At 38.9% G+C, this 62,185-nt stretch overlaps 5 protein-coding genes across 8 annotated transcripts in view; 2 read left to right on the top strand and 3 right to left on the bottom strand.

Moving 5' to 3' along the window:
- Positions 1–4,927: 4,927 nt before the first annotated feature.
- Positions 4,928–16,984, bottom strand: LOC143856123 (uncharacterized protein At4g26450). 2 transcript variants are annotated; one of them, XM_077366203.1, is made up of 4 exons: positions 14,404–16,984; positions 14,049–14,238; positions 13,751–13,830; positions 4,928–5,175 (listed from the first exon to the last, which is right to left on the bottom strand). In XM_077366203.1, exons 1-3 carry the CDS (start codon positions 16,191–16,193, stop codon positions 13,759–13,761), a joined length of 2,052 nt encoding a protein of 683 aa, XP_077222318.1. In that variant the 5' UTR covers positions 16,194–16,984; the 3' UTR covers positions 4,928–5,175; positions 13,751–13,758. The 2 variants fall into 2 exon arrangements, with proteins under 2 accessions (XP_077222318.1, XP_077222317.1); XM_077366202.1 differs by having other exon boundaries at positions 13,776–13,830.
- Positions 16,985–20,783: 3,799 nt separating this feature from the next.
- LOC143856450 (uncharacterized) lies at positions 20,784–33,361 on the bottom strand. 2 transcript variants are annotated; one of them, XM_077366676.1, is made up of 5 exons: positions 33,032–33,361; positions 32,785–32,821; positions 32,426–32,547; positions 32,223–32,286; positions 20,784–21,109 (listed from the first exon to the last, which is right to left on the bottom strand). In XM_077366676.1, the coding sequence occupies exons 1-4, from the start codon at positions 33,263–33,265 to the stop codon at positions 32,224–32,226; spliced, it is 456 nt and encodes a 151-aa protein (XP_077222791.1). In that variant the 5' UTR covers positions 33,266–33,361; the 3' UTR covers positions 20,784–21,109; position 32,223. The 2 variants fall into 2 exon arrangements, with proteins under 2 accessions (XP_077222791.1, XP_077222790.1); XM_077366675.1 differs by lacking the exon at positions 20,784–21,109 and adding an exon at positions 29,582–29,799.
- Positions 33,362–34,275: 914 nt separating this feature from the next.
- On the top strand, positions 34,276–39,547 carry LOC143856585 (RNI-like superfamily protein). Its single transcript, XM_077366851.1, has 4 exons — positions 34,276–34,486; positions 34,717–34,922; positions 37,943–38,042; positions 38,153–39,547. The coding sequence occupies exons 1-4, from the start codon at positions 34,319–34,321 to the stop codon at positions 39,512–39,514; spliced, it is 1,836 nt and encodes a 611-aa protein (XP_077222966.1). The 5' UTR covers positions 34,276–34,318; the 3' UTR covers positions 39,515–39,547.
- A 683-nt stretch (positions 39,548–40,230) lies between these two features.
- Positions 40,231–53,127, bottom strand: LOC143856117 (COP9 signalosome complex subunit 6a-like). The gene is made up of 9 exons (XM_077366196.1): positions 52,754–53,127; positions 52,486–52,574; positions 51,278–51,371; positions 44,735–44,796; positions 44,566–44,644; positions 44,346–44,438; positions 42,072–42,172; positions 40,876–40,931; positions 40,231–40,573 (listed from the first exon to the last, which is right to left on the bottom strand). Exons 1-9 carry the CDS (start codon positions 53,001–53,003, stop codon positions 40,492–40,494), a joined length of 906 nt encoding a protein of 301 aa, XP_077222311.1. The 5' UTR covers positions 53,004–53,127; the 3' UTR covers positions 40,231–40,491.
- Positions 53,128–59,738: 6,611 nt separating this feature from the next.
- LOC143856818 (peroxisome biogenesis protein 5-like) overlaps positions 59,739–62,185 on the top strand; it is a 38,943-nt gene continuing 36,496 nt past the window's right edge. The window contains exons 1-2 of one of the 2 annotated variants that reach the window (XM_077367101.1): positions 59,739–60,001; positions 61,005–61,314. In XM_077367101.1, the coding sequence (XP_077223216.1) occupies positions 59,873–60,001; positions 61,005–61,314 (439 nt within the window). In that variant the 5' untranslated portion in view covers positions 59,739–59,872. The remainder of the gene's footprint in view (positions 60,002–61,004; positions 61,315–62,185) is intronic. The other variant, XM_077367100.1, reaches the window with a different exon arrangement.

Below are 62,185 nucleotides of genomic sequence, written 5' to 3'. Positions count from 1 at the left end.
AGTGTGAACACCCAAGGTATTTCTAATGTGAACACCTAAAGTGTCCTAGTGTGCAAATACAAAGTGTTTCCAGTGTAGAACTTGGAAATAAGAAAACTAGTTCCAATGTGAACACCCAAGGTGTTCTAGTGTGAAGACATAAAGTGTTCAAATGTGAAAGTTGGAAATAAAGAAACTAGTTCCAATGTGAACATCCAAAGTTAGGTAAAACTTGTATGTGTGAAAGTATCTGTAGGCTATTTATTATGTATGAATTGTGTGTGTGTGTGTGTGTGTGTGAAAGCTGGAAAATGTTTCTTTATGTCTGTAGACTCATTTATTGTTGTAAAGAGGCTTCACCTCTATAAAAAGACCATAAATCTCAATGAAGAGCATTCCACTTTGAGTTAAAAATTCCTTGTTTGGAGAAGTGTTCTCTTTTAACTTCTTTGCTTTGAAAGAACTGCAAGCTTCCATGGTGTAGCTTCTCTATCTGCTTCAGTTTTTCAATCTTATTCTATGCAAGAGTATCCTCCAAGAAAAAGCCATATCTTTGCTTCAACATCGTTCTACCACCTCAATACCATCTCAAAGTTAGCACAAACTGCCACCCTTATCCACCATCTTCTCCCTCTTGAAAATCCCAACCAAGCCTTTAGTTCCTTTCTCCCATTTCCTAACCAAATTTAACTACTACCGTTCTCACCACTATCATCTCCGCACCTAGCCATCACCAAACCCAAACCCAAACCCTTTACAATATCTCCTTAAACCATGACTTGTTTTCCCTTCTTAAACCCTCATCCTAGCCTCACCAATACCACCACCTTAACTCCTAGGTTGCCTCCAAGCATATTGTCTTATAACTTCATACTATTTCCCTAAAAAGTACCTAAAAAAGGCTCAAATCATATATGAGAAAATAAGAAAAGGAAAGCACCATACTATTTCCCTCAAATATTGGACAAGCTTAGAAAAATCGTCTGTAGATATGGAAAGGTTCTTCTAGTGCCAGAAGACCTTGTTTATCTATACACAGTAAGCTCCAGTGCAGAGAAGTTTCGTGAAAGCTCTGATGGGAGTCATAAGACCATTAAAAAAAGCTCCATTGACAAGGGAGTTAGGAACACAATTACCCTTTCTATACTAACAGGATACAATAGGGTTAATCTCTGAAAAAAGCTTCTCGATTTCCTCCCTAAATTCTCTGATCCAAATTGCATAGAAGTTTCAATATTTCTACCTTTTCTTGTAGCGTAGAAATATGGGGCATGAAGGTTGCACTAGTTCGACAATCTGGCTGGTGATGCTCCTATCTTCCCTGGAGGAGTGATTTCTAAGACTCCTCTCCCCGACTACTCTGGCCCGCGAAAGCTACTGAGCGATGCCTGCCCAGTCTTCTTCTCTTGCCATTTTCATGTACTATGGGTCATGCTGAGTTAACCATGATATTTTTGGCCGATCCCAGGCAAGGCTACCATCGATAACTACTAGCATAGCTATTTGTTTCAGGGCAGCTTTTGACAATTGTATAAGAAGCCTTCCACTGTTGTATCCTAGGCCAGCTTGGGCAGGCTCTTCTACTACAAGAACCCTGCCTATCCGTGCTCCAATTACCCTGAAATTTTCCTCACACCATGCTTGGAGAGGGGACTTTGGTAATCTCCCACCATGTGGCCGATAGCAAGCTAGCAAATATGTTAAACCAGGGTTCCATTTCAAAAAATGGGGATCCCAGCTTAGACATCCAGAGTTGCTTCAACATTTCTGCATTTTCCTCCACGGGTTGGATAATCTCAATCACAAAAACATCTAGCGGATATATTATTATCTTTCCGAAGATGTTGATGGTTCTTTCAAGCCAAGGCACTAATATTGAGTGTGTTCTTGACCATCCTAGGAGCAATTTTAACCCATATGCCTCTTCTAGAATCAGGGATAGTTTGAAGTGGGATCGCTTCCACGGGAGCTGCGTCTACCTGCCTCTCACACTCTGGTCTTCGGTGCCCCGCCTCATCCCTCCTTTGGTCTTCATCTTCTACCATTGATGGATGTTGAGGATATGTTCCATTTCTATCATTCTCGGGACTAGTTTCTCTCCGAGACCAAGAAGAAGATCGATTCCCTACATTAGCATCATTCACAGACCAAACTTTGTTGAATCTCCAGCATTGGACTCTCCTCTTAAATTTAACCAGTTGACAACCGGAACATCTCTAGTTTCCCGGTCTCCTCTCTTGCCTTACCCTCGCGTCACGTCCCATCCAATTTGCTAGAGGAAAACTTTAATTTTCCTTTAGCAAATTGGATGATATGTGATTGATCTCAATAGAGTAATTCCAAAGTTACCAAATTCTAGAATTAGCGTCATTGTTAAGCAAGACATCTTCAATTTTTATATGAGAAGAGAATATTATAGCATCTGGATATAAAATCACTGGTTTGAAGATAGCGATAAATGAAAGGTTATGCATCAAGCTTTTGCTTTGTACGGTGGTTTCTAATCCCCATCACATTCCAAATAATACCATTCATCTTGAAGAAATAATTTTCCAGACCGCGTTCAGACACCACTACTACATCTTTTTTTGTTTATGATTGACCTTGCTTGCTTGATGTAATTCTTAATTGTTTGATCCCCCATATCCACTGTGAGTTCTTGATCGGCTAGAAAGGCCAATTGTCATTGATTGATATGTTCAATATTTCATTTCATCCACTCTGTTAAACAACAATTCAATATTATCCAATAGATCAGTGTGATTCACCGCAGCATTTATGATCTTTCCTTCATACATAATTCTTCTGGGCTCTTTGGGGTTGGATTCCCTTTTATTGGAGTTTCAAATTAGGAAATCATTCCTTTAGGGTAATTAATCATCAGAGCTACCGAGTCCCCCTGAGAAGATTTATCCCCGTGTTGTTCGAGATGATTAATCCCCGGGTTGTTCTTTTGTGTTTGAGTATATAACTTCTGTGTAGCCTTCCTTTGACAATACCTTATTATCAGCTGGACCCCTTACTCGTGGTGTTGCTTGTTCCTTGTTAGCATTGGAAGTCTTTCTCCACCCAATCTTTTGTTGATTCATTTGTAGCGTCTCGCACTTGTTCTTGATGTGTCCATAGTTGCTTGATTTTCTTTTCGTTTCTCTATTTCCATGTCAGTGTTATTCCCATTGAGATTTTCTACGATTGATCGTTGCCTCTATCTTTTCTTCCTTCTACTCTGATCCACTCCGTTCTAGTCTGGTTTTCCTTTCTTGGATTGTCGGGAGTCGACTTTGGCTTAGATTTGGGACATTTGAAGTGTTTGTTTGATTTTTCTTTTGATCTTGCAGTCCTCCTTGTGAGCTATCTTAGATAAAAAAATTGCAATAACATGGGAGGTTTTCGTATATTACGTTTGCCACGGACCTGAATCCTCTGATGTGCCCAACCAAACTCTATTTGGACTATGTTTTAGCAGACCTATCTACACGCATGGGCAAGCTACATCATTTGTTGTCCCATGAATAGGTGGAGGTGCTATCTTCAAAACCCTCCTTATGAGTCCGCCAATGCAATTAAGAATACCTCCGCTGTAGATGGGGATCGGCAGTGCAGGTAAGTTGATCCAGCAGGGAACTATTGGATTTTCACGACTGGTCTTCAAACAAGTAGCCCTTTTATGAGCATATCATGAATCGAAACAAGTAACCCTTGATGAGCATAAAGTCCTTCAGCAAGACCGTGAGGAAGTCCTTCTCATTGATGAATCTGAATAGCAAATGCCTCTAACCGAGTATGCTAATGACAACATCCTCTTTTAGATGAAACAATGATCTGATCTGCTCCTTATATCAAATGTGTGGACGGCCATATGAACACTTTGCAACAATGCAAAGTTTAAATGGTTCCTTGGCTTTTTGCATCTCCTCGGGTATTTATGTAACTTCACTTTGCGAATGTTGTTTATAAGTAGATTGAAAAGTTTTGACCTATTGTGTTCAGAATTAATTCGATTAGCATTCCTTCTCCCTCTTTTGTTTCACATATATCTACGTTCCTTTCCTTGATTCTTCACTATGTTTTGGCCGACACTTCGAATTTATTGCTGACTCACGTGTTCTGACGTGTCGGACACAACATGCGTGTCCAAACGTGTCGACACTCCTTTGGACACCTTTACTTGTATTGCTAGAAGTGTTAGACTTAATGTGGGTGTGTGGACATGTTTTTGTACCATGTCAAGTGTGACATTCTGGTTTTTTATTGAATATTGTGTTTACCTCATTTAGACAACTCGTATCCATGTCGAAACTGGACACACGAATCCATATCCACAAATCATTATTACATATACTTTCTATTTTAGCCGTGTCCCGTTTCTAAAGTTTGGGGGTTTGCCGTGTCCGTGTCCACAAATCATAGATTTTTCGAGGGGAATGTGTACAGTTATGTGTGTGGTGCTACAGGTGAAATACCCCACAAGTGTCATAACAAGGTTTTGAATCCAGTCGCTGAAGCAGCTTTCGAGGATATAATGGAATGGGATAATAAAGAAGCGGACAGCTGGGCTGCCCTGCCCCCGCACCGTAGGGAGCTGGAAATAAAAGAGGCTGAAGAAATCAAAGAGGAGTAAGTCAGTGGCACAGATGTTCGGTTGAATGGCACTTAAATAGTCATCTTCACCCATCGGCGGTCCTTACTAGTGTTTAAAAACTTGGACAAGAACTCGCCAAAGGTAAAACCGAGTTGACTTAGGCAAGTAAACAATTGGCATGGCAAGGTTAACTAATGACTCGGGCAAGTCGAAGGCATGTTTTATCGACTTTGAAGGGCCAAAGTGAGTCAATGATTGACTCAGGAGTTTTTAAATCGTGACTATTATACAGGAACCTTAAAGCATTTCATATCATAGCCATTAAAAAAAGCATACTTAAAAACAGTGAGGCTCTTAAATCTCTACTGCAGGAAAAAAAAATATTTCTAGTCATACGGAACATTATCCATCAAAAAGAGAAATACTTGTACATGAAGATGAAAGTGTCACCGATAATGAATTTCAACAACACCAACCTTTGGTAACAAGAAACTAGGCATAATGCAATAATAACCACTGGCCAAGAGTTGGAGTTTGCACTTTAGCAAAGCACCGAATTATTCAAAAAGTTTTTCCGTAATCCTGAGTAGGCTGATCCCACACTTCTAGAAAACCTACAAACAAATTCACCAGTGCTTTACAGTAAGAAACATGAATCGTTGAAGAGAGCAACGCATTAAAAAAACTTCATTAATAAGGTGAATTAACTTCCTTTATGGTTCCTTGCATCACGCAACACCACATAATTATAAAAGAACTCAGAGAAAACTACCCAAATAATAAGCAATGTAAGGATTAAATGAAAAACTTACCCAAATAATAGGCAATAAGAGAACATAATAAAATTAGAATACTTTTCAAAAATGAATATATCATCCTATATATCGAAATAGTGATAAAAACCAATCCTTCACTTTAAAAATGGTGTAGCACATGCAGATAATAGGAGATGGTGCTTTACCTACTAGGTAAAAAATGGTCCTAGGCCATAAGGTAGCTTACACAACATTGGTCACTAGTTAATTGCAAGTTTCCTAACCCTCCTGCTTCACTAGTTGCTACAAGAAATCAAAGGATTCAATAGACACTGAAACAAATAAAATTGCCCAAGACTAGGGATGCTGGCATTTGTATGATTATTTCTTCATATAGATGTATGTGAGTTTCAAAAACTATAGACAACTCATTGGATGGTATATGGGAGTTCGGGAGTATTTTGGCAAGCGTCTGGAAAGCTCCCCGGACATTCTTTATCTGGGAAGGAACATAGACAACGGAACCTGCAGTTGTGGTTACAGGATAGAAAGCCTTAAAGATTTATTCCAAGACATAATAAAGGCTGGCTACACAGTGCTTGAAGCTCTACAATGGTTGGAAATCGATAGAGATTGTTATCGGAAAAACTTGGTGCTGTTAGGAAATGGCCAAAGTTTATCATCACCCCAATCTTTGCCGAGAAGCCCTCGAGAGTATGATCCATTCTCCGGGAATAGAGGTGGGAGGGCATTGGAAGTCAGAAGAAATCTCTCTAGTCGCAGAAGACAACCAGGAAGATGAGCGGAGGAACTGGGACTACCATCGACCTCGAAACAATCCGAGAATTGAAGTTGCGGAACCTGCGGATACTACAACTTTGGCACTCGAAATAAATGTAGAAAGTGTACAAAAGCTAGAGATGAAGGGTTAGTGGAGGAAGACGGGGTCAGTACAAGGCAAGAAAAGAGAGAAGTGTCGCTCCCCTCTGATTTGGGAGCTTTGGTGAAATATCCAGAAATTTCAATAGCAGGAAAAGAGGTGGAAGACTGAAAAAAGAAACTGAAATAATGTTTGGTGGAGTGTATGAAAAATCCCTCTTGGGACCTCGAGGAGGTATGGCAGTAGGCAATTAAAGATTGGAATATACCATTACTGTCAAAGCCCCTCGTAATTAATAGCTCGAAAGTTTTATTCAGGTTTGACTCGGAACAGCAAGCATTACGGATCCTCCGAAAAGGGGGGAATGCTTTCGGTCATTATATGTCCACCCTGCATTCCTGGAACCCGGCCAAACATTCTAGGGCCAAAACTGTGTGTTTAAGATTTTATGACATTCCGCTTCATGCATGGTCATTATCAACAGTTGAAGCTTTGGGAAAGCTTTTTGGACAAGTGCTTCAAGTCCAACTATCAGAGAATCATGACTACTGTGTGGCTTTTGCCTCAGTAAAAGTCTTAACTAAGTCAGTAACTCCATTTATTAAGTTAAAAGTGGATAACAAAATCTTCTTAGTCCAAGTGAAATGTATTTCTGAGGCGGAAAATGAGGAAGTTTCGTCCAAATAGCTAGCCAGATTGGAAAAAACATCAATGGTTTTTTCCCTCCGGTACCAAAGGAGAGTATGGTGGAGGAGGACAAAAAAGGTAACTTGAGGCAAGTACAGGAAGGCCAGAAGGATTCGTTATGGCAATTACATGAAGGTCAAAAGGAGCCGTTGAACTTCAAATTCAAATTCCCACCTAATCAGTCGGTAGTCGAGACTTCCTTAGCAGGATATCTAAGGCCAAGAAACATGACCCTCAAAGCTGACAAGCAAGCCACATTTAATGCCCCAACACCTAGTGTTTTCTTACAAGACAACCTAAACCGAGGGGGACTAAATCGCCATCAGGAAAAGACTAATTTTACTAAAGATCCTACTCCAAAAGCAGGACATAGGGGGAGAAAGGACTTTAGACTGGATGTAGGCTCGAAAAACCCAACACTTGGCTCGTAAAGGTGTAAACGACTGGAATTCAAAAAGTTCTCGTGTTGAAAAAGGCTCTCTTCTAAATCGCCTCGATATGACCAAGGGTCGTCATTATAATTATCCTCTCAAAGAGGCTTTGAAAAGTGGTTCCGTACCTTTTAAGAAGAAACGGGAAGGACATCTGATGGAGATCGATGTCCCTTGCAAGTTTATTCTTGGCGGGGCCGCCCTCGAGGAGGCTCGTAGAGATCTTTTTATTGTTATTTATGCCCCTTGAGGATCTTTTTGTTATTTTTAGTGTTATTAGGGGTATTTTGGCGCATAGTTGATTTATTAGGGTTATTTTAGTTTTTAGAGTGTTTTAGTCTTTTAGGAATTCTTAATTTGGCAAGTTTCTTTATTTTAGGATTGCTAATTGCCTATTTATAGGCAAAGTTACAGCTCTTTTGTTACATTTGATGAATTATTGATTAATTAAGTGAGATTTATTTCCCCTCTTGAGTTCTTCTTCTTCAACTTCTCCCTAAATTCTTCCCTTCTACTTCTAGTTCTTCTCTTTTTCTTCTTCTTCCTTCCTCTTCTTGTAATTCTCTTATTAGCCTACATCAAATTTGGTATCAGAGCAAAAGATCTAAGCAATCACCCCAACACCTCAAACCCATCCCTAAAACTCCCAACACATAGCCCTAAACCCTAACCCTAGCTGCCCTTTCCTTCTTCGACTTTGAGCCCCACCTTCCATAGTTTATTTAGGCTCAAAATCAGTCCACAAACCAGCCCCTGTTTTGGTACAAACCACCATCCTTTCCAAGTGCACATCATCCTTTCTTATCAGCCCAAATCCTCCCTTATTAACAGCCCCAAACCCACTACCTTCGTTCTCTAAATCACAGCCGTAACCTACACCTACAAGCCCCTTGTCTTCACACATAGCAGCCCTCGGGTTCCTCTCACATAAGGTCAAGATCTTGATTCTTGCCGCACAAGACAGACTAAAATAACCCTAATAAATCAATTATGCCCCAAAATACCCCTAATAACACTAAAAATAACAAAAAAATCCCTAAGGGGCACAAATAACAACAAAAAGATCTCTACGGGGTTCATTGGACATATTACTTATTACCTAAGGAGTTTGTCTTGTATTCTGACCACGAAGCGTTGAAATAACTTCATTCACAAAAGAAATTAAATCAAAGGCATGCTAAGTAGATAGAATTTCTACAAGAATATACATTCGTCCTCAATCATCGGGCCGGAGTCGAAAATAGAGTCGTCGATGCCTTAAGTCGTGTGGTTATGGTCTTACAGTTTATGAGTGTTAAGGTCATAGGATTTGATAGACTGAAGATGAGTATGCCACGTGTCCCGATTTTGGCATTATCTTTCAAGATGTCCATGATGGTAACCGTCGAGACCATGTTGATTTTTTAATACAAGACAGTTATTTATTTTGAGGATCTAGGCTATGCATTCCCCGAACTTCACTTCGAGATTTCTTAGTTTGGGAATTGCATGATGGAGGCCTAGCAGGACACTTTGGCAAGGACAAGACAATCGCGTTAGTCGATGATCGATTTTACTGGCCATCTTTAAAGACGGACGTAGCGGAAATTGTTTCCCAATGCCGCACCTGCCAATTGGGAAAAGCTAAGAAGCAAAACACTGGATTATACACGCCTTTGCCTATTCCCCGTTCTCCTTGGCAAGATGTCGGCATGGACTTTGTTCTTGGACTGCCTAGGACAGCTAGAGGGTATGACTCCATCCTAGTTGTGGTAGACCGATTCTTACGGATGCCTCACTTTATTTTGTGTAGCAAGACAACTGACGCGGTGCAAATTGCTAAGTTGTTCTTTAAGGAGGTTTTCAAACTTCAAGTGCTACCTATTTCCATTGTGTCTGACAGAGATGACAAGTTCGTTGGCTATTTTTGGCGAACACTTTGGAAACTCTTTGGAACAAAATTGAAGTTTTCATCATCATTTCATCCACAGACTGATTGTCAGACTGAGATCGTTAATCGTAGTTTGGGTGATTTGTTGAAATGTTTGGTAGGAGACCGTCGAAGCACATGAGATCCTTTGTTAGCGACTGTTGAGTTCGCGTACAATAATTTTGTTAATCGGATACTGCAAAGAGACCCTTTGAGAGTGTTCATGGCGTCAACCCTTGTCAGCCCGTTGATCTTATACCATTACCCTATGATGCTCGTCCTCTCATTCAACCGATTCTTTTGCCCAACACATCCGTGACCTCCATGCTGATATACGTCGTAGGATTGCTACAAGTAATGTTGACTACAAACTAGCCGCCGATGTATATCTTAGCAAACTTGAATTTAATGAAGGCAATCATGTTATGGTTCGTATTCGTCCTGAGCGTTACCCTCGCCATTCTTTCAAAAAGTTACATGCTTGAGCCATTGGACATTTTCATATCCTTCATAAGTATGGCCCAATGCATATTTAATAGACTTACCTGCTGATAGGAATATTAGCCCGTATTCAATATCGAAGATCTTATCACATATCGAAGTACCTTCGAGCCTCCTACTATGCCGACAAATGTTTCTATAGGTCGGACTGCCAGCTCTTATGTTCCAGCCCCAGTACCAGTGGTTCCACCAGTTCCACCACTTCCTACCGACCAGATTGATGCTATACTTGCCGATAAGCTCGTTTCATCACGCTATGGTGGTTTTCAACGCTATCTTATCAAGTGGCATCATCGACCAGATTCCGACGCTACTTGGCTTACAGAGGAGAAGTTTCGTCGTTTGGACCGCGATATCTTAGAGCATTACAAGGCTCTTCACTCTCCGAAGGAGAGTTCTTTTCAGCAGGGGGAAATGATGGAGATCGATGTCCCTTGCGAGTTTATTCTCGGCGGGGCCGCCCTCGAGGAGCCCCGTAGAGATCTTTTTATTGTTAGTTGTGTCCTTTATGGATCTTTTTATTTTGGGGCATAGTTGATTTATTAGAGTTATTTTAGTCTTTAGGGTGTTTTATTCTTTTAGGAATTCTTAATTTGCAAGTTTCTTTATTTTAGGATTGTTAATTGCCTATTTATAGGCAAAGCTACAGCTCTTTTGTTACCTTTGACGCATTATTGATTAATTAAGTGAGTTTCCTTCCCCTCTTGAGTTCTTCTCCTTCAACTTCTCCCTAAAGTCTTCCCTTCTACTTCTAATTCTTCTCTTCTTCTTCTTCCTCCTTCCTCTTCTTCTAATTCTCTTCTCAGCCTACATCAACATCTTTCAAACAGAAATGAACAAAGAAAAAAACGGTTCGTTTCAAATATATTAAAAATGTTAGAAAGTTATGAGAAACCTGGTGATTCCTCGTCCTCTGAAGAAGAGGAAAAGAGTGGATGTAAGAGGTAAAGGGAAGGCTGAAAAGGAAGATGTCTCAACACCCCAAAGTGGATGGGAGGAAAGGAAGAGATTCTGTGAAGAATCCCCATCGAAAAGTGAGATCGAAAAAAATCAAGAAGGAAGCACGGAAAATGGAGGAAGGATCTTCTCAACTTACCGGGAAAAAGTCTGGCAAAGAAGGTTGCACACCACAACCCAAGTCGCCATACTTTCAACATCAATTCGAAGAGGAACGGTTGGAGGCCGATTCAGAAAAAGGAGAAAATGAAGGAAATAATTTTCCCAGACGAGGAGTCTAAAATGACAAGAGACTCGATGGAAGCGGAACTCAGTGGGAAAATTAAAACCTGCATTGAGGGCCTGAACAAGTTTCAGCAGAAGGAGAGAAGGAAGTTTCAGAGGAAGAAGAGAAGGTGGTGTTGGAAACGAAAGAGGACAAGAAGGAAGTGTCGGAAGAAGAAAATGCCTACTCTAACGAGTTTGAAAAAAAGACAAAAATGGGGGACCACCTAGGAATGGGTACGAGGAAAATATTGAAGAGACAAGAAAAATGTTCTTCGAAATAGAAAAGAGGGTTGTGGGGGCAAAAAAAGGAAAAACCCCCAGGAAAGGTAGTAGGGAGCTTAACGCCCTCAGGAAGTAAGGGGGTTAGCCCTAATTTCTAGAGGTTTCTTTTTTGAGACAATTTTATTGTGTTTCTGGATTAGTTTGTATAATTTTCCTGAGTTAGGATCACCCTTAGTCTTCGGTTTCTTCTCGACACTGGTGTTGTTGATGAAAGTATTGAGGGTTTTCGCTTTAACCCGGTAGCAGGTTTACTTCAAGATCTTCGAGGAAGATCGCGCAAGGAGAAAGGAGGCCATAAGGCCATAATCTACGGAGTTGCTACCAATATCCTCATTGAAGATCGTAAAGACTCTGAGATCTAACAGGGGTGTTTTAAACCTGACTTTAGTGGAGGTCACAGAATTTCTTCTATACTTTTAATGTCTTGGAAAGGAAAATGTAATGGGGTATGTAAGGGAGAATATTTCTGTAAAGGGGAATAGTGTTGAAAACTTTATCTTCTAGGGCCCTAGAGTTACCTCCTAGGCCACCATATGATGGACCCCATGGGGAACTCCTGGTTCCTTTCATGTAACCTTCGTATGAATTATTAATACATTTGAGTCACTTCTAAAAAAAATAAAAATTGTAGACAAGAGTCTTGATATGTTGCATACAATTGCAAAACCCATGTATCTAGTTCCTTTTAAGTTTTTATGTTATATAGGCTCCGTAAAGTTCTCCTTTTAATTTCTTGAGTTCATATATATATATATATATATATATATATATATATATATATATATATATATATATATATATATTTATAGAGGAAAGTGAAGCTACACCGCCGGCTTAAAATACAATGGGCCCACATTGTTTTGGTGATCCAAACCATTCATTTGATTGGCCCTCACATAGATAGGGTGTCCACCAAAAATCAGCTCCATAGGATCATCCCAACCCTTCAAACTATGGACGCAAAAATGGACAAATTTGTGAAGTTTTTACACGTTCATTTTTGCCTCCACAAATCGTAGGGTTGGGATGATCCCATGGAGCTGATTTTTGGTGGACACCCTATCTATGTGAGGGCCAATCAAATGAATTCTTTGGATCACCAAAACAATGTGGGCCCATTGTATTTTAAGCCGGCGGTGTAGCTTCACTTTCCTCATATATATATATATATATATATATATATATATATATATATATATATATATATATATAGAGAGAGAGAGAGAGAGAAAAGAGTTCCTACTCCCTAGAGTCGATAACTTATCTACTCCCCATGCTTAATATACAGTGGGGCACATTGTTTGGGTGATGCAAACCATTCATTTGCGAGCCCACACATAGATAGGGTGTGCCTAAAAAATGAGCTCCATAGGATCATCACACCCCATAAAATCAGCTCCATATGATCATCCCAACCCTTCGATTTGTGGAGCCAAAAAATGGGCCAAATGAATGGTTTGCATCACCCAAACAATGTGCCCCACTGTATTTTAAACCTAGGTTATCGCCTCTAGGAAGTAGGAACTCTTTTCTCATATATATATATATATATATATATATATATATATATATAGAGAGAGAGAGAGAGAGAGAGAGAGAGAGGAGTTTCTATACACTAGTGTAGATAAGTTATCTACACACAAGCTTAAAATACAGTGGGGGCCACATTGTTTGGGTGATCCAAATCATTCATTTGATTGGCCCTAACATAGATAGGGTGTGCCCAAAAAATCAGCTACATAGGATCATCCCAACCCTACGATTTGTGGAGGTAAAATGGACGTGTATAAACCTTCACAAATCCGTCCATTTTTTGCCTCCACGGTTCGAAGGGTTAGGATGATCCTATGAAGCTGATTTTTTGGGCACACCCTATCTATGTGAGGGTCCATAAAATGAATGCTTTGGATCACCCAAACAATGTGGGCCCCCACTGTATTTTAAGCTAGTGTGTAGATAACTTATCTACACTAGTGTGTAGAAACCTCTCTCTCTCTCTCTCTCTCTCTCTCTCTCTCTCTCTCTCTCTCTCTCTCTCTCTCTCTATATATATATATATATATATATATATATATATATATATATATATATGTGTGTGTGTGTGTGTGTGTGTGTGTGTGTGACGAATGCTAAACTCACAGGAGCCCTTGCACAAAAAGGGTAGAAGGGCTCTCCCACGGGTCAATATCCATTTATTCCATTTATGATTGTAATTTTCTGTGCCATCATAAATGGAAATTGACTAATGGGAGAGCCCTTCTACCCTTTTTTGCAAGGGCTCCTGTGAGTCTCTCTCTCTCTCTCTCTCTCTCTCTCTCTCTATATATATATATATATATATATAGTATTAGATGGAAATAAAGGATAGCAAAAAAAGAAAAAAAAAGAAGCCAAGCCTAAACCTTGGAATCTACGGCTAATTTCAAAATTCAAGGAAATCTAAATGTGCTTTGTTAAGAGACTCCACCAGCGTGACCAATCAGTGAAACTAGTAAATTGAAAAGAAGACAACAATAATACCACTCTAACTAGATATCTGGCATACTTAGTGGTATTTCTCCCAGAGATAGATAAATAGGATCATCATCAATCACGATCACCTGAAAAAAAAGTGAAACATAACAAACAACCGATCAATTGTAAGGCGCATAAGTACCATACTAGTGCAAAATGATTGAGAAAATCAATGAACTACAAAGAATACTATGCTTTAAATGGCTATCTACACTATCAATGCAATTATCAAGCCACCAAACGCACGTGGTTGGGAAAGAATTCAGTAAAATGAAAATAAACTTCTAACATTTCACAATGGTACCTCTTCATTATGAAGGTTCATTTCATTTTGCACATCACTAATGCCAGTGGGTACTGATGAACAATTTGGGACATCAGTTCCAAGCAACTCAGAAATTGCAAAATTGTAGCCATCCTGAACGTTGGGAATATCATCAGTATGCTCTGCGTGGTTGAAAAAGCTTTCCAGATTCGAATACATAGTATTAGTCCTGTATCATGAATATTTCCAGGTTAAGATGAGAACAATCAGCTTTGCAACCAAATGTGGTAGCTACCTAGATTATCTATTGCAGTTAAAACATTGACATACGTCTCATAACAAACAGAATTACCAAAAAAAGAAGGAAGATTTTGGGATGAGAAGAGAAACTCACTTTTGCTCTGAAGTATCAAAAACATTGTCTTCCATTGCAGAACCATTTTCCACATCAACGACTGTAACCTCTTTGGAGTCACTTGAATGATCATGACAGCTATCAGCACTATTAAAATTGTTAATCGACAAACCAACATCCAGTGATGCTTCCTTTTCGACTCCAAGATTAGAGGCAACAGTGGAAATTTGATCCATAACAGGATCATCAGGACTCCCGGCAATCTCAGAAGCTTCCATAAGATTAAGATCACAGATTTTATATGAACTGGGCAAAATTTGCTTCTCTTCTCCAGATTCGCTATAAGATTCAGCTTTGTTATTTGGAAATAAAGCAACTTCCACCAATTCCTCTTTATTAGCTGCCTCGACGATTTCTTCATCGGGAGAATACCTCTCAACCTGCGAACTTGGCTGTTTTGCTCTCAAGTTATGCAAGTGCAAGTCCTCATCGGCCTGTGGAACTCCATAAGAAAGCCATTCCCTGGGTCTCTTGATTCCCTGCCTCGTGCCCAGATGCTGGACAGAACTGTCCACTTCAGTTGATGTAACCATCGATCTTCCAAATCCAGGCGGACCATGAATTAATTCTTGTTGGTGCATAAAAGAACTGTTGGTTTTAGTTTCCATCTTATCACTTGAATAACCATCCACAAAATCTGCATCCACACTTTCATTGGGTCCTCCTGCAGGAGCAATATGACATATGTTCTTCTCTTCAGTGATGGGACCTTCATCAACCTTTGACAGCCTAGATGTCAAGGCAGAACGGGACCTGGTGGGCACCTTAGCAAAGCTGCACAGACGTAGTAAATCATTACAATTGTTGCTTACTAGCTCATCCTCCGCTTGACAATTCTGTTTACCAATGCCCTCTGGTGCATTATCCTCCTCCGTTTTGTCACCACCTATGCCATCCTTCACCTCTTCGGTCACTTCATCCATGATTCCAGCATCATCAAGCCCCTTGTTTAATTCTGGATCTGCCTCAGGGGGGAGGTCTTTCCTTGCACTAGAAAAACTCGCCTTGGAACCTGCATCATCAAGCAACTCACAAGTTTCCAGCTCAGATTCTGAGCCACCAGCAATTTCACTTTTCGATGGCAATTCATCGGCAACAATTTTTGAGGCCAAACTACCCACATCCAAATTGACACGCCGTTCTACTTGGTACCCACTAGTAAAATCATCCTCACCCTCCACTCTATCAGGAGAAACCCTACCTCTCTCTGACCATGATCCACCACTCCTTCCATTTTCTCTGCCCCAATCCGAACCATAACTTCTAAAAGATCCCATTCTCCTCCTTCCTCTCGCATGGTTTCTCGAACCTAGAGTACCGAACCCGTCAACAAACCTTCTCCTACCAGTACCCACATCAGGTGCTACATTCCCAAGACGGGCGAGGGCCGAAGTCCTATTCTCCAAGGCCAGTGGCATGTTTTCTCTATCTTGGACTCTGAATTCCTGAATATCTGCCATGTGACTGCTGAGGTTACCATTCTGCCATTTTCCAGTGAGCGAATTAGGAGGCAGCAAGCCCTTAGAAACCAAGTACTCAGCTGCAAGCCGACCTGCATCCATGAAAATATCACCAGAGCGAGGAGGACGTGGCGGTGGATAAGGCCTTAATTGGCCCCGTCCAAACCCTCGATTGAAATTTCGGAATTCTGAGTTTTGCATTCCATGACCTCGAATTGAACCTTCGGGAGAGATTCGACCAGAAGCCAAACCAGTCCCTACCAAATTCGACCTAACTCCATCACCAGGACTACGATGCCTGGCGTACATTTTCTCAAAATTAAGGAAATAAAACCTGAATGGTCTGTATTACTATTATCTAAGATCAACCCTATCCCCTAAAAAAATCCTAAGATTTCCCACCCTAAAATTACCTACGTATTCAGCTCGAAAAAACCTGATTTCTCCTAGGCCAAAAAATGAAAAACCCTTATCCTTGAATTTAAACCTCAAACAAACCACCAAACACTACAAAACCCTAAATCCCCCCCACCACATTACAATCATCTACTCAATTTGGCTTCCAAAAACTCGAAACTCTCCCAGAGAAAAACATCCTCAGATCATTAAATCCCAATCTTCAAACAACCGTTAAACTCATCTTCCTCCTCCAAACCCTAAATCCCCCCACCTTACAGTCATCTACTTTATTCAACTGAAAAGGAATATACCTAATTTCTCCAAGAACTATCGAAACCTTAGATTTTTATAACAAAATTCAATAATTAAACCAGAAAAACAAACCAGGCGCATGAAAAATTTTCCGAGCGATCTTTTAGGTATATTGGACGATCTTGTCTGTTCTGCAATTACAACCGCGGAAATCTATCTAATCAAGATTTAGGGTTTTGATTCCAGTTCTTGAAAAATGAAGGAAACAAGAGTTTAGGGATTAAGGATTCGATCGGCTTAGGGTGTAAGGAAAACGTGGGGGTTCAGGGTTTGGTGTTTTCGTTCGCCCTTGGAATTCTCCATTTCTTGGAAGTTGTGGTTTCAGGTTCTCCTCTCTTTTGTTTTACACCCTTTCACGTATGTTATGGTATGGTATGTAGCTTTACTCATTCTCTAGTACGGGAGATGTTATCATTAGCCACGTTCCAGGGGTGATTTTGTCGATTCGAATCAGATGAAATGACTCGCACGAATCGACTCAACCTGGGTTCGGGGAAACTCGATTTTTCTTTCTCTAAATTGCATAATTTTCTCATTGCATAATTCTTTTATTAATTTTAGAAGCTTCATCCAGAAGAAGCCATGAATGTGATTCATGCAAAAGATGGTCAAAATGGAGGGCTTAAGTTTATAAGTTCACAGCCAATTGACCTTTTTTAAGATGTAATATTAATTATCAAACTAGTTGCAGCATCGTGTATTGCACGGGAACGAAAAACAAAGAAGCAAATGAAGCGAACGAAAAATATATCTTCAGACTAAAAGCGTGTTGATTTCTAGCACAGCCATAACTTACTCAGTTCAACTTGGAATTCAGTGAAATTGTTACCCAATCGAGCAGCTCGAAGTCAAGTTTCTAACAAAAGAAACGACACCGAAAAATTTTAAGTATTTTGAGAGTTCTGACAAAAATGGTGAAACTCGTTTGTTTTAGGCGTGCTGATTTCTGGCCTACTCTACTTAAATGGTTGTAACACACTCAATTCAACTTGAAATTCAGTAAAATTGGTACCCAATCGAGCAGCTCGCAATCCAATTTCTAACTAAAGAAACGCTACTAAAAAATTCCTAGTATTTTAAGAGTTACGATAGAAATGGTAAAACTTCATACCAAAAGCATTAAAAAAACATTAAAAATAATTTATGTTATATATGTGAAATGATATTTCCACCCGTTTTCCAGCATTCCACTCTCTTTTGTTTGTCTCTATCAAAAAATGTTGAAATAATGATGAAGAAGAAAGAAGAGAAAATAGGACCTAAATATTTTCCGGAATTAAAAAAAATGCCAAAAAAAAAAAAGATAAAACCAAAAATGAAAAGGAGATATGAACTCGAATGCGAGCTCTTTAATTGAAAAGACAAAAAACAAAGATAAGAGAGCGAAAATTTTCAACAATTCCGCCTTGAATGCTTTTACCATTGCAGATGCCACATATGGATGGTTTTCGATTGATAACATGGTCAATCTGGGTAGCTTCCTCGCATGAATCCTTCATCCAAAAATGAAACCCTATTGAGTTGCTTCTCGGATGCCTCTTTTTCCTTAAGAATGGATCTCCTCTCCCACCACTTCCAAGAAATTGAGAGAATTGGAAAGTGTGGAGCGTGAGAAGAGAGACTATTTGTCTTTAATAGAATTTAATGGCGAATTGGAAAATGGAAATTTAATGGGGAAGCGTTTGGAGAATATTGGTCTTAATAGAATGGAAGAGAGAAATTGGAAAGTGTGAAAAATTGGAAGAAACATTGAATATGTTCATAGGGTTTTTTTTGTTCCTTAATGGGAAAATGGAAGAGACGCTTGGAATAGGAAGGGTTGCTTGAGATTCCAAGTGGAGCGTGAGAAGATGAAAAGGTAGAGAGAGCCACAGAGCAATGAAAGAAATGAAGCGTTTTTCCAGAAACCGTTTGCACAGGATTGAATTGGATTTAAGGGTAGATTTAATAGGGTTCTCTATGGAGACTCCGTTTGGATGCCAGAATTATTTTGGTTCTTGGAACTTTTGTGGAACAAAAAACTTCCTGGGAGATTGGTGGGAAAAAAACTCCCTGTAAGTATCCCGGTAAAATAAAAATCCCATGTTTGGTTGACCGGACTATGGTGGGGGGGGAAATCCCTGGTGGCTTGAACTGTTGGGAAGAAAAAAGTTCTTCTTTTGGTTATTTTGGCTCCTCGGATTTCGTGAGGGATTATTTTGGTTCTTAGGATTTTTTTCCAGCTTTGGGTTTCGTGCGGGGTTATTTTGGTTTGTGGGATTCTTTTTTGCCCACTAAATAACTAGCAACCAAACGTGGGTGTCCTTCGAAATTTAAAAATGCTATTCTGTTTCGGGATGCAGAGGGATTGAATTTTCCAATGTAGTTGCCACGTGGCACACTATCAGGTGCAAGATTCTGTTTTACTTATATATTTTCATAATAGGATCAAGACGTTTGATTTGGGAATTGGGAGATCCTAGTGAGGTCATTTACATGATCGTGGTCCAATGCCACATGGATGCCTCATTCATAACGTTGACAAAAAAAAAAAACGGTTTAGCTTCTCATTGAGCGCTCTCAAGAAACATTAGTTTGTTTTGCACACAAGTCAAGCTGGCTTAGAAGTTTTGCTTTGTTTTGGGGTGCTAAGTCATCAAAAATAGCATTGAAATCTCCAAAGACTACCAGCGATGCCTCTTAGCTACCTTCTGCTTGTCCGGTAGCGTGTCTACCGGTAAACTTCAACAAAATCCAAGCAAAAAACCACTGGTTTTTACTTGAATTTTCTTTGGAATGATGCTTTTTCTCTCTCTTTCTTATTTATACATTGATAATGACACTGCCAACCACTTCTCTACAAGGCCAACTCTAGCGATTAAGGTACAAAATCAGAATGTGTTGTGCACTGATCTCTACATATGATTATTCAGGTTTTAAATAAATATGAGATTACATGTAAGAGGACTAAAATGAAGGACATTGTATTCAATCTTAGGCTGCATTTGAATTACAAGAAGGGAAGTGATATATCCTCCCCTTTTGATTACTTAGGACACCCAGCAGCAGTGTATCAATGACTGCAGAGGGGCTGATGTACTTCACGTCAGAAGGATTGAATGGGGCTGATTGTCACATGCACTGTTGCTGGGTGTCCCGCGTAATCAAAAGGGGCGGATATATCACTATTATGAATCAGAATTGGCATCCTACTTTGATTCCTATTCTGATTTCCCTCTAAATAGAATGAAATAGGTTAAAATAAAAAAATTTATTCAAAAAAAAAATTCAATAAAAATCTCATTCAGGACTGGGTGGATTCAGAATACCACCCCTTGGGGCGGGAATTTATTTGACCCTCTTATTTCGCTCATTTTTATTTTACCAAAAGCCAGAATCTGGCATAATTGGAATCAGATGCCAATTCCGGTACCTGATTCGAGCAATCTAAACCTAGCCTAGTATGTGGATGAACGAGTAAATGTAAAAACTAGTGGAAGAAAAGCATTAGAGAATGAAATACCTATAGTTCTCCAATCCCGGGCAAGGTTTAAAATTTCGGTCGAAATCTAGTACCCAAAAAAAAAAAACAATATTTTATTCATTATTAAATTTCGGTGAAATATTAAATTAATATTTAAAAAAACAGATTTTTTGTGTCAAATTTCGGAAAAACCGAAATTTCGGCCGAAATAAATGACCATTTCGGTTTTGTGTGGTTTCGGTGTCAGTCTCCACCGAAATCCGAAATTTCAATCCGAAATTTTGGATTTCAGTCGAAATTTAAAACCATGATCCCGGGCAATTTGTGATCCGTAAATTGCTTGAATCTATGAATATGTTTTTTCGTTGTTTGGTTAAAATATTGATATCTGTTGATTCTTGACATTGTAATAGGAATGCTCATAACCTTCCAAAGTTGTGACTTCCAATGGGAATTCAGAAGATACAGTATTTCATTCTTGAATTATGAAAACTAGATCAGTATCCATTTGCGATTGCACGGTGAATTTCAACTGCAAATATATATATATATATATATATATATATATATATATATAAAAAAAAACTCTTGTAAATCTCGTATTTTAATTTTATTTAGCAGATCTGGCTTTCGGGCAATAGGATTTTCATTTTGATGGGAAAAATATAGATTTTCATAGTTATCTCTGTATTTTATTAAGCAAGCATGCACTACAAGCAAAATCAAATAACAATTGTGACAATCATTTGCAAATAATAGCCCAAATTGTTCTATAAATAACATGGTTAATGGATTCCAAAGAGGTCGTAATGACTCATTTGGAAATAAGATTATCTTGGAATCATCGTTTTTGCAAATAAGGAATGATTTTGGTGGTATCCAAAGATCCCCCTGATGCAGGGTATCCTGTAGGAGAAATAGTCGTAGAGTGGTTGATTAAGTGACTCGAAGAGGCAATAAGACTAAGAACCTGTCACTATAGGCTGAGTTTCTGCACTACTGTAGTGGTGTTATTAGCAGTGCTCCCTTCAAAATCAAAATCCACATCCAACTGATAAGCAGGTTCAATGAGCCGATTTCAGATGAAAAGGGAAAACAAAGCAATCAATGGAAGCTCAAAGAAACTACATATAATCTGTCCAATTCAATATAAAGTTGGTTTTCCTTGATGACTTTCCAATGCAACAACATGCAAGAGTTCCTGTGACAGTTTCCTTTGAACTGAACCAAAACAGGCATTGATCCATTCACTCAAACATTCCTCAACAGCCAATAGTAACTCAGAATGCAAGAGCTTTTACAGGCAAATACGAGCATATACAGGTCTCTGATATTGAGGGAAAAGCTCAGAGGAAAAGGACAGAAAAAAACATTTATGAATTGAAGTAACACCGAGGAATTAAAATCAAATTTGATATTCAGATGCCAGTCGTCAACAGACAGTAAACACACAAAGAATATAATTTGTATTGGCTCCAGCACAATGGACTGGTATGTGAAATTAATTGTCAGTCCAAACAATATTAAAACTTGGATAGCAGCCTTTCTTAAATGTTTAATGTAAAGGCCCTCTTGCATGCTAAGACTACTGAAACACCAAGGGAAAAGGAAGGAGAACAGTAGGGGCTGATATTGCTGCCTTGCTAGTAGACCAACACGACTCACAATTTCTGCAAGTTAGTGCTAACAATTTCTTTCCAAAAACACTTGGATTCCCAACACAATTCCTTTGCATTTGGATGTTCTGTGCTTCCTCTCAATTCACGATCTTCATGGAATTTCTATCATTACCATTTCCAGGCAATTAATGAATTTATTAAACTCAAGGAACGACACTCAGTACAAGAAAACTATGAATCCTTGACGAAAATTCCCCATTTCAGTGAGAAATCTCCTCGAAATGAGGCTTACAAACTCAAGTTAACAGAAAATTCTCCAATCTTGAAGGAGAATGGAAAGGTCTTGCCAGATCTAGTCTCCAAACGAGTGGAACTCAGTCATAGAGATCGAGAGCCACATTGTAATTGATCTTGCATGACTCGAGCAATACTTGCAGAGAATTTTGGCACAAAACCAAATACAATTGTAGGATCTCAAGAACGCTTAACAGTTTATGACAAAAGAGGAAATTTAGCTCGAAAATTCTTCAGTTTACACTCAATTTCTAGAACATGCAGAGATGATGATTCTTGACAAATTTGACATAAACCTCCATTCGAATTGTCTCATAGCTGAACATGCAACCGACCAAGAGTTCTGATTTCTGAACTTTGCTTCTTGAAATATCTTGCAAAAACTCCTTTTTCTTCCAAGCAAGGAGATGCCTGGAATTACACCATTAGTTCCTTCATTTACAAGGTTCAAATCGATGGAAACAAGGTGGGAAACCTGCAGCTAAATCTTAAAACCCTCCTTGAATGAAAATCCTCAAAGAAACTCTCTTTATAAGAGGTTTTCCTCTAAAACCGAAAAACTCCAGATCTGTTTACTTTCCCCAAATTCAATTACAATATCCAAGTCTAAATTGAAAGCGAAATGCTAGTAGGCTTTTATAGCCAATTACAAAAGTGAAATGACCTAATTGCCCTTACCTAGTGGAAATGACAAAAATAGAGAGGAAAAGACTAAAAAAGGCTAAACTAACCTTAAGTCGTGAAACTTCCTACCACGTAAGGGAGGGCAACTACGAATATATACTCAGAAGGGCGTGAGAGGGCTACTATACTAAGAAGGGCTAAACGTAGTAAGGAGGAGCGCGATTATGGAGAATCGGGGAGATGGCAAGCGGAACGCACTCATTATCATAGGCAATAACGTTTCCGAGCTACCACATTCATGCATGCTGCGGGAGAGCATATGCAGTTTCCCCGGTCTACCTGTTCAAGCGAGCGCTTGCAAGCAGAGCATCCCCCCCTACTTAATACACTCAATTATCCACACACTCAATCTAGTGATACCTAAAGTCTAGGTTTCCAAACGACACTTTAATCAATTCCAAGAATGGGAGAGTAGTCTTAACCTTGAACAGCTTTGAACCAGCTCGGTTTGCCTTTTAATATATTCTACTTTTACCGTCTCAAAAAAAAAAAAAAATGATTTTTTTTCCTACGAGAAATGCAACTTAGAGAAGCAAGGTTTGCAAATGCACTACGTAGATGCATGCACAGGAATGCTGCTTACAGATGCAGGGGTCTGCAAATCCACTACATAACTCATGCACAGGAATGCTACCCAATGAACTACATAGACGCACACAGGTATTTGTTGAAAATGGATGATAGGGTGTGTTTTGAACATATACTTATTTGTTGAAAATGGTTAGGGTGTCTTTTGAACAGTCTTCAACTCAGAAAAAAACAATTTTTGAAGACATGTTGGCAGGCTTGATGCAAGCTGCATGCTAAGGCAGCTGATTGGTCAGAGAGATCCTTAGAGTGAGAGTTCTACTTATGTCTTTTGCCACAATATGTAACTGGTGCAGAAGGTTCTACTTATATCAGACTTCACAGCACTATTGACAGATTTTTTTTTACCTTGCTGAATTCATGTTGTCTGCTTCGTCTTTGAGTTGTCTTGATTAGCAACATTATCAATCAAGTAACTCATGAATTTATTTTCTTTCCACGCTTTTTCTGTTATAACTTCTACTTTCTCCTTTAGACTTTCAAATCTATTTAATACCTTTAGGCCACGTTTGGATACCCACAAGATTTAGATTTGGATTTCTCACATTTGCAGTTGAGATTTGGAACTGGATTGGATCCTTCGATTTCCAAATCAGCTACAACGCTGAAAAAAAATCTGATTTTCAAATCTTTTCTGCCAGACATTATTTGGAAATCCATATTTGTGGCAATTACCTTCACCCTCGCTGCTCCTCGCCCTTGCTGCAGCAACAGCAAGACTTCCCTCCCTTCCTCCCTCTCTCGTACAACATGAGCATTGTTCATTGATGCGGAAGCAAACTTAAAAAATATTCTCTCCAGGATCTTTGAACCGGGCACGTAATCACGTAGAATGCCGCGAAGGAGACCACGAATGATGATGAGATGGAAGACGATTGCGAACCCTAAGGGGGTTTGTATGTACACCACTAGGGAGTTTGTAACTGTACACCCATTAGATCTCAGTCTGATAAAGATGGACGAGTGAGATTGAGGGTGAAAAGAAAGATGCTAGGGGGAGAAGAAGAGGGAGGAGAGAATTCTCGTCGCCCTATAGAATAAGCCCTAAGCTCACTTATATATAGAGAGAGAGAGGAAACTTGGTAATTCCCAAATTACCCTCAAAATCTCTACACTCTCTCAAGGGCAAACAAACAGCCCTCCCTCCTCAACTTTATTACAGTTGTGCCATAAGTAACTCAAATCACCAAAAAGCCCTCCAAGCTTAAAGATAATTACTGACCTGCCAAACTATAGAGGCAGCCAAACCAACGTCACAAAACCAACCCTCTAGCAATCCTAATCATCCACGCCTGACCTCAAATACTGAAACCTAACAGGTGAGACCTAAGGGACCAATCATCTCCTCAACGAAAGCACCGTACCAAATCTCCATCTGACCAGCACGGCAACATCACAATCCCATCTAGCCTGCCCTAGACCCACACGATATACACCGAGATGAACTGCTCTAATCCCAAAGAGCCCCCATCCACCTCAGCATGCACTTGTTCATTTGTCGAGTAAACCAATGCATTGCAAAATCTTTTTCCAAAATAGGCATATCTAATTATATAAATATAGTTAGTAAACAATTTGCAATATGATCGATAAAACCCGATAACAATGCCGCGGCCGATAAAGAGAAACAAGTGCACGCCATAGCCTGGCCATAGTGTAAATATCACGGGATCTTCTCCAACCACAATGTTATTCTGTATCAGTCCAACCGCTTTCCCAGCAATGCATCAGTAGGTCGAGTCGATCACGACCGCAGGTTAGCATGCCAAAGTAGCGAGCATCAGACCTCAAGTTCATAGCAAAGCGAAGGGTCCTAAGGTCACAAGGGTTACCTACGAAACCGGCTCCTCACACACAGTGCTAGGTAAAAGGGATTAATCATGCACCTGTAGGTAGTGGTCTCTAGCACGTGTCGCACCCAGTGCACACACCATGGTGTAAATCCAGAAAGCACACAACAATCCAGAACTAGATATATCGTCATGCGATTACACCATGCAGGATCAATCCTCAACAACTGTAAGGCTCATCCGACTCATCTCGGGAATACCTTATCCTGGCTCTAAAGCAGGTCAATCAACATAATCCCCTATAGAATCAGGGCCGCCAATTACCTCCTTGCACATCCCAAATGTCGAGGCGGTGAATCACCTCCTCGCAATTGGCCTCATCCCGCACATCCCAAATGCCGGGGCTGCTCTTTGCCGTGTGAGTAGCAGACCATACCTGTTGACGATCATTAATCAATCTCAACGATTAATTAAATCCATCCAGTTACTTAACATGCATCTCCACAATAATGCAATAATAAGCCAAAACAAGCTTCCACAGATTAAGCAAAAGATAATCACAATTACTATCATGCTTAAAATAACTAACATTCATCATATCCAGGTAAAATTGACTAAAAGGCCACACTAATGTCTAACAAGGCCTTACGCACGAGGATGATTGATGTATTTTGTATCCAAAACTCAAATCCAAATCCAAATACCAATACAAATACAAAAACATGAGGTATCCAAACATGGCCTTACTGCAGTTTGATCTCCAGACTGAATATTCCCTTCGGACTGTGTTTCTTCCGTCGTGGCATCACCTCTTCAACTCCGGCAAAAGCCACCGGCAACCACCACAAAGCCACCGCCTCTTCAACCACCGACAGCCATCCTCCACCTCAGCGGCTCAGCCCCTTCTCCACCAACAAGTTTTGGGTTTCTTCCGCCGCGGCCCCACGTCTTCAACTCCGGCGAAATCCACCGGAAACCACCACAAAGCCACCACCAAAACCGAAAACTTTCAGTGAATTCGGTTATTCGGTTTAAACTGAAAAATCGATTTCGGTTTTCGGTTTCGGTTCGGTTCGGTTCACACATAATCAGTTTCGGTTTCGGTTCCAAAATCTGAGTAACCAAAATATGTTCGGTTTCACCTTTTCGGTTATTTCGGTTCGGTTTAAACCGAATGAGCACCCCTAATCTCATGCATAAAAGATTGAATCGAACAGCACTTTGTAGTCGTTCTTGATCGATTTCAGGCATATCAATGACTTCAGACTTGCCTTTGGTATTATGCAATTCTGTAATAGATATTTTACTACTGTTAATTCCTGCTAAGATATCAACTTGCATACCTTCCTCAATAATAACGTCAGCATTCCAGCTAGATGACTCAATATTCCATTCCAAATTGAACCAGCACATAAACTGATCTTTCTATTCCCTTGATAAGGGGCTATAGCCTTGCTAGCAATTTCATCTGAATTATCTTCCCGGTTCCTTTCAAGACCAAAATCTTGTTCCTCAATAATAACTTGCTGGTTTGCAGTAGACATACCTTCAATTCTGTTTTTTTCCAGAGGTAGTCGCCCTTAAATACAATCAACAACATCATGATCAGATTCTGAACCTTCTTTAGCATTTCTCCCTTTTTGAACCCATTCAAATCTAACAATTTTACTATTTCCTTTATCAACATCGCTCTTATCAATTGAATTCTTCTCAGCCTAGGTCTTTTTCAATTTGGTTTTACAGTCAACAACAGCATGACCAAGCTTAAAACAGTGAGTGCAATAATGGGCCAAGTTTTCATGATGTTCTGCCAAAACCCTCTTATCTTTTGTAATTCCCATATATGGACGATCATGCCTTGGCCTTAACAAAACAATCTCAACGCAAAACCTTGCTGCATCCATTCTACTACCGAGGATGGTTGTGCTAGAAATTTTAAGCACCCTACCAGTCAATCCCCCAACTGATTTCAACATATCTACATTGTAGGACAATGCAGGGATTGCTGGAAGGCTAATCCAAACCGGTACAGATGATGATTCCTGCCATCTCATAAATCGAAATAGGTAGGCCTTAACATACATATGATTTTTCATCCAAACAGTTAAGATATCTTGCTCACAGACAAACCTCAAAAGAAGATGCCTCTGATCTAATATTCTTATTAGAAAATCTTGAGGCAGGAAGTTCATCTACCAAAACGTTAAATCGAAATAGGTAATCCCAGCTTACCTACCCAAAAAAAAAAAGATAGATTGCAGGTTCACCTTAAGATTACTTAAATATATGAACGTTATCATTTATCATTGATATCTTGGGGTCCATGGCAAAACTGTGAAATTCATCACACCATCTCTTACCGTCGGCCATCCTGCAGTCAAAAAGCTAATGCATTCTGCATAAATCCTATATTTCAACGTCTTTTACAATTTTATCTGTGAATTTTCATTCATACATGCACCGGTTATGATTTGTCTAGAAGCAAATCCTTTGGTCACTGGTGACACCCTCAAGCACCCAACATCGATGTTCCAGTTCAAACTTCACCCTTTCCCATCAAAAGAAAGAAAAAGAGCCTAATCTCTTAATCTAGCTGAAGAAAAGATGTTTGCCAAGCGCCCCCCCCCCCCCCCCGGGGAGGGGGGGGGTCGTGTCCTCAAATCATTTTCCATTAGAAAATCCACCGCTATATGGTCCATTCCCCACATTTTTTCAACATAGAACAATTTGTGAGCAGTATCATTCTCTTCGTTTTGAACCATGAGCAGGTTCTCTTCTTTTTTATTGCTTTGCTATGTCTTTCACAACTAGGTTCGTGACCCCAGTTTTTAAGGAATCCTTAAAATTCCAAATTACAACCCTTTCTTGAAGGAGACTTAAGCTTTCCTAATGAAACACCCTGTTTAGCCTCCCAATTCTAATCCATAATAGAATAGGGAACTACCCATTGGAACTCATATTACATGGGATCTCTCTCTCTCTCTCTCTCTCTCTCTCTCTCTCTCTCTCTCTCTCTCTCTCTCTCTCTCTCTCTCTCTCTCTCTCTCTCTCTCTCATATATATATATATATATATATATATATATATATATATATATATATATATATATACTAGTTGCAGACCCGTGCGATGCACAGGGCGAGAAAAAAAATGCTTTAAAACTGTTTTAAATAAAGATGCATTTTAAAAGAGATCCATGAGGATAAATCTTGATAACCCTATAAAAAAGAAAGAAAAGCTAAATGTACAAACAAATTAGGAATTAATGGGCGAGAAAAATTATAAATCAATTTTTATAAAGTCGTAGAAGCATAAACCAATATATAAATTAATTGGAAAAAATGCCTTTTCTTTAAGGAATAAGACATAGCACAATAAAAAAGAGTACCTAGTGTCTGATATAATGGTGGATTTTGAGCAGAAGATATAGGGAAAATTGCAGAAATGGGATGGATGAAGGGTAGAGGCAAGGAAACTATATTTAAATAGGTGGAGTTCAAGAGGCATTTCTGAAAAGACATAGCGTATGGGTGGGTATTTAGAAATTATGGATGGAAGGGTTGTGATCCTTCATAGGGTTTGATTGGAGAGAGAGAGAGAGAGAGAGAGAGAGAGAGAGTAAAACGGTTAGAAAAGCTTTGTGAATAGATGCGATAAAAAAAAGGGCTGAAATTATGGATTGAAGGGTTGTGATCCTTCATAGGGTTTGATTAGAGAGAGAGAGAGAGAGAGAATAAAACGGTTAGAAATGCGTTAAAAAAAAGGGCTGAAGTAAATTTTTTTAAAAAAAAGCCTGAATGCGGTATGCAGAGGGGGTGCCACGTGGCACACCCTGAAATTATGGATTGAAGGGTTGTGATCCTTCATAGGGTTTGATTGGAGAGAGAGAGAGAGAGAGAGAGAGAGAGAGAGAGAGAGAGAGAGATAGAGAGAGAGAATAAAACGGTCAGATTCAAGCCATAGAAATTGCAGGAATTTTTTTCTTGGAATTACATTTTCCTGCACTTAAATATATAGTAGACATTTTAAAGTAACTATAGAAATATATTTAACTCCTTGTATGGCACGGGTTGGAACTATGGAAAGACTTAACAGTAAAACAATTGTGACCCCTTCCTATCTTACCGTATATATAATCCATGTTGATTTTCCCAGAGCATTATTGGACATTTTGAATTGAAAAAATCATTTCATATAATAATTAGTACACGGTAATTTTGATCCATTCCTGCTCCCACAATACATATTATCCATCTCATTTTCTTTTTAAACCAGGAAAGTAAGTCTAAGCACGAAATTACATATTATATGATCTAGGTTAGCAAGGCAGTCTTGTATCGTAAGATGAGAGGTGGGATGCAATGATTATGCTCTGAATAGAGCTAGAATCTACCATGGAAAGTTTTGAGGCATATTGAAATATATCAGAGGGAATATAGTATGTTTTTTTCATTAGATATCCATTGGTCACATGGTTTTTAAGAGACCGTAAAAGAGATTGTCAGCATTGCTCTTAAACCTTGAAAGCTTGAGTTTCTTTTAGACTGATTTTAATTTAACACATGATTTTTTTATGTACAGGTGGAGGTTAAGGCAGATCCCACAACTACAATACTGTTGTTTTCCATGCGGAGGTGATAGATGTATTCCCAATAAATACCTTGTAGACAAAGTTTATAATCAAGAAACAATGTGAAATAAAACAGTTCAACTTCATAGAAAGTTCTGCAACAAAGCTCGTCTATATATTTTTGCCCCAATCATCCCTGTTAACATAATCAACAAACTATGATAGTAACCGAGTAAAAGAGAAATTAAATTTTAAAAATTGAAAAGTAACATTGACTTTAAGGACAGTCCAGCGGAAAAAGAGATCCCATGTTGTTTGGTTGTTTGGGACATTCTTACAAATGGATGGCGTGAATTCCTTGAACATCCATTAAACTCAATGTTCAACCATATTCCAATATGCGTATAGCCTCAAAAATCCCCTAAAGGGGACGCTTCCCTTGAAAATCAAATAAAACTGGAATTGGTGTAATCAAGAATTCTATACAATGGAGAAAATAGAAACCCAAAAAATAAAAATAAAACTATACAAGTGGGAATAATTGGAGATGAGAAACTTATGAGGGATTTGGAAGTAATGAACACGATTCCATGGACTAAAGAAGTAAAAAAAAAAGGGAATAATTGGACTAAAGAAACACGATTCCATGGACTAAAGAAACTTATGAGGGAATAATTGGACTAAAAATACAATGGGGGCCCACATTGTTTGGGTGATGCAAACTATTCATTTGATGGGCCTTGGCATAGGGTGTGCCCAAAAAATCAGCTCCATAGGATCATCCCAATCCTAAGATTTGTGGAGCTTAAAATGGACGGCTATAAACCTCCAAAAATCTAACCATTTTTTATCTCCACAAATTGAAGGGTTAGGATGATCCTATGGAGCAGTTTTTTTGGGCACACCCTATCTATGTTTTGTCCTATCAAATGAATGATTTGGATCATCCAAACAAGGTGGGCCCACTGTGTTTCTAGCCGACGGACTAGAAACACTTTCCTCAAAAACAAATGTGACCCCACATTTTTTGGGGATCCAAAGCATTCATTTGGAAGGCCCTTCCATGGATAGGGTGTGTACCAAAAATCAGCCCTATAGGATCACCCTAACCCTAGTCCTACCATCTGTTGATGGAAAAAATGGGCAGAAACATGGACACACAGTGTCTGTCCATTTTCCACTCCACCTTTGATTAGGTTAGGATGATCCTATAGGGCTGATTTTTCGTACGCACCCTATCCATGAAAGGCCTTCCAAATGAATGCTTTGGATCCCCCAAAAAATGTGGGGCCACATGTGTTTTTGAGCCATAGCTTAGATAAGCTTAGGAACACTTTCCTCATATATATATATGAGTAAAGGGTTCCTGCACTCGTGTGGAGGAAACAAGGGTGGGGCCACATTGTTGGGGTGATCCTAAGCATTCATTTGAAAGGCCTCATCATGGATGGGGTGTGTACCAAAAATCAGCTTCATTGGATCATCATAGGGTGTCCATTTATGGGGGTGAAAATGGACAGATACTGTTTGTCCACTATTCTGCCTATTTTTTCACCCCACAAATGGACACCCTAAGATGATGGAGCTGATTTTTGGTGGACACCCTATCCATGAAAGGGCCTTCCAAATGAATGCTTTGGATCCCCCAACAATGTGGGCCACAAATGAGATGGTGTTTTTTTTATGATCATATCCCTGATATTTCTTCAATCAATTTCTCTTTAAAGTTTTGATGGGGAGAAAATTCCAACAAAAATTTAAATGACAATGACCAATGAAAACTTTTAGAAAATAGGACCACCAAGAAACACTGAAAACAACCAAATTTAAATAGCAAAAATGCGTGATGGATTTATGACGATGATGAATGCATGGTCCGGAGACCGCCCACTCTGATACCCCTACAAGAAATTGGAAAAGATCCAAGGTCGGATTTTTCTTGAGACTGGTTAACTGAGACCACCCTTCTTGCAAGGTCAAAGATCCTAACATTGACCTACCTCTTGATTATCCGTCTTTAAATAGAAGATTAAGTACGCGTTCATCAGCTAACACACCCCTTTGTGAAACCGGGAGAAGATCTTCAGGTAGGTGCACTGGCAATGTACACAACCCCTCGTTTGTACTCATTGTGCTTTATCGTAGGGGTGTGTTTGAACGGTCATCCTGGTCACAGGCACCACCACATATCCTTGGTGTAATACCTCCTTCGTTTAATAAGCTACTAAGAGTTCCAAGGAAATGCTCTATTTGTTGCCATTCACAAACAGGCGATCAAAAGATCAAACAACAAAATAGGGGCAGTAACGAAAGACGAGCTCTTGCTCATGTATTAAATGAAGAAAAAATAACCAAAGCCAGATTCTTCGAAGTGCAAGAGATCATAATTTTGAAAAACAGAGAGAGAGAGAGAGAGAGAGAGAGAGAGAGAGAGAGAGAGAGAGAGACGCTGCAATTTTCAAACAAGCTACGCACAAGTCACAAAAGGATCTCATAGATCAAGCTCTTGCCCATATATTAAAATAACCATTTTAAGAAGGTGTTTTGTGTTGCAACCACAGGATTGTGGGTACAAGCCCACTTACCTACTAGAAAAGAAAACAAGAAGAATTTTAATACCTTAAAAGTTTTCAGGGCTGTCATCTAATTGCTTTTCATCTTCAATCTCCACCTCCAAAATTTCCTGAGTAAATAAAGCACGAGGCATTGCCACTAGAAGTAGAAGGAAATAAAATGGCATGATATCTAGTAGATTATATTCAGGAGTCTCAAATATAAGTAAACATTATTTATGTAATTAAGATACGAAATGAGCAACTTACAGGGATCCTCTTTTTCAGGTAATTACCGAGCCTTGCTAAAACCATGGAGCGTGTGTGCCAAAACCGACCTCTAAGAGTGAGCTTCACAAAGGGACCATCCATTTCAGCAAGTTCAGCTTCCCCTACAACCCACTTCCACATTCAGACCAAACTTTAAAATGTGAACTCGGAACACTTGTTCACTGACTCAATGAGTAACGAGGCCTGAGTAGACTCGAAATTTTCTACTTTCCAAAGCTTATGAATACTCCATTTAGTTTTATAAGTACTTGTCTAGTTTTTTGATCTAGTACTCATCGAGGACTCAGGTCTACTACATTCAAATGGAAAATTCAATGAAGAGATAGCTAAAAATTTACCTGTCATGCCAACCGAAGTATCAAAAATCTGCGCAAACTGCAATAGGAAAAGATTCAAATATCTTTAAGTCTTTTTTTTGGCTAATACTACTAGCAGAGGAAAGAACTCCGGACTCATCAGATTTACAACAGAAAAAAGAAAACCACCAAATTTCCCCAAACACAATTAACTCAAGCATTGACTAGATCTCAGTTTAAAACAATTGTATTCCTTACTGGAATTAATATAAAAAAATCGAGTACTTGCCTCTGTTCTAGCATCGATTAAGACCTGTCGGACATTATCCTCTGTTAGGTCGAGAGGCGGAAGTGCTGCCGAAATGGAAGGAAAATGCGATTTCCGAGCACTTTCCTGGGATTTGGAAATCCGAATACGATTTCTGAGGGTTAGGGTTAGGGTTTTGAGAGTGCAGAGGTTTGAGGGAAGAGAAGGGGATGAAAAGGGGGAAAGGGGTAATGGAGGATGGATTTTTAACGCCATTTTTTCGGTGGTTTGGAAGGTGATTTTGTATTATCTCCTCCTTTTCTTTTTCTTTTCTTTTTTCGCGCCTCCTCAGACCGTCAAGGGAAAATGTTTATTTTCTATTTATTTATTCATTGAAAATTTTTTCTCGGGAAAAATTATTTCTTTGACAGTGGAATTTTTATCTTTAGAAACTTTTTCGAAATTATTTGAGTGTAAATTTTTTTCATTGAAATTATTTGTGCGAGAAAAGTACGGAATATGAGTCATAGTTTCGAGAAATTATGGTTTTCAGTATGTTTAAAACAATCATCAAACAGGGTGATTCTTCAAAGTCGCGTGGGAAAAAAACCCCAATGCCCTTCTTACATTATCAGAACCAAGATGTAGTCCTCATATGTTGGTCCTTCATGATTCCGCTTTTCATTAATTTAGTATTTTCTTTGTAGAGAAAATCCCCATGTATTTAATGCATCTCACCATATTTACATTGGCGTATTGCACGAGGCTTCTTTTAGTTCGTCTGAATGTGTATTTGAACCGACAGAACCTTAGGTTCGTTTGGATCTTGGCAGTTGGAAATAACTAGAGACGGAAGGATGCTTGACACATGTTAAAAAAAAATTTTCGGAATGTTAGCGCCTTAATTCACAACTGGTTTGGTTTGGATTTAAAAAATTTCTTTGAACCCAAAGTCCCTTGGGTTCGTTTAAATCTTGGTTGTCGTCAATATGTATAGACGGTTGGATCCACGCCTTGTGAACATCAATATGGAACGGTGACGTCTATGAGAACAACGATGTTATTGACTATTTGTACGTTGTGTAAACGAGGACCCTTATCATGTCAGTATTGGGGTCTTTTTCCACCCGATTTTGAAGAATCACCCGTGTTTGATGGTTGTTTTAAAAAAAATTTAAAAGAATCCGAAATCCGTAATTTAGAAACAATTGCCAGTATTCCGTACTTTTCTCTATTTGTGCGCTGTGTAAACTTTTTTTCTGACATCACAGTAGATATCATCTCTCTCTCTCTCTCTCTCTCTCTCTCTCTGCGTGTTTGGGGGGAGAGATGGTGAGAGGAGGAGGTAGTGAGTTAGAGAGGCTTCCCCACACTCTCATCCACGAAATCCTTGTAAAGCTCGATGTGGAATCTCTATGTTGTGTAGCTCCTGTCTGCAGAAACCTACGTTTCTCTGCTTCTGAAGCTCTTTCTTCCCTCTCCACCCTAAATCTCTCTGTAACCTTCTAACCCCTTCATTTTCTTCCTCTTGTCTTAAATACTTAAGTCGTTATTCTTTATGATAATATGAGCCCTTGTAAAATTTAGCTTTTTCTCCTTTCATCCTACATATTTTTCTCTTCCTTATAATTTTATTTACTAATAATGTATGTGTTTAACAATTCCCCTCTTCTCTGCAAGCTTGTTCTTTTAAATTATGTCTCCTACACTGATGAAAGAAATTGCAGGGTTTCCCTCCTAATATCCACATCTTGGATAGTGTTCTTCGTGACAATAACGTCCTTAGGAGCCTCACCCTCGATTGTTATTGGCTAGATGATTCTTCCGTCAGAATTTTTGCCAAAAGTCATCTTCAAGAACTTGTTTTGTTGAGGTGCACCCGATTCTCCTCCTGGATTTTCACTTCCATTGGAGACAGGTGCCCTAATCTAAGGTATGGATCATACTCATCATTCAACTCAATGAGACGTTGGTTTCATTTCTATTCTTCTTACTTCTTAGAGGGTCTCTTTCCAAACGTATGAAACTGTGAATTGCAATAATAAAAAGGAACTTGTATGTTGTTGAAAAGGGTTTCTTTCATTTCATTGAAAGTATTATTCTATTCATGTAAATTTTCTGAAGGATTCATTAGCCGACCCCAACTAGTTTGGGACTTGAGTTTTTATGTTGTTGAAAAGAAACAAAATAAACAAGAGGTACAAGGGATATATCCATACGTGTGAGATGATTGATGAACTACATGGAAATAATATGCTTGAAAATAAACCTTCAATGAACTAATATGGACTCATTGGTTCAAGCAAGATGTAAAGATAATCTACAAATTACTGAAAAGTAGCGGTTATTCCTATTAGTGAAATTAATGATGGTTTGATGAGGTAAATAGGTATTGAATCGAATATGGAGATTTGAATAGTTTGCAATGTAGTCTACTAAATTTAAGGATGAAAATACTTGAAAATAGATGCTTGATCAATACATGATAATGGCTAATATTTGATATAAATCTACTTTGATCTAAATGAGGATCTAACAAATAAAATATAAATTATAGTGCAATAAGAGATAGAACTAGATCTTTCCCCGATCCTAGCACTTTACCATTCCAATTGTTGACGGGGGAGACGTAGAGGATGAAGAAGTGACATGCGCTAAAAAAACCCTGTGTAAAAATCATGAGTGGATGTTGAGGATACAACGTGTTGTCCTAGTATGAAAGATGGGTGCCAACGATGCGAAACAGATTCCCTAAGATATAAGATTGTAGAGGAAGAGAAGAGGAATGGTGACAAGATGATGTGTCTTAACCCCTTTTTTCTAGCACCAAAAATGCCGAAGACCGAAAGTCATGAATGATCTCTCCCCTTCACTGGGGGGCAACAAAGGCAAGTTTCTAATAAAATATATAATGCCTCGAAAGTACACCATGCCGATACAAAATGGAAGTATAATAATACTTATATCCAGATATGGGTACTAGAAACTAACCAACATAACGCACCTACAAAGTCTCACCATCAAATACTTAGTAACCATAAACCACCACCACCACAGAACCCACTACTAGGTCTATATCATCAGCTTAACATACACTAATATTCCATCCTCATTTCTTTATTTGCCAGAGTTAATAACCCAAAATCCAAAATTTCCAGGTTGGTTACTAAGGAAAAAAGGGGAAAGATTTCCTACTTTCTTTTTTAGGATATTGTAGATTTTATCCATAGGTAAGTTTGGTTTGTTTCTTTGTGTGTGTATATATTAAATTTAGATTTTCACAATTGTATATTGTTCATCCAATGCACATTTTCTGATCCGATCGTGTGCAAAGAAACGGAATAGTAGAAATAAACAAACCCCGAGATACTCACTGAGTTTTTACGTGGTCCAGCCAAGATACCTACGTCCACGGGCAAGAACATGACTTTCACTCTGAGAAAACAAAATACAACATTTACACTACGATTAATCCAAAACCTACAAACCGCACTTCTCAACCAAGATCGTACACAGGAGCAACCCAAAGAGAAAAGCCTCTCTTTCCTCACTACAAGAGAGAACTGAGAAAACACACTTCTCTCTCTCTCTCTCTCTCTCTCTCTCTCTCTCTCTCTCTCTCTCTCTCTCTTCTTGTACCCAAGAGAAACACTTACATTTTTCTCTTCTTTTTCGCAAGAGAAAGCCGTCTCACTTGCCTCACAACCTAGGTTGTGTGTTTTAGGCTTTTAGCAACCTTTTATTTCATAGGTTTACAAAGGCCTAAAGTAGCCTCTCTTTCTTATTTTCGTTTCCCAACACAACTAGGAAACATAGGTTTTTTTTTTTTTTTTAAATGATAACTAGGAAACATAGTTATAACTGGAAACACACGGGAAACAAGGTCAACTTTCCCTGCATATATGATGATATCCTCCAGTGATTGCTTGACCATTCATAACAATTAATATTATTAGGTGTTGAAATTATTTCAATATGTGATGAAAGCTATTTTGAGCAGAGCTAACTGTATGTCGGATCATGTTAGTAATCTATGAATCTATATTTTTTAATCACTCACTTTTACATGTATTCATGTTCTTCTTATGCAAATGAACGTATGGTTTGGAAGACTGCCATCCCATTTATTAAGTTGATGTGTTGAAACTTTATGCATCTTTTGACTACTCTTGTCGGTTTTTATCTTTTGTTGACCACTTAGTTTATAATTTTAAAACCAATACAAGTTTACCTGGGAATAAATACATTCAACCAAGCCTTATACTACACATGATGTGCTCAATACCCTTACTTTTACCTAATAACAAAGTGAAAAACAGAAGCGCAAGGAACGACCTCTGCATAAGATCACGGCTTCATGACATAGGAAAAATAAAGTATTTAAAGCATAAGACCCATAGAAGGTTACTTCCTATGACCTAGACGAATAAATCGACGGCATAAACCATGATCCATTTGAAGGAGACATGGGGATATCCCTATTAAAAAAATCATGAAGAGACTATAAAATCGCATTATCGTTTACAACTCCATGTTAAACTTGTTTTTTGTCCCAATACTTCCTTCACTGTGTGTGCAGTTGCTTAATTGTTCGTATTATCACCCCCATGATTTTAGAAGTTGGAAGCTATGCCCTACAAACTGCAGTGCACCATTCCAATCATCTGACAGGCTCTAAATTTCAGTATCGAGATCTTTCATGTCATCAGCATAAAATTGTATTTAGCCAGTTATTGAGATATCTCACCTGGGATAATTTCCCCAAGTATTCGGTTTGAGTTGAAATTGGAAACGGACCTGTAAGACCAAATTACTTGCGGATAATACTTGCCTCAAGTTGATATGCTCCATGTTGAAGCCAATGATTTGATTACCTTTATATTGTAGGTCAAAGAAATGTTTGTCATTGCTTTCTAAGGATGTATAGATTTTTCTTTTTATTCCATGTTAAAGAGTCCTTCGGTTGGAAATTGTTCGGTGGGACATGCTCGAACCATCTCATAGCTACAAGGAAAAACTTGCTCAAATGCTTAAAGGGTGCGTGTACTTGGAGGTGAGGATCTTGTGATGAACACACTCGTTTTTTAAATTTTAGGATGTGTCTGCCTTTATTGTGAGTAAAACTTAAATTCATGTAACCTTTCTTTTCCTACTGGTATGCAGTCTCTTTGTATAAAATTTCGAGGCTCGGATTGTGATCCAGCTATTTTTGAATTCATTGTGCTCACCCTGCCGAAAACCATCAAAGTTCTACAGTTGGGACCCATGTATGGACAGCACATAGAGCAGCTCATACGTGAAACATACGTCGGTAGGAGGTTGATGGCGTCCTCAACAGACTTCAGCATCCCCTTATTTCATGATCCCATTGTTTTCAGATTGCAGTTCTTATCACTCGCCTTGGATATAATAACAGATGAACTGGTCATCTCCATCACTCACAATCTCAGTCTACTTGTAAAGCTAGAGCTAGAAGATAGACCAAGGGCGAAACCACTCTTGTCTAAGGACTTGACCAACAGAGGGCTTCAGTCATTGACATCTTGCAGCCATTTGACCCACCTCTCACTCGTACGCAGTAGAGAATATTGTGGCTCCACTTTCAGAAGGATAAATGACACGGGAATATTTCTCCTTGCAGAGGGATGTAAAAATCTTGAATCTGTAAGGCTTATTGGATTCTCTACAGTTACTGATGCTGGATACATATCGATTTTGCATTCATGCAAGAACTTAAACAAATTCGAAATTGTTAGTGCCTTTTTTCTCTCAGATTTGACCTTTCACGATCTTGTTGATGCCCCATGTTCCCTTGTAGAGGTGAGGTTAGCATCATGCAGACTTTTAACCAGTGAAACTGCAGAGAAACTGTCCTTGTGTAAAAGCTTGGAGGTGCTGGACTTGGGGGGTTGCAAAAGCATAGCAGACAGAGGGTTGTGCTCAATTACGAGTCTTCATCGACTGACTAAATTGAATCTTGGTGGAGCAGACATTACCGACGACGGTTTATCAGTTCTTGGCTCTGGGAATTCGCCAATTGCGTCCTTGTGTCTTCGAGGCTGTAAAAGAGTTACCGATAGAGGGATATGTTTTCTGCTGCTTGGGGAAGGGAGAATCAGCAAAACGCTAACAGCGCTTGACCTGGGTCACTTGCCAAGTATATCAGATAGAGCTATCTGTATGATTGCTTCAGTTGGTATGGAGATTACAGACCTGTGCATTCGGTATTGTTTCCAAGTTACTGATGTTTCGATAGAGGCTTTGGCAACAAAGAAAGGCTTTGGAGAGGGAAAGAGGCCACTTAGAAGGCTTGATCTTTACAACTGCAGAGGGGTGTCTGTGAAGTTGTTGGAGTCACTAAAGAGTTGTTCATTTCGAGGTCTACGTTGGCTTGGTGTTGGAAGAACTGGTTGGTCTGGTGTCAGGGAGTTTGAAGATACAAGATTGGGCAGTCGGCCAGGGCTGGCAAAATGTTTTAATGGCTGTGAAATGGGCTGCTGTATTGGATGCATGGACGATATTTAAAACTGATTAATTCCATTTTTATACATTGCCTGACACTTTTGTCATTTTCCTCTTCTTTTTCTACATTTACTTATTTGAAACCTTGAAATGAAGATATATCGTCTCTCATTTCTAGTATGAACTGCTTCACATCTTCATATCTCACAGGTATAGAGAAGCAGATTCAGTTGGTAATCATGCTTTTTCTCCCAAACTTAATGAAATGAAATATTTTGGATCTAGTTGGCTCTCCCAAGGAGACACGAGAGGGTGTTAGATGTGACCAGCTCGGTATTCCTAAAGCTTTAGTTAGATAAGTATTTTATATTGTAGTGTGTTTTCTGTAGCATTTTGTTTGGATTTCAGAGGCAACAGGCAGGGTGACATGTCCTCCTCTTGTACTTCTTTTATTTCTATCAATAAAATTTCAGGTGCCACCCAGGGTTCCTAGATAAATTCTGGGTAAAAAAGAACCGTGATGTGAAGATGAGGATGAGTTCCTGCGTCCAAGCTTATGGCATCCTTGGACTTTTAACTTATAGGTTACCCTGGTTGCTTTCTATATACTTTGCATTTCATGGCATCCTTGGACTTTTAACTTATTAGGTTACCCTGGTTGCTTTCTATATACTTTGCATTTCTTAGGGGGGGGGGGAGAGAGAGAGAGAGAGAGAGAGAGAGAGAGAGTTGAAGCTACAATCCCAAACAAGGTTTGAGACCATGACTGTAAAATTCCAGACAATAACACCTCCCTGAGATGGATGGAACTGATGAAATAAATGTAGACCATATAACAAATCCCTAAGCTGCACAAATGTCACACATCAAGATATGCAGCCTTGAACATTGGATATAAGATAAATAAAAAGAGAAAATAGAGAACCCCTCTCTTTGCTAATTAAATTTTCATTGGGCATGGCTCCCAAAAATCTACATGCTAAAAAGGCATCTGCTGCATGAAGAATTGGAACCAATTCCATCTGAACAAAAACTGTGGGTCAAATAAAGGCGGTCCGACCTCCCCTTCTACTCTGTTTGTCATATGCAATGTTGAATTTGTCGACCAGCTCATTCATCTTACTGCAAAAATTAAAAGACGTTTTGTCACACTTGCAAAAAACTGAAAATGAATCAGTAATTTCACCTTTCAGGAAAAAAAATCAGTAATTTCTAAGAAATCACTTCCAAAATAACCGAAAGAACATCAATCGCCCACAGAGCTGTAGCAGTTGTGTCTCACTGCTTGGTTTTTCTTTTGAGAGGTAAAGAAAACTTTGCCATGACGGCACTTGGGCCCAGAATTACAGGTTTCAAACTCCCAAATAAATTTCTTATAAAACAAATCAATGTTAGAAGGTGATGGGAGAGTGAGCCTTTTATACCTTGAGCAGTTGGTGAACATAGCAAGGTAAGTCATAAGGAGTGTATCATTGTACTCCTACAAAAGAAACATGGAATCAGACTGTCAATGGATTATATGACGAAGCACTGGTGTTATATAGTTTATCATATGAACAAGAACTTGTCAGAAGATCCATTTTCAAAAAAAGATTTGTCAGATACAATTGCATCAGTTTTATAGCAAGTTTTTTCCACTTTTACGTTGTAAAGAGTTTCTACTTTTTAACACATTTCCAGTCAAGCGAAACAAGGTTACATTATATAGACCAAGATCACCAAACATAGAAGTAAAACATGCTCAACAGAACACTCAGAGTTAGAAAAGGAAAAGGACGTACAAAAAGAGGGTCATATTTATATGATTCCCCGTTTCTGGAGAAAGCACTGTGCCAATTTAATGAAATAAGCTAAATTTATAAAAATAGAAAATGAAATAAATAAGAATCAAATCTTTTACAAGTCTAATGATTTGTACGGAAAAACAAACCAGCCTGATTGCATTCCCATAGGCTCCGTTTCTTTTGTCGTAAATTTTGTTTTATGTTCATTTTTACAACAATTTTATGTCCATTTGATTTAGCACCGTGAAGAAAAGAAGAGAGAAATAGACGAAAGGGGATAGAAGAAGAAGAAGAGAATAGAAGGAGAATAATAGAAGAAGAATAGGGGTAGAAGAAGAAGAATAAGAAGAGACGAAGAGACGAAATTAAGGGAGAAGAGAAGAATATGGGAAGAGGAGAAGAAGAAGAAAACAGTAGAGGGGAGAATCAATCTTTATTAATCATCAAAAGTTAACAATAAAGCTGTAAAGAGGCCTATATATAGGCAAATAAGCAACTTAAGAAATAGAAACCTTCTAAAATAAGAATTCCCTAAAAGACTAAACTTCCTAATTCTAAATAACATAGAAAATAAAATCCTAGAAACTAATAACATGGAAATAAAAATACTAGAAACTAAATAATACGAAAATAAATCCTAATATCTGCATCACCATTTTTACGTTGAAAGGAACGGAGCCTTAGAGGAGCCCACCCAAAGAACAGAAACAGTTAGACACCCTTTTGGTGGGCCTTCTTGTATGGAGCGAATGAGAGGGCATCTTTGTGTGTTTTCAGTGACTTAACTCACACCATAGGATTCCCCTTACCATAATCATGAATTAAATATTACTTACCATTAAGAAATCATCTTGAAATTTCACTGATTCTATTGCAGGCAATCTTCTCAAAAGACTCGAAGTTTGCCTTAGTAATGAGTTCTCACAAGGAATTTCACCTGCATGTTTGAACAATTGACGAGAATTTGTATAGAAATTAGTCAGGTTATGGAAGTGCTTTTAAGATAAAAAAAGAAAGCAGGAGTGCACCTCTTTATTTATATTTTTGAAGCATGAATCGAAGCTTTATTAAAACCATGGGAGAGAAACCTCAACTGAGATGGTCATGGAAAAACAAGTAGAAACAGACTAATATAAGTTTGAAACATATTAGCCCTAGTCCCTCTAAAGGAATGTAATCAAGCACAACTAGGAAAGCTCTAGATAGCCCTAATCTTCTGAAGGGATTTTTTTTTTTTTTTTTTGAATGGCAATCCTCTAAAGGAATGCAATCACACACAGCTAGGAAAGCTTTAGATACTTACTGTGGGACACGGTAAACCTCATTCACATTATTTTCATGGAGTGATAGAGGTTAAGGATTTCAGTCCATCAGTCTACTTGTAGCTTATACAATATTATTGTTAAACTCCTACCTTCCACATTACAAAGGGGTTCTGGAAGTCTCAAATCCCATTTCCAGTACATCATTCCAGTGGAAGCAGATATAGAAGCAAGCTATGGGCAGTGTTGCCATAAATTAACTTATTTTTTCTATCATTTTCAGGTGCAATATCCCATTCCTGGCTGGAACATAATCATAGAATCTCTTAGAAAAAGATGAAGCTGAAACCCTTGTCCTCAAGAATATTCTCTCCGATATTCAAATGAGATTGTATCATTTAGATATAAAAGGTTCTGGGTATGAAGCAATCATTCATGCTGAACTATCTGGGTTACAAATCTATTTGGATTCAACAGAAGTACAGATTCAGTAAGTGAAACCCCAGATATAAATCCAACCAAGGTAGAGTAAGTGAAACACCCAGGCATTATATTCAATGACGGTAGATTAAGATGTATCTATTACATCTTGTTTAGTGATTACATTGTGTGTCTTTCTCTTTCAGTTCATGTGGAAGCAACATTTTTTTTTTTGAAAATGATTGTGGAAGCAACGTATCTGCTAGAAATAATCTATTCAGAAGGCTCTTAATTTTGCAATAAGGTGCTTTCTTTACTTCTGGATTTGGATTGAAATAAATTCGAACCTTCGTATCATTTAGAAAAACGCTACTTACCTCACATTAAAAAGGTTAGAGTCACAAGGATGTAAATTTTCAAAATGTCGGCATTAATACTTGTGACTTTCTTATCGACCTTCTGAGAATTACTGAAGACTAATGTTTAGAAAGATAATACAATTTAATAATACTGATTCATATTAATAAACCACTGGGTACAGCCAAACCCCATTACTCACCCACCAAAAGAGCAAAAATACTCGCATTCATAGAAAATTGGAGGAAGGTTTGGGATTCTCTTGAAGTGGACACATGGAGAGAGGTTCTTAGATTATTAATTATTTACTCATTGTGATATGGTTTTTTGGAAAGTGGAAAAGTTGAATATGGCCATGTACTTTGTCAGTAAAAGCTTCTCCATCCATATCAATTATCTCTGAAATGCATACTTAGGGAGCTCGTGTATTGAGGCGAGCAAATACATTGTCCCCTTTCTCATCACATAATTGGGGCGGCTTTAAGCTCATTGTTTTCAACAGCAGAATGATTGGGTTTCTTGAAACTTTTTAAGCTGGAAATCAAGTGGCATCGATTTCTCCTCCCCCAATAATTAACGATAAATATTTTATGAGGATATCTTAGAATAAGCAAGGAATTTAAAGTGCATATTGAGGTAGTAAGAGCTGGTAAAAGCATCCAGCTTAAGAGGTAATCCAAGAAAAAGAATGATGGTACATATGGAGGAGGAAGGTTACAAGCTTTTGAAAAGGTGTTGTGATGAAAGGGTTGCTTCGTAAGTTGGAAGAGATATATACCCAAAGGAAGAAGAGTTAAGCATGATTTATATATTGAACAACTTGGCCCCTCATTTAAGAGGTAATCCAAGAAAAAGAATGATGGTACATATGGAGGAGGAAGGTTACAAGCTTTTGCAGAGGTGTTGTGATGAAAGGGTTGCTTCGTAAGTTGGAAGAGATATATACCCAAAGGAAGAAGAGTTGAGCATGATTTATATATTGGACAACTTGGCCCCTCATTTATGTATTTCTCACAGTTTTTTTCAATAAACTGTCATTTTAAAAAAGAAATTAACGGTCAGCAGGCTTACCTCTTTGCATAGCAAGAAGATAATGGTGAAGTATCCTGATTCTGCTGTTCAGCATTTTGATGGCGCTATGTATGCCCGTAAGATGCGCAGCCACTGCATTCAGAACCCATGTTTTATCCCTTTCAGTTTATCAATACATAAGGGGTTAAAATACAAAAAAAGGGAAAGAAATTTTAGAAAAGAATGTGACAGGAAAAGACACTGAAACCATAAACCTCACATTGAGTAGCAGCAGAGCCTCCGTCCGATGGTTTAAGGTGGGCTACGTGATCGACTGAGATACGTTCTGCCTCTACAGTCTTCAGAGGAACATCGAATTAATTTTTAATAGTCTTATTCTGTGATATTGAAGTGAAATATGAAATGCAGAGGAAACAAATAGGACAAACCTCAATAGTGTAGTTTGATCTAACAAAAATTAGCTGGGGAATCCCGTCTATCACGTGCAACTCTTGAGTTGTAAAGATACATTTCCATTACAGTAAAAAGGCTATTTGTTAGTATTAGTCACAAAAGAATCCATAATATGAGTAATAAGAATTTTGCAAGGAAATGACAAATCTTTGCAGCAGCATCTAGTGTGCCAAGATCAAGTTTAATATATATATATATATATATATATATATATATATATATATATATATATATATATATATATATATTGTTAGAGAAAAGTGTTCCTGCGCAGCTGCGCAGGGAGTTACCTGCGCATTAGTGGCTTAAAAAGCCACTGATTGGTCGCTTTTTGTGGACCCCGCAAAGATGGACCCGCCATACGAACCAATCGGTGGCTTTTTAAGCCACTAATGTGCAAGTAACTCCCTGCGCAGCTGCGCAGGAACACTTCTCTCATATTGTTAAAGTATAAAAGATAAATAACGCCTTTCTCCAACTGCTTAAGCTATTGGAGAAGTTGGTAAGTTAACTTGGTATCAGAGCCAAAGGTCTCGAGTTCAAACCTCCCGGATAGCAAAAATCCACATGCGATGGTCGGTCCAAAGTGGGACCACATGTGCCATGTGTTTGCCAAGTGGGACACACGTGCGGGGGAGTGTTAAAGTATAAAAGATAAATAACGCCTTTCTCCAACAGCTTAAGCTATTGGAGAAGTTGGTAAGTTAACACACACACACACACACACACACACATATATATATATATATATATATATATATATATATATAGAGAGAGAGAGAGAGAGAACTGTTGGTGAGCTTAAGCGCACCATTTTTTTGGTGCGCTTAAGTTGTTATAACGCCTCCCATTCGTTTAAATGTTTGCGTCCCACTGGGTCCCGCTTAAGCGCACCAATAGGAGGCGTTATAACAACTTAAGCGCACTAAAAAAATGGATATATATATATATATATATATATATATATATATATATATTTTAATGGCATCAAGTTTAATACTATAAAGCCATCTAGACCAATGTTTCAGAATGCGGATGCAGGTCAAACATGGCCCGAAGAAAATTCTAGTCAACTCGGCACAACGTGGCCGAGTACTCGGTTAACGCGGCTAAGTACTTGGTTGACGCGGTCATAACTCGGGAGAGTCAAAGTAGTTTTATTGACTTTGTAAGGCAAAACGCGGAACGCGGCCAAGGAAAAGGGGAGTCAGCTCGGGGGAGTCCACGATGATGGGAGGGACCTTTGAAACTATGATCTAAAGTCCTCAATACTCCATAAAACAAAGCAGATTGCATCATCCTAGAGACAACGACAAAAGAAGGTTTTCTATTTATTTGCAGATGACATAGTATTAATCGACGAAACCAAAGCAGGAGTAAATGCTAAGTTAGAGTTATGGAACTACTTTGGAATCCAAAGTTTTAGACTGAGTAGGACTAAGACAGAGTATATTGAGTGCAACTTTAGTAATGTAAGGAGACAGGACAAGGATGTTGTAAATATGACTAGACAGGAGGTACCTAAGAGGGATATCTTTCACTATCTAGGTTCAATTCTACATAAGGAAGGAGAGATTGAAGAGGATGTTAACCATAGAATAAGAGCAGGTTGGTTTAAGTGGAAGCTTGCCTCAGGAGTTCTGTGTGACCATAAAATCCCTACCAAGTTGAAGGGAAAGTTTATAAGACAATTGTGAGGCCAGCCATGTTGTACGGCTCAGAATGTTGGGCCACCAACAAGCAACATGTGCATAAGATGAGTGTAGTGGAGATGTGAATGCTTCGATGGATGTGCGGCCACACAAGGTTAGATAGAATTAAAAATGAAAACATTCGTAAAAAAAAGGTAAGGGTGGCACCAATTGAGGAGAAGATGAGAGAGCACCACTTAAGATGGTTTGGACATGTCCAACGTAGGCCTTTGGATGCTCCAGTGAGAAGAGGCGACTCGTGCCAAATTGATGGAATAAAAAGAGGTAGGGGCAGACCGAAAAAAGCTTGGGTAGAAGCAGTGAGGAAAGACTTGATAGCTAGGAACATAGCAGAGAACATGACCTTGGATAGGATAGAATGGAAGAAAATGATCCACGTAGAAGAACCCACCTAGAGCCAGGATTAGAGCCGGGTAGATTCCTTTCACCTTCTTCATGAAATTTTTCTAAAGGATTCATTTAGCCGACCCCAACTAGTTTGGGACAAAGGCTTTGTTGAGTTGAGTTGAGTTGAGGTGTGGCTCATCAAATCAGAAAGCCTTGAAGCCTTTTATTCTAATAATTTCTTACAGAGCTAGAAGAGTTGAACAAGTATGCCTCTTCTTTGAGTTTGGCAAACCTATATCTCAAACTATGAGAGAAAGATACTTGTAGAGGCCCAATGTATCATGCCCACATGAAATAACATTGATAATCATATAGGATACTTCATGGATACTTTCCTGTTTGTCAAAACAAGTATTATGTTAAAACATATGTCTCTCTCTTCGAATGAACTATCTTGGACATTGCATGTTAGTGTTGCATATTTGCAACTACAACTTTGAAGTATGTGAGCCCCATAGATATTATTTTTAGAATTATTATTAATTTCATCTTTTAAGCTAAATCTAGCAAATCTGTATGATATTTTATTTATGCATTTCTTGTGTCATATCTCATGGAATGGGATACAGATGCAGTAAAACTTCGCAGGCAGATTTTCATCACATGAAAGGGATTGATCGCAGCCCATACTTTGACCCAGGATTGGGGCCAAAGTGTGAGCTAAAAGGGGTGGAAAAACCACTGTTCATGACTTAGGATTGAAGCCTAGCTCTGACACAGATGGGGCCACTTCAATGTAGAACAATTTGTCACAGATGAGGTCTATCCTTCACAAGAATCAAGAAAGAGTCACTAAAGTCACTTAAGTGAATTAGAATAAAAGAGGGCCCACTACACTCTCATGACATTATTCATGTCACTATTCGCATCACTGTTCATGACAGTATTCACGCCACTATTCACGGGATTAGAGTTTGGGATTGAAGTTGATTTATTTATATTTAAAGTCAACTTTTATTCTAACCACCTATTTACATTGTGACCCATCAAAATGGATGGTTTGGATCATCCTATGGTGTGGGCAGTACAGTCCATTTTCAAAAATAGGGGGTGAATTTATCACTGCACTATATATATATATATATATATATATATATATATATATATATATATATATATATATATATATATAGGGAATTGCTAGCCTGCATTGCAAAAGGCATTTCACGGCTGGTCTGTCGCATATCAGACCAGCCACCTCGTGAATGGAGACAAAAGCCGTTGTCTCCATTCACAAGGTGGCTGGTCTGACATGCGGCAGACCAGCAGCGAAATGCCTTTTGCAATGGACCCGCGAAATGCCTTTTGTGTGAAAGGAGCTTTAGTCGTTCCATATAAAATTTCAACCATCTTTTTTTGGGCTCCTAAAATTATTGCAGGTTATATTATTGTTCGTGGGTTTCTTTATTAATGAAAGTTCCACTCTTTAAGACCTTTTGCTTCAACTCTCTGCAAGGTTCACTAAAGCACTTATCTAAGGCTGTAATCACCTATATCTAACATGTTGGGCATCGATTATCAATTATCTACGGTTAATAGTTAGGTAAGGTAAGTTGCTGTGATTTTTTATTTTTTTTGTTTGCAGTAATTTATTCTTAGAAATTAGAATTTAAAAACATTGTTAGAAAAGGAATCCAAAAGCTACCCAACGAATTTTGAAATTTATTTTGGTAAAAAAAAATGATCGTAATTTGGTATCAAATTGTCAATCGTAGATTTGTTCTATATTATAAGGTATTAGAGCATCGTCGTAGATTTGTTTTAAGAGAATAAATCTAGTCAAGAATCTACAGGGAACAAAAACATTTAAGAAAATAAGGGGTTAATACGACATAAAGCAAAAAGACAGAACCAAAGGATGAACAAGCTGAGAGAGCAGTTTGCACGATCTAACAACATTTTCGTTCAATTTTTGTGCAACCAAGCCACAAAGCATGCTCTAGATTTACAAAAAAAAAATGACAACACCTGATTGTTTGCCAGGCGTATATGATGAAGTATCCTATGAGAATTTGACTAAGAATTCCATGACGTATGTGACTTTTGTCTAATACCATGAACTAATCCAAGAAAAGATGTGTTCATAGATAGTGGAATCAGTGATGAGAAAATTGGGTCAAAGGGAAACCCGTCAAAAGAAATTGTGCCAAGAAAACTGAAGTAAACGACGTTGGAGTGGATCAATTGACAAATATATGACCGATTGATGAAGGAGTAGGTCGATTAATTGGACAAGATGAGCATCGATGTTTCACTTGCCGTCCATCAAATCTTCCATGAGTTTATTTATACTATTCCTGGTGATATATCACCAGGGTTACCACCAAAGAATTATCTCTCTCCGTGATGGCTCACTTGTGTTGGCGCCCCGGCACTTTCCGTGGCATATGGGCGCAAGGCCATGGAACCGCGGATGATTGCTTGTGGTGACCCTGTTGGGTGGCATTGATGGTCGGTTGCAAAGAACATGCACGATTGCTCATGTAGGCCGGGTTGTAGCTCCTTTTTTTTTCTTTTTCTTTTTTTTTCTTCTTTTTTTTTTTTTTTTTTTTTTTTTTTTTGGGGGGGGGGGGGGGGGGCGGGCACGAATGCTAGGTTGCGAAGACCATGGGCGCAAAGCCATGGCACCGCCGATGATGGCTCGCTCGTGTTGGCGCCCGGCACATTCCATGGCATCGAAGGTCGGTTTCAAAGACAGACGTGTGCAAGGCCAGGGCACCGCAGATGATTGCTCGTGTTGGCCCCGTTGGGTGGCATTGATCGTTGGTTGGAGAGAACATGTGTGATTTCTCGTGTCGGCCGGGTTGGTGCCCCGTCCCCGTCGGGTGTCACGGATGCTCGGTTGCAAAGACCATGGGCGCAAAGCCATGGCACTGCGGATGATGGCTCACTCGTGTTGGTGCCCCGGCACTTTCCGTCGCATTGATGGTCGGTTGCGAAGACAAACGGGCGCGAGGCCAGGGCATCGCAGATGATTGCTCGTGTTGGTGAATATGTAATTAAGGTTTGTTATCTTTAAAAAAAAAAGTATTATCTCTCTAGCATCTTGTTTGGAAAACTAATGAGGTCCTGAGGTGTATAGATCGATGTCAAAATGTTTTCATTGACAAGCAGATACCTTTAGAAGAGGACAACTTGGACTCGAGGTCGAGTTCTTTTCACGAAGGAGTGACTAATTAGAACAACTTCACAGCCATATTTAATCACATGAAGGAGATTGATCGCAATCTAGATACCCAAACTTTGACATAAGATTACAGACAAAGCATGAGCCAAAGAAGGGCTGAAAAATTAATTGTTCGTGACACGGGATTGGAGCTCACTTCTAAAATAGATGGGCCCACTTTAATGTAAGATAGTTCGACACAAATGGGACTCATCATTCACAAGAATCAAGAAAAAGTCACTTAAGTTAATTATAATAAAGGAGGGTCCACTGCGCTCCCCGTGACACTATCCATGTCACTATTCATGTCATTGCTCATAACTTCTTTTTTTTTTTGTTCACGGCATTATTCACGACACTATTCACGGGGGCTAGAGTTTGGGACTGAAGTTTTTCTATTTAAAGTCAAATAGTTATAACTACATGCACCACATTTCGCATGCAATTCATATAAATATAATTTTTTTTTAAATGATCATATAAATATAATTATGTAGAGAAAACGGTTCCTACACATATGTGTAGAGAGTTCTCTACACACTAGCTTAAAATACAGTGGGGGCCCACATTGTTTGGGTGATCCAAGCCATCCATTTTAAAGGCCCTCACATAGATAGGGTGTCTACAAAAAATCAGATCCATAGGATCATCCCAACCCTACGATTTGTGGAGGTAAAATGGATGTCTTTAAACCTTCACAAATTAGTCCATTTTTTGCCTCCACAGTTCGAATGGTTAGGATGATCCTACGGATCTAATTTTTTGTGGACACCCTATCTATGTGAGGGCCTTAAAAATGAATGGTTTGGATCACCCAAATAATGTGGCCCCCACTATATTTTAAACTAGTGTGTAGATAACTTATCTACACATATGTGTAGGAACCGTTTTCTCAATTATGTAATACATACTGGTATAGTATACCATTATCACACTTACGATTTTGGTTTATGTATTTCGGTCGTTTCGGTTTCGGTGATGATGGAAATGAAAAAAAACGGTCATTTCGTGTGTTTCGGTGGAAATTTAAAACCATCCCCTTTCGTTACACAGAGAAAAGTAGGCAACTTAAAATATCATCCTTACACACATTCTCCACATATTACAGCATAGTGCAATAGCATTGATAATAGGAAGTTATGATCTATAACTGTACAAGTGAATAAACAATGAGTTCAATATTACAATTATCATGGTACCTTGACAAGGGGAAGGCTAGATGGAAATCAAATACAAAGAAAGAGTACATATACCACTTTCATAGATGGTCACTGGAAGATCCTTTTGTGCATGGTTGATTGCAGGATTAAGAAGAACATACACTGGACTTTCATTGATATCCATCAACTACTCCAAGAAAAGATGCTTTTGTCAGTCAGATGGTAGAACAAATGTCACTCTGCATTAAAACATTCTACTCACAGCAAAGGCTATCTTTGCATATGTAAGACACCTCATAGGACAATATTTCAATAAAGCTACGAAAGCACATAAAACTTGCATTAGTTACCAGAAATGATTACAGCAATGTGAAAGATTAGCAAGATGTGAAAGTTAGAGGATTCGGTTGCAACCAGATGGTATGGGATTGCTTCTTGGGCATTTCTTTTCATGATCATCATAGACGGAGCGATGGATTCCACAGCTTTTGTGCAAGGAATTGCTAATTTCTAGTGATTATGTAATGCGAGCCTCTAGATGTACGAAAGGTCATCTGTATAGGAAAATCATGGCGTAATTGACCCTCCAACATGAAACTAAGGGGGTATCGTTATCCCATGCCGTTGTGTGTCTTATGGCAGTCTAAGTTTGAGAGTCAACTGGATCCACTTTCTAAGATCATTCTATAATGTGCCAAGCCCAGACTTTCCCCTGTCTTTAAGTAACATCTACACGTCAGAGCCTCCAGTGCAGTTACTGACTTTAAAAGAAAATATTCTTATTGATTGAGAACCGCTTAACAAAGAGTATTCCCATGTGGTTGAGTGGTATGCATAATTTGAATGAAAACTGATATCATTAAAAAAAATAAGGGGTAGTATATTGGATTATAGATAAGGAAAATTTTAAAGGGTGGTATATTGGATGATTGATAAGAAAAAATTTAATATAGTAACGCTACTGTTATTGAAAGAAAGTGGCATTGAGACAGATAAAGGTAGGTCAGAGAAAAAAAAATGTAAGAATCACTCTTTTTACTAATTGGTCTTAATATTGTCTCTATAACAAATAGAAATGAGAAAGTTAGGGTTCATAGCATGAATTTAATGCCATAATCCACCTTGGCTGCATGCCATTAAAAAAACCACCTTGGTGACCTTTGTAGGATAAACTAGTAGTGAATCGCAGAAATTTATGATGAAATAGAGAATTTCCAATTCCATGTGTAATAAAAGTAGCAATCTGATGAGAAAACTGTAGTGAATACTTATATTCTAAAAGAGAGAGATGCAGAACTTACAGCTTTATGAATCTGCATATCTGATTCCTGAGCATCGCTTCCCGTCGAATACCAGCCAAGTATATAAAAGTTTGGGAAAACCTTCTTATCTAATTCATGTAAAAAGAAAACAAAAGAGGAGAAAATAAAACCCTAAAAAGAAGAAGCGAGATGAAAGGCCAGAAACCCTTGTAATTAAATTCGTGCAAAACAAGCCCTTCAGTAATGAGTTTCAAAACCCTAGCGAAAACTTGAAAAATGAAGTTTCGAATATTATTATGGTGCTTACAAAGGTCTTGTTTTTTGTCGAGGAAAGCACGGTCGAGGGAATCTGAGGCAGGGTCGAAGAGGAGCTCGAAGCTGTTGAAGATCTCGACCGTACGTCCTCTCTGGATCCCGATCACGCACCCGAAAACCCTAGGACTTGATTCCCCGTTGGAAATTTCATGGGCCTGCTGGGACTTGACTCGTGTGTGATGGTCGGATATGTTGACGATCACCAGAGGGTGCAGCTTGAACGTCAGCCTACTGCTGCTCATTCTGACCGCCTTTGCTAATTCTTCTTCTTCTTCTTCTTCTTCTTCCACACACACACAAACAGAGAGAGAGAGAGAGAGAGAGGTAGCTGCTTTTCTCCTCTCCGTCTTAGCTTAAATTTTACACAAGCCTCCCTCTGTTGCACAAAAATAAATAGGGATAATTACATTTACACCCCCTCTAGTTTCTGACACATCCACTTCCGCCCCTATAGTTTAAAACGTGACAAATACACCCCTGTAGTTTCAATTTATTTAAGGTTTGCCCCCTCAGCTGAAGGTTCGTCCATAGATTGAAGGGTTAGGATGATCCGATGGAGCTGAATTTTTGGGCACACCCTATCTATGTCAGGACCCATCAAATGAACGCTTTGGATCATCCAAATAATGTGGGCCCATACCCGAATCCAAAGCGTTTGGTAGTGTTTGGATTCGGGTATGGGCCCACATTATTTGGATGATCCAAAGCGTTCATTTGATGGGTCCTGACATAGATAGGGTGTGCCCAAAAAATCAGCTTCATCGGATCATCCTAACCCTTCAATCTATTGACGAACCTTCAGCTGAGGGGGCAAACCTTAAACAAATTGAAACTACATGGGTGTATTTGTCACGTTTTAAACTATAGGGGTGGAAGTGGATGTGTCAGAAACTAGAGGGGGTGTAAATGTAATTATCCTAAATAAATAAATAAAATTTTGATTTTTATATTCGCAGTACTATGTTTGATAAAGGGACGAACTCACGTTGTCTTTTCTTTTTTAATTGACACCTAGTGCCAGGGTTTTTTTTGGAATAGTAATAGCCATTGACTCTCTCTCTCCAAAAAAATATATATATATTTAATTTTGGCTACTGATATTGGCACTACTGCATTTTAATAATTGCAAAAACTCATCTTGTTTTTTCCTTTCTAATTGGCTTTGGAGAGCTTCTTTGGAACTGTAACAAGCTTTAACAGCTGTTGAAATAATAAAAGACAAATTGAGTTAGTGCAATTATTAAAACATGGTAGTGCAAATATGAATAGCCCTAATTTTTAGGAAGAATGGCTAAACAATCCACCTTACCTGTTGACGGCTGAGGATGGATCATCAATCAGTTCCCACTTTTTACAGGTCAGTGGAATCTTTATGCCCCAAACCACGATTCCAGTAGTCATTTATTTGGTACCCCCAAGTGGAGAATGATGGATTGTTAGTGTAGACGATTTAGAATATATAATTGTAGGACATATATGGTTAGGTTCCATTTGAGTACTTGGTGGAATCTCGCATATCTTAACTAAACCCTTTGCATGTTCAATCCACTTATTTCTCGAACCGAGAGATCCATGAATCGGGATCCTGATGCCTATAGATACAAAGGGTCCAATGAGAGCAAGAACTTCCAGGAACATTTGGAACATTTCGTCGATCCCTGATGCCTATAGATACAAAGGGTCCAATAGGAGCAAGAACTTCCAGGAACATTTCGTCTCTGAACAGAAGCATTGTGTATGCCCCGGCAGTTTACTCGACCCATTCCCTCTACGTAATAGGGCTCCCGCATTGCTCAAGTGTGCGACTCTGTGTGAGTACCTCCTTCCCTTCTGCCCACTCTTCGTTCACATGGTTTTCAGAGCGGAGGAAGGGTGGGCATAAGGTACCATAGTTCAGTGTACATTTCTTTGATGGCTCACAAGAACAGCAGCCACGTGCCCCCATCTCATCCCCTCTCTCTTGTTAAGGAGACGAAAATCAACCCAAAAAAATTAGCACACAGTGTCCTATGTCCCGTCAAATAAAGAGAAGAAAATCGACCCAAAAATTGATAAAGAGTTTCTTCTGACATAAAATAATTTTGGGAAATAATACTAGCACAACCATATTTTGATGTCAAAAGAATTTTACTTTTCCTGAAAAGCTCTCGGGAGCCAATTAAAGAAAAAAAGACAACTGAGTTTGTGTGGATATCAAAATGTGGTTGTGCTAATAAAATTTCCCGTAATTTTAGGAGGCGATCACATGAAACTTTAATTTGAAAAGTTAGATTTTGTGGACAAATGCCACTTAATTATTTCAATCTTAAAATCGTGTAGACCAGTGGTGTGTTCTTTAATCACTCTCTCTAGCCCTTTCGCGAGAATGAACAAATAAAAATTATAAGAATAATGGTGTTTGTGGTTTTTAGAAACAAAGTAGAGTCGCTCCTCGTGATTCTATTGGGACTCTAGAGCCGGTTTGGTTCACCACATAAATACGAGGGATTTTGATGAAGAAAGAAATAAAAAAGGAAGATAAAAAAGGGAAATGATATCACCACTACAGTATTTTGATGATCGCACTCCTCGCTTTATTGATCCTAACCATCTGATCTATAGGGGTTAGGATCAACCCTCTAATATTCAGTCTCTCTATAGATTGGAGGGTTAGGATCAACCTGCGGAAACGATTTTTGGGGCAAAACCTATCTAGGTTGTGGCCCATCTAATGGACGGTTTGGATCATCCTATGGTGTGGGCCATACCGTACTTTTTAATAAAGTGAGGAGTGCGATCATCAAAATATGGTAGTAGTGATATCATTTCCCTAAAAAAGTCACCTAAATTTGAGAGAAGACAGAAACTCTACAAACTTTAATTCAACGAAATTTTTCCCCTTACAAGCGATAAGATAGTTATTATTTAATAGCAGAATACCAAAAATCTAGCCTAAGCAATGTAACAAAAATATTTAAAAAAAGAAAAGAAATATAAATACCTAAATATTATGGGACAAGGCAGATATGAGAGAAAGTAGGAGATGGAATAGCTTTGCTAGATCTCACATTCCCTCCCTCTTAGAGGGTGCCTTGGCCGTAAGGTGCAAAATCAAGAAAACTTAGCTGGAATTGTGATCAGTTCTCCCAGGTGACATCTTCATGCATGATGTTGGACGGCTTTAATGATCGTCGGCCCAAAATATTGTATGGTTAAGTTTGAAAATTATCCTGATCTAACTAACACATGTGATTTTCTCAATCCTGCGGTGTTCTTTGCGACGCTTCCCATGCATTTCAGTTGAGATATGTTGCTTAAGTGGAGATCCTTCATTGGTGCAGGATAATGGGTGTGCGCGTGGTTGTGGAGTAATGGGGTAGGATAAATTTAGGCTAAACGGAATGGCACGAGTAGATGTGCGGCAACTAGAATTTTGCTTGCGTCTAAAGCTTCTTCCCGGCAAACAACAATAATAAAATTATGTTGCAAGGTAAGGGGCTGCAGTAATTTCACGCCAGTTTCGATGCCATCTTGTAATAATAAATAAATAAAGCAATTTATGAGATATTTCTCTTGAAGGCAGGAGATCCGATTTCTAACTGTCCAAACTGGGCTTGATAATCACGAATGGTGGTTGTCTGGCAGAGTTTAGATTAGGTACCTCTTGGATCATCCATGCTCGTTGTGCTAGAGTGGATGTTTAGAGACTTTATAAAACACAATCATGGTCCCATTGTTTTGATTAGCCATCGATACTGGGGGATTGCATCTCTAGTGAGATGAATGGCTGCTATAGTCATCATATTTTTCATCAGAGAGTTGATGCATGGCTGGAACTTGACTGATAACATAAAGCCACTCTGATGGGTTTGTGCCATTAAATTTGGGCAGATTGATCCTGATGTGGCAGTAGTTAAAGGGGTGTTGTTCATGCGATACATTGATTTAGTTGAGGGTAGGACCAAAGAAGCAGGATTCTTCCCTAGGAGCTTTCGATTTCCGCTCTGGCAACCTTGAGTAGGATTTTTCCCTGGGAGCCTTCGATTCCCGCTTTCGATTCCCGTTTCGACTCCCCGCTATGGCAATCTTGCGTGGGACTCTCCATTGCGACGACATTATCTATTATTTGACTATTATTGTTATTGATGGGAATAAGCTTTGAGGGTTTGAATGAAAGTATGGACGTTCTGCAACTAGACGTCGATGTCAGCTATGGACTGCTGGAGATTGTGGATGAACTAACCGTGCCTGGCAATAATCTGTTGAGCCACCTGCAACGCCTGGTCAAGCTCCCTACAAGTTCGTGCCTTGGTGTCATTAGATGATGTTGCCATGTTGAAAGAGACAGAGGAAAACTCTATTGGCTCTTATATCTGTCAATAGGGTTCCCGAGCCTCTTTGTTTCATCACGAGAGCATGTGGTATGTCAAAGAAGGAATTAATAGATAGAGAAGATAAAAAAGTCGTCTAAAATTTAATAGCAAAACACCTAAAATCTAGCCAAAGAAACATAACATAAATATTGTAGAAATAAAGATAAAGATCCAAACAATACGAGATTAGGGAAGTATAAGAGATAGTAGGAGATAAGACAGATTCGTAGGATCCTTTCAAATTCCATCATGCTCATTTCGTTGTGATGACAAAAAAATGGAAAGCATTGAAGAACACAACCTAAATCCTGCTTTAGTCTTCATAAATCACAATACCCTACTCATATCTTATGAAAAATGGCCAACCCTTTTATTATAGAAATTGATCAAAATAATCCACTTTGCATAGAAAATGATAAACTATACATCTCATGGGAAATGCCCAAGTACCCATTTTTTTCAAGAAAATAATAAAAATATCTAGAAAATTAACAAGGTCATATAAAAAATACCCATATTTTATGAAAATAACAAAAGCCCATACACGTGGAAAATAACCCAAACACTAAAGCGATCAACAAAAAATTATATCTAGGTTCACATTCAACGACAAAAAATGGGGTTTTGCAAAAGAAGCCCTCTACCTTGCTCTTTCGGCATAAACAGTCTTCTAGTTTGACAATTTGCAAATAGGGTCATCACTTTTGAAGTAAAAGGCCAAAAGGTCCTTATATGTGAAAAAGATGAACATTACCTTGTAAAGGAGCAAAATACCCGTGATGCTCAATGATATGTGTTGGGGTAAAATCGGTATATTCGGTACCAACCCAAAGTCTCTCCCCAGATTCAGAATACGACCACGCTGGGCCTACGTCCTACGCCATCAGTGCCGACCTATCAAGAAATAAGATACTATGGCGAAAATCCCACGAATGAGCAAGGAATCCGGCAGACCGTTACAGGAATCCCCATCCCACACATGTCAGAAAGAGGAATCGAAGGCTCCCGTCACGACCACCATCCCACCATCTCCGTTTGGTTATTCCCAGGATCACGCCCCCACGATTGTAACCACCACCCAATTCGCTACACGTGGGAGGGATTAAGGGCATGATGAGTGTCGTGGGTATCATGGGCCTCCTCTCTTGTAAAAGTGCGTTCACAGACTCAAACAAAGGGGCATGAACACACATCTCGATGGCAATCTGTTTTGGCTCTTGTCTTTTCCCTTCGTCCCTTTCTTCTGTGTTGCCCATCTCTGACTTGAATGTCGAAGTGGCCGTTCGGAGCCACAACTCCTGGCCTACTGACGCTTTCTCTGTGAGCGCAAGATTATAGGCTCTACCAAGCTAGACCGAGCAGTCAGATTTTGGGCAGCATCAATATGTTTTGATAGTGTGGGTCCCAACAACTCAATTCAAGCCCAAGCATTGGGTGGGGCCCACCATTTTGCCTCATGTTTTGATGAGGTACGTTGGACAATTTCCACCCGAGCCCATGTGTATGGCAGGGCCCAAAATTTTACAAGTCATGTGTTTTTTATGGCGTGGGCCTATTTTCACACGCATGTATAAGAAAGCTAGTACATGTAGAAACGATGTTCCCACACCCTTGATTCAGATCTTAGCATTGAGTATTTCGGTCTTTTTTAGTAGGCATTTTTTGCCTTTTAATGTATAAGGACATTTTGGTCTATTTCAACCAATAAATTTTTTTTTACCATGGGTATTTGGGTCACAAATTGCTTGCATGACCTGATTTGCAATTTTCACTCAAACCTGATCACTATATTTGCAAATTTTCAAACTACAACACTCTTTTTGCAAATAAAGCAAACAAGAAAAGGGAAATGATTTCTGCGCTCAAGTGTTTTGATAAACACGCGCTCCACTTGTTTGCCGTGTAGTATTTAAAGGGTTTTAAGAGCCTTTTGAGAACCGTAATATCCTATGACATCCCTTTAAATACTACACCACAAACAAGTGGAGAGCGCGTGTTTATCAAAACACTCAGCGCAGAAATCATTTCCCCAAAAAAATTGTAAAGGCTGATTAGAATTGGTGCGAGGTGAATCAAATAAAATATTTTAGGCCATGTTGGATGGCAAGAATAAAATTTCCAAGGGGGAAAAATTTTCTTTGGAAATTATTTTTCTTTCTTGGATTTTGGGTTTGGTTTTTCTGGCGTGTAAAAAAAGTATGAAATCTTAGGATTTTAGACAGCCCGTTTGGTTGCCAGTAAAAATTTTGGTCCTAAAAAGTTTTAGTAAAATTTTGGTCCTATCCAATGTTTGGTTGCCTTTCAACACTAGAATTTTTTAATCCCACTCTTATAATGATTGCTTGTGTGGTGAATTTTTTTAATCCCACTCTTGTAATGATTGCCTTTTCATCCCATCCCAAAATAATCCCAGGAAGCAAAATAATCTTGAGAAGAGTTTTTTTCTTCCCAACAGTTCAAGCAATCAAATAAAGTTTTTTTTTTTTTTTCCCACCATAGACCGGTCAACCAAACATCGGGGCAACCTACAAACATTTTCCACAAAATTCCTGCTTATCCAAACAGGTAGGTCATTCAAGATGGGACCGACTATGATCTTGTAGTTGGCGTGCACGGCCCTACCCGAGCATTCATTCATCGAAAGTCGAGAAAAGAGCAGAGATAATAAATAAAGGATAGAGCATCGATTGTTTTTTAGGACCTCCTTGTCAATTTCAGCCAAGGCGCAGAAGAAGAGGAATCATTGATTGATTAGAGAGATGGCGATGAGAGACCTGGTTACGGGAGGCGCAGCCTGCGCTGTTCCCGGCGCCCCTTCTTCTTCCTCCTCTTCAAACCCTCTTGGTCTCCTCGCTAATACCTTTCTCGGTTCCTCATCCAAGACCCAGGTAGCTGCCTCTCTCTCTCTCTCTCTCTCTCTCTCTCTCTCTCTCTCTCTCTCTTTTCTTTTTATAATTTCATGCCATGGATTTGTCCAACTCCAACCCTCGAACTCTATGTGGTCTTAATTAACCATTATCCATTGGGGCTTTCCAATTGGTAATCTTAGAAGTCTCTAATTATCCCATTGGGTGACGAATACTAATCATTTATCTTTTTTTTTTGTGGAATTCTTCAATCCCCTTTAAGAAATTCTGTCTGTCAAATTGTTACTTCAGGCCAAGAGGACTTATTGTTTTGTAGATTTTGTTTCTCACAGGTTACGATTTCTGGTTTTCTGGAGTTTTTTAGCTATTCCTATTTATGTTCATGGATTGCTCTTGCAAAACTTTTTAGGGGTTTTGGCAATTCCTTTTTTCTCTCTGTTTTTTGCTTATGGGTAGAATTGGATTTCCCCCCCTGTCTTGAGCTGTATTTTGCTTTATGACGGCTCTTAATTTCATTATAAACTGGCACTTGGAATGTGCAAAGTTTAGTAGTCTCCAATCACAGTTTTTTGTATGCGGTTAAATTGCCTGGTTTTTATACTTCTAATTGAACTCGTTTTGGCTTGTTCTGGAGTATTGAATTGGTGGATTTCGTTTAACTACGGTGCATTTCATGTGGTCTTCTGATTCTGTTGAGACTGGCATCTGTTCCAAACCAAAACAGTTTTTTTTTTTTTTTTTTTTAAATGCCGGGTTACAGTTTTTTTCCTTATCGTTCTTGCTTATGTTGCGAGTTTTGCTTGCTATTGTTCTTCTTATTGCTCTAAATCGATGTTTCAACAGTAAGTAGTTCTGGTTGATTGGTGTTGAAAGAAGCTGATTATTTCTTCATAGATCCATATAAGTTCTATAATAATTAGTTTTTGCAATTTTATTTAAATTTTTATCCGGCTAATGTAGTGTGCCAAGATTGGTTTCTTTTTTATTCCATTGTCTATTTGACATCCTTTCACTGTCTTAACAGGAGAGGTTGAGGGAGCTTCCTGGAACAATACCTACAGGTCCTGTCAATCCTCTTGATAATGGTCCTTTCACAACCCTTCCGGGTTTGGAGTCCGATCATCAACAATATCAACACCCTGATGCCCAGAGCTCAGAGTTTCTTCGCAGGGTCCGTTCTACAGATCACGGTGGACTTGCTGATGCATGGGATGAGGTTAATCGACCCTCAATTCCACCCTATGTCCAGGCCAGAGAAAGTCAAGCACATTTTTCTAACTTCGAGCAGATATACGAAGGCGGTGTTAATTCTCACCTTCAACCTACTTGGGATGGTAATGTTCAAGATGATGTTAGAAACTTAATCCCATGGTTGTCTTATATCATCAATGCCCTATGTCTTTTTTGTCCTTTCTATATGCTGGTTTTATGTAACCCAAGTAACTTGTTTGACTAATTTCTGGGTAGAAAAATTGAATCCTGCCACGCTTTAAAATTTCCGTTGCTTGTTTGTCTATCATGGATTTTTAACTTACTGCTATTTTCCAAAGGTCTGCTTGTTCTAATGGGCATATTTTCAGCTGAATTTCCACCTAGGAAAAGCTGGCTACGTTTAGTCTTTTTTTCTTTGTCGATTAGTTTTTTCTCTATGGGCGTGCTCAGGAACCATTCATAAAAAGCATTAGTTGTTTTTCCTGCTTAAATCATAATGGTGTTAGTTATTTATTAAAAAAATGCATTTAATTTTTACTAGGTTGATAATTGGGATTAAAAAGGGCGGTCCAGTGCACCAGGGTCCTATTATTGGGATTATGTGTGGTAAATTTGTATCGCTTTGGAGAATCCTATTATTGAGTGTATCAAGTTGGATAACGAGCTGCTGCCGTCACCTCTCTCTCTCTCTCTATGGCCCCACCATTCATCTTCCCTTCGAATCTCTGCGAGCCCGAGGAAGAACTCGACGATGTCATACAAACCCCATTCAACACCACGTCCGTCACCCATACCCAAATCGAAGAACTCATTAACGATCAATTACTTCACTCAAAAAAAAAAAAGGATCATCAAAACCCCGACTTCTCTCCTTTTCCCCAATTTTGTTTGCCTCAACTTCTGTTTTTTAATTTAATGTGAAAAGGCATCGTATGTGAACTCTCCGACAAGGAGCTATTCCGCGTAGCAGAGCAAGATGTCTTCGATCGGATC

Source organism: Tasmannia lanceolata, unplaced genomic scaffold (genome assembly GCF_043159265.1).
Source record: "Tasmannia lanceolata isolate RefF3 unplaced genomic scaffold, GAP_Taslan_0.1 ptg000023l, whole genome shotgun sequence".
Taxonomy (NCBI): domain Eukaryota; kingdom Viridiplantae; phylum Streptophyta; class Magnoliopsida; order Canellales; family Winteraceae; genus Tasmannia; species Tasmannia lanceolata.
The sequence above is the reverse complement of the archived record's forward strand: the minus strand, read 5'-3'. Positions and strand labels throughout refer to the sequence as shown.

Excerpts from the sequence above, each read along its gene's own strand:
- LOC143856123 (XM_077366202.1), bottom strand. The coding sequence starts at position 16,193 with ATGTACGCCAGGCATCGTAGTCCTGGTGATGGAGTTAGGTCGAATTTG. Across the intron at positions 13,831-14,048 it reads TGAACCTTCATAATGAAGAG|GTGATCGTGATTGATGATGA; the intron begins GTACCATTGTGA and ends CTTTTTTTTCAG. Across the intron at positions 5,176-13,775 it reads TCTGGGAGAAATACCACTAA|GTTTTCTAGAAGTGTGGGAT; the intron begins GTATGCCAGATA and ends ATTTGTTTGTAG.
- LOC143856450 (XM_077366676.1), bottom strand. The coding sequence starts at position 33,265 with ATGGCGTTAAAAATCCATCCTCCATTACCCCTTTCCCCCTTTTCATCC. Across the intron at positions 32,822-33,031 it reads TAATCGATGCTAGAACAGAG|TTTGCGCAGATTTTTGATAC; the intron begins GCAAGTACTCGA and ends TTCCTATTGCAG. Across the intron at positions 32,548-32,784 it reads TACTTCGGTTGGCATGACAG|GGGAAGCTGAACTTGCTGAA; the intron begins GTAAATTTTTAG and ends AGTGGGTTGTAG.
- LOC143856585 (XM_077366851.1), top strand. The coding sequence starts at position 34,319 with ATGGTGAGAGGAGGAGGTAGTGAGTTAGAGAGGCTTCCCCACACTCTC. Across the intron at positions 34,923-37,942 it reads GACAGGTGCCCTAATCTAAG|AGTCCTTCGGTTGGAAATTG; the intron begins GTATGGATCATA and ends TCCATGTTAAAG. Across the intron at positions 38,043-38,152 it reads AAGGGTGCGTGTACTTGGAG|TCTCTTTGTATAAAATTTCG; the intron begins GTGAGGATCTTG and ends ACTGGTATGCAG.
- LOC143856117 (XM_077366196.1), bottom strand. The coding sequence starts at position 53,003 with ATGAGCAGCAGTAGGCTGACGTTCAAGCTGCACCCTCTGGTGATCGTC. Across the intron at positions 40,932-42,071 it reads TTCAAGATGATTTCTTAATG|GAGTACAATGATACACTCCT; the intron begins GTAAGTAATATT and ends TTTCTTTTGTAG. Across the intron at positions 40,574-40,875 it reads ATGTTCACCAACTGCTCAAG|TAAGATGAATGAGCTGGTCG; the intron begins GTATAAAAGGCT and ends TAATTTTTGCAG.